At 38.6% G+C, this 72,089-nt stretch overlaps 5 protein-coding genes across 9 annotated transcripts; 2 read left to right on the forward strand and 3 right to left on the reverse strand.

The window, feature by feature from the left end:
- Positions 1–1,022: 1,022 nt before the first annotated feature.
- On the reverse strand, positions 1,023–4,948 carry LOC127795920 (pumilio homolog 12-like). Its single transcript, XM_052327899.1, has 6 exons — positions 4,651–4,948; positions 2,410–2,857; positions 2,120–2,282; positions 1,818–1,981; positions 1,423–1,678; positions 1,023–1,331 (listed from the first exon to the last, which is right to left on the reverse strand). Exons 1-6 carry the CDS (start codon positions 4,946–4,948, stop codon positions 1,200–1,202), a joined length of 1,461 nt encoding a protein of 486 aa, XP_052183859.1. The 3' UTR covers positions 1,023–1,199.
- Positions 4,949–5,274: 326 nt separating this feature from the next.
- Positions 5,275–10,528, forward strand: LOC127795919 (pentatricopeptide repeat-containing protein At5g64320, mitochondrial). The gene is made up of 2 exons (XM_052327898.1): positions 5,275–5,702; positions 7,135–10,528. The coding sequence occupies exon 2, from the start codon at positions 7,240–7,242 to the stop codon at positions 9,403–9,405; it is 2,166 nt and encodes a 721-aa protein (XP_052183858.1). The 5' UTR covers positions 5,275–5,702; positions 7,135–7,239; the 3' UTR covers positions 9,406–10,528.
- A 3,039-nt stretch (positions 10,529–13,567) lies between these two features.
- LOC127796023 (ras-related protein RABA5a-like) lies at positions 13,568–17,124 on the reverse strand. Of its 4 annotated transcripts, none has more exons than XM_052328058.1 (5): positions 16,861–17,124; positions 15,993–16,144; positions 15,801–15,859; positions 15,134–15,548; positions 13,568–14,353 (listed from the first exon to the last, which is right to left on the reverse strand). In XM_052328058.1, the coding sequence occupies exons 4-5, from the start codon at positions 15,471–15,473 to the stop codon at positions 14,010–14,012; spliced, it is 684 nt and encodes a 227-aa protein (XP_052184018.1). In that variant the 5' UTR covers positions 15,474–15,548; positions 15,801–15,859; positions 15,993–16,144; positions 16,861–17,124; the 3' UTR covers positions 13,568–14,009. The 4 variants fall into 4 exon arrangements, with proteins under 4 accessions (XP_052184018.1, XP_052184019.1, XP_052184017.1 ...); XM_052328059.1 differs by having other exon boundaries at positions 15,988–16,144; XM_052328057.1 differs by having other exon boundaries at positions 13,569–14,353; positions 15,134–15,564; positions 15,988–16,144; positions 16,861–17,123.
- Positions 17,125–18,169: 1,045 nt separating this feature from the next.
- LOC127795215 (cytochrome b561 and DOMON domain-containing protein At5g47530) lies at positions 18,170–19,814 on the forward strand. The gene is made up of 2 exons (XM_052326753.1): positions 18,170–19,015; positions 19,129–19,814. The coding sequence occupies exons 1-2, from the start codon at positions 18,395–18,397 to the stop codon at positions 19,726–19,728; spliced, it is 1,221 nt and encodes a 406-aa protein (XP_052182713.1). The 5' UTR covers positions 18,170–18,394; the 3' UTR covers positions 19,729–19,814.
- Positions 19,815–24,243: 4,429 nt separating this feature from the next.
- Positions 24,244–28,286, reverse strand: LOC127795478 (uncharacterized). Of its 2 annotated transcripts, XM_052327171.1 has the most exons (5): positions 27,730–28,286; positions 25,256–25,405; positions 25,086–25,121; positions 24,484–25,003; positions 24,244–24,371 (listed from the first exon to the last, which is right to left on the reverse strand). In XM_052327171.1, exons 1-5 carry the CDS (start codon positions 28,274–28,276, stop codon positions 24,365–24,367), a joined length of 1,260 nt encoding a protein of 419 aa, XP_052183131.1. In that variant the 5' UTR covers positions 28,277–28,286; the 3' UTR covers positions 24,244–24,364. The 2 variants fall into 2 exon arrangements, with proteins under 2 accessions (XP_052183131.1, XP_052183130.1); XM_052327170.1 differs by lacking the exon at positions 24,244–24,371 and having other exon boundaries at positions 24,394–25,003.
- Positions 28,287–72,089: the final 43,803 nt, after the last annotated feature.

The raw sequence follows: 72,089 nt of genomic DNA on the forward strand, positions 1-72,089 counted from the left end.
GTAGATATTTCTAAACACTTATTTACATTACTAGACATTCTTAATCTATTCTAGAGACAAAATTCTCTAGAAAGATGCAACAATTATTAATAAGATATTTTTAGTCCATCCTAAAGATGGAGTTCTCTATAAATATGCAACAATTCTCAATACAATCGAGTTATAAACTTACGATCAGTTTCTTTTTTTTTTTTTTTCTCTTGCTTAATGCACATTATAGTAATGGAGGATTTCTTGACTCTGCGATATATCAATTGAACCTTGCCATAAATTTCTCTCAACCAATCCTTAGCAGGTTTCTTGAGAGCTTGCCAAAAATTGCATCATAACGAAAAATCAGAACATGGTTGAAGCTTCAATTGGAGTTCTACAATTAATCCACAGTGGCTCTATATCTTGTAAGATGAGCCACCGGATCATCTGTTCCATCATACTATTCCAACTGCAGGAAATTAAAGCAAGAAATCAAAGTCGCGCTTTATAAATATATATGTTCTGTAAAAGGATTCGGGTAAGTTGTAACTTCGATTCCACAATTAATTTTTGCTTGTGGCCCAATTACACATACTCCAGAATAGCCCTTTTCAATCAAGAAAATACATTTACAAATCTACCCCTTCCCTCTATTGTCCACTTTTTAAATCAGAAAAAGATAGTAATTTACTATCAGTAGTACAGGCCCTTTGCTTTAATGCCCTTAAACCATTACAAAACGGGTGTCATCTCTAACCAATTTAAATACAGGCTTCATTTGATATATCTGCGGTATATATGTCTTTTATCTTTTGATTGTTGAACCAACAAGTGTGTTTTGAATTATATTGAGTTTCAAAGGCACTGTTTAGCCATTCACCCTCATTTTTAGACAAAGTTTTGATCACAATAATACCTGCAGTTCTACGAAAGCTTGCAGCCCAGCTCTGTAACATTATTAATTATAGTAATTAAGCTTACAAGTACAACGATACCAATGGGTACTAGCCCTCATTATAAATAAATTATTAACAGAAGGAAACTAACTATATATATATGAATGATACATACCATTACCACCTATATATATATATAATATATTCACCTCAAGCAGACGATTAACAATTAATTATAGCACTACAGTAAGCGTAAACAAATTAAGAACTAATGACGGCTCATGCGCGCGCGCCTACTCGTTCTTCTTCATCTGACAACACATGGATTTGCTACAGTAGCTTTGCAGCTCCATCTTGAGTGATTTTACAGAACACATGTTTTCCGTAGGTAGATTGCTGAAGGCTCGACAAACATGGTCCAAGGGCCGTCAAGAGATACTCATGGTGACTTGTAAAATGCTCCTGCATGCATGCAGTTGCAGCATATATATTAATAAAATTAATTTAATAATCATAAATAATAATAATTAAGGATAGAAGATACTTTACATACCTTGGAAAGCTCTAGGGCTCTCTGAACCACATAGTTGCCAAACTTATCCCGAGCGAGCTTTTGAAGGGCCCCCTTTTCGCTCTTCATCTCTTGGACGAAAGAGTCCATTCCCCAGCTGCACCTCAAGCATTTCTCTACAAGATGGCTCCCAGATTTAACTTGCGAAAGCCTTGCATAGTTGCCCCTCAGCCGCTTACAGATCTTTTCATTTATGGACGGCACCTCAAGTTTCAATACGTTTTGCACCACAAAGTTCCTGACCAATTAATTAATATTAACATATATATACTCTCATTGATTAATTTGTTGTTAAACATGTATTAATTAGTTAGCTAGCATGCATGCATGCATGGGATCGATGGGAATAATATTCATCGATTAATAAGCATATATACCCAGAAGGATGCCGTGAAAGGCGAACTGATTCATCTGAAATACGAGCTAGAAGGCGTTCTCGTTGTGAACCTATCATGCATTCGATGCAATCATTTAGGGATATACATCCCACTGGATCTGTGGCTAATTCTATAACATTCCATATAACTGCCTCGTATAGTACCTGAGAATGAGAGAGAGAGAGAAACACACACACACACGTATTAATTATATAATATAGGTTTTGACTTCAATAATTGTATATACATCATCGTTAATATTATTCATGCACGAAAAAGGTTAATTAGTTAATTAATATTACCTCATTTTGCCTACTGTCCAGGTATTCCGCGCACTCTTTAATCGCCATCCTACCTATTCTATCAGTCATCAATTGGAAAAAGTTGGCATAGAGAACTGATGTAACGCACTCCACCAAGTCCATCTTCTTGAGCCGTCTGATAAGCTTCTGAATTGAAATTGACCTGTCAAATTAAACCAAGCTATGCTCTAATTAGTAAGAATTAATGATAATAATCAGCAAATTAAATGGGTTCAAAACATATATATTGATCAATATCCATCAATATATTACCAATGATCAATGCTTACCCATATTTAGTAGTTGCTGCTCGGACGAGCAATGGGCTCTGAGAAGTTACTTTTCTCACAATCAGATCCAACTGAGCGATGTCACAGATACCAAGCAGAGTCTGAAATAGATATTGCCCATGTTGGTCACTCATCAAGTCCACCATATGCTCAAAAACCCTCTTAAGCACCATTCTTGTAATCTCAGGGTCATTCTCCAGCAGAAGAGCCTGCAAGTATTTGGAACCCTTTTCAGTCTTAGCCAACCAAACCAAATTGCTTTGTCCCTGCATGGTGCTCGGTATTCTCTCCTCCTGCCCTTCTTGATAATTGGTCGAATAATAATCCTGGCCCATATGGCTAGGAATCTGATGATGATTATTCACTAGTGCTGCACCAAGCAGCATGTTTGTTCGTCCATGAGCTAAATTATAATGATTCACGAGACTCGTTGAGGCCGTTGAGGTCTCTGTATGTTCCAGAAAATTAACAAGCAACCAATCAATAAACTCTTTTTGTGAATAGGTGAGAGATAATGATTACCATTATGAGGAAAGAAGACATTATATTAATTAATTGTTCACCAAGAAGCTCAACAGCTTATCATGTAAGCCACAATAACAAGTCAAAAGGACAAACATAATCAATCAACCATAATGGGGAGCGTCAAAGTTTTATGAGGACTTCTCTATCTGATTCCTTTTAAATTAATTCTTTCCATTATAATCGCCTCCTAAACGAAATATGAATAAATAAATTTATAATGTGTTTTCACATTCTTCTTGTTGTTTTTTTTTTTTTTTTATAACATTTCATTATTCAAATCTTATGTATTATGTGTATATTTATTTATTGGAATGGTCGGCCTTGCGCGGTGCTTGCCGCTCATGCTCTCGATTTTGGCAAAAAGGATAAATCACAAGTATGAGACTTTGTCTCACTAGAATGAGGTTCGAACTCATGATCCATCGATGTGAATCCAACATATCACTTATTCAACTGTTTGATCTATGTTTTGAAAATTATATATTTAATTATTCATCTTTCTAATGGATATACATTTAATTATGAAGTCAACAAACTTTCAAATAAACGTTAATGCTAGTTAGTTAAATATTTAATTATAATATTTTAGATGACATTTATTATTTAATGTGACACAAAATACAATATATCTATGCATGGGTGCCATACATTAATATATAGATGTCACTAAAACAATCACAATTAAATATACAAAATAACATTTTAATTATGAAAACAATACTAATGCAGTAATACTTCTTTAAAAAAAATAAGATTTAGAATGGGTTCTGATTTTTTCAACAATTTTATCTAAAATTATTATTTATTTCAATTGAAAAATGGCACCTGTCTCGGTCAAAATCAACAATTATCAAACAACATGGTAACCCACATCTCTGTCACATTATGTGCTGGTTATTTGTCACATCATTTAATTGAAAATTTAAAAATAAAGAATAAAGAATAAAAGTTTGTATATCTTTATAAAAGAAAAAAAAAGAAAAGAAAAGAATTAGAATTAAGATCCAAAAAAAAAAGAACAAATAAATATTCATCTTGAGATTATCGCTTTTGCACGATTTTTAATATTCGTGTTTTCGATTATCTTAAAAAAAATAAATCATAAATTAAATTTTTAATCCTTACGTAAAACGAAAATCAAACTTGTAACTCATCAAATTAATATTACTATATTACTCACTTATACCCCCAAGGACAAAAAAGAATCATGTTGACATAACATAACACTACTAAATGTAGAAGACAACCATAAGGATTGTAATCAATGATCCAACTCTTAAGGATTATATAAACTGCATGATTAGTATATTTGGTATGATTGTTGTGGATGGTGGATAGGGATGGGGTATAAATGGCTCCTTAGAATCTGTCTGGAAATTCGATTAGTTTATGGGTCGAACTCTCTAAACAGTGTTCGATTTTATTTGTTTATATCATCGTATTTAAACTGGACTCGTTTATGTTTATAGTTTATTAACAATTTCAGATCACTTACATTTGAGTTTGACTGAATAAAATTTTGTTCAATTAGGTCCTCCAGGAATAAAGAATGAGTTAGCTGTTGATAGCAAAAAAGTAAACAACAATAAAAATAAGACAGAAGAGAATGCAGGAACAGAGGATTGTGATGGAATGGAACTAATATATATGAACTACACATGAATAATAAATTGCAAGCTGCAGGCGGGCGGGACTGGGAATAGCAATAGTTCTAACCTGTAGCATTGATTGGAGATGGTTGAACTGGAGGAATTGGGTGAATTGAGGAGGAGGACCTCGCTTCCTTCGCCGCCAAAGCAATCGAAAGAGATGTATTATTATTATTATTATTATCATTAATATATCTCCACCACTGGAATGGGGATGGGGAAGTTGAGCCGTGGTTGCTGCGCCCTAACTCACTCTCGCCGAAGCCAAGATTTCTCAAAGACTCCAAAAGACGAGTGCAATCGCCAGAAGATTCGACATGGGTAGCTTCCAAGCTTGCACTTGCAGACGTTGAAGAATTTTCCATTGCCAATACTAATTTGTAAGAAGCCGAGTAGCCGTGCCAGTAGTTGCATCGACAGAAGGGCCGACTATAATGGACAATGATGGAGTTAAGTACCCTTCTTCTTCCACCCACCCCTTGAGATATTTATTTATGTACGCACTTGCAATTCCAAATTCTGGGAAGATTTAGGGAAACGTTAATATTTTGGTTTCAATGTGGAATCCTACTCCCAGTTGCAGTTGGAATCTAAATTGTAAATTCAAATTTGGATATGTGTGTGTGTGTGTAATTCCAGATCCTACTTCTAGTAAGATTTGAAGACGAAGACCCCTCACGCACGAGGAATACCAGTTGGAATAGAAATTGTAAATTTTTATCAATGAAAAGACTACTCTACCTCTCAACAATAGCAGAAATTCCACTCATGTCCCCAAATCCCTAACCCAAAATCTCAGTGCAAGAATTCCCTTATCTCCCCTTCTCCGTCCTCTCCGGCATTGGCCTCCCTCGTCCGTTGCGAAACTCCTGCTCAGGCGGCTGTTCCTTGGTCCGTTTCTCATCTCCCTCGCAGCATCCACCAGTTCCGGCGTCGGCGTCCCTCGTCAGTCGCTGGTCTCCGGCGTCGTTCCTGACCCAGATCGAGAAGCTGCTCAGGCAGCTGTTCGTCGGTCAGTTCGCGTTGTCATCTCCGGCTTCGAGGCGTCCCTGCTCCGGTGAGCTTCTGCGGCCATCGATCTACAATCCTCTGCTGCTCCAGAATACTCAGATCTGAGAGGTTTGCAATTCTTGCTGTGAACATATTTTTGTTGTGATTTTTTCTGTCTAGGTTTCTGTTTAGTTCTTGTGACTTTTGCTCTTTAGGGTTGCTGTGAACATAAATTTTAGTTGCTGTGATTTGTTGATTTCTGTTGTGATTTGTTGCTGTGAATAGATCTTTGTTGTGTAGGATTGCTGTGTTCATGATTCAAATTGGGAGTTCAATTTGATTGCTGTTTAGCATTGCTGTGTTCATGATTTTTGTTGTTGAATTTGTTGTTGTGAACAGAATTTAAGGAAAATTCCAGTTGGGTCAGTTTTTGATCAAAATATGCTTAGTTATGTTTAACTTCATAGGAGGGATTGAAGTACTTTATTAAAAAACTTAAGGAGTCCAGTGAAATGCTTATATTGAAATCCCCAAGTCCAGGCCTTATTATTTCTTGAATTAAAATTCAGTTTTTATAATTATTAATTAATTATAGAATTTATTTTTTAAATTTAAAATTATTATATTTATTAATTAAAATTATTATTTAATATAATTCCTCACATTTATTAAGTAGTTATCAAATTTTTTATTTAAATATAAAATTCTCATATTTGCTAATTAAATGTATTATTTTACTATGCTTTCTCTAATTTATTCGGTAATAATGAAATATCTCAAATTTATTCAGTAATAATCAAATTTATTACATAGATATAAATTTATCATAATTTAATAATTATATATTTTATTTTTTAAATATAAACTATTAAATTTATTAATTAATTATCAAATTTATTATTCAATTATAAAGTTCAGGAATTTAGTAGGTAATCAAATTTATGAATTAAATATATATTTCAAAATTATTATTTAAAAGTCAATTTAATTATTTAAATATAAATTTATAAAATTTATTAATTAAATTCCTTAGTGAAAATAGTTTTTTTTATGGATTTATTTATTTAAAGTTGGAGTATGTCCTTATTGGTCATTTTCATCACTTCTGATAGGTTTAAGCTTTTGTTTTACCAATACATATCTATATAACCGACAACTTAAAACACATTTTATTCAAACATGTCTATTAGCTTAAAGCACTACATAACTTAAAGTTCTAGAAAACTTAGAGCTGAAGATAACTTAAAAGCTCTTTTTTAAAAAAGCCTAGCCAAATGGCCTCTAAACCAAGCCACCAGTACACGCTGGACTCTTTCCGACGGTAAGTCTCCTTCCTTGCTTGGCTTGTTTAAGCTACATTCTCCATACGTCTTTCTGCTCGAGTCCAATCCAGCTTCAGAATTTAGGAAGTTTTCAATACATGCATGGATTTGCATACACTAACACCTATGATTTCTGTTGATTCTTTTTTTTCTTCCGTCAACTCTTTTGTTACTTCTTCCATATCAGATAGGTTTTTTATATTTCGTGTGTAAATCAATTTCGGTTCACATTTTTGCAGCTTGGGTCGGCCAAAAAAGATTGAATGGTCAAGTAGAAATTCCAACTTGGACAGCATCAACATATTCGGTTAGTTTCTGAAACTTCTCAGCTGCCCATTAGAGGTATGCTAAAAAGATTGAAACTTGGAGACCATGTCCATGTGTGCCAAAATTTACAGTTTTTGCTCAAAAACCCCTGTTATGACTTCTGCTCTTCTGTTGGTGACACAAGTCATAGTGATGCAGTCCTTAATAGCCACGAGTCTGAGTCTGAAACAGACTGGGAGAGCTTGCTTAGACCTTTTGATCTTGAACAGCTTCGCAAATCACTCAACCGGATTACCCCTTATCAGCTCTGTAAACTGCTCGAGCTCCCTCTTGATGTGCCGACATCAATGGAGATATTCCATTTCGCTGGTGCCCAGAAGGGCTATTGCCATTCCTTCGATGTGTATTATAGTTTAATAGATAAACTTGGCTCAGCTAGGGAATTTAAGGTTATTGATGGATTGCTATTGCAGATGAGAGAAGAAGAAGTAGTTTTTAAAGAATCCCTTTTCATTATGATCATGAAATATTATGGTAAAGCCGGTTTACCTGGGCAAACAACTAGGTTGCTTTTAGATATGAGGAATCTTTTTTCCTGTGAACCCACTTTTAGGTCATATAATGTTGTCCTAGATATATTGGTAGCTGGAAACTGTCCCCAAGTTGCTCCAAATGTTTTCTACGAAATGTTGAACAAGGGTATTTCTCCTACTGTGTACACTTTTGGTGTTGTAATGAAAGCACTCTGTTTGATAAATGAGGTGGACACTGCATGCTTGCTACTTCGGGACATGACCAGACATGGATGTGTACCCAATTCTGTGGTTTACCAGACTCTCATACACGCTCTTTCCAGAGTTAACAGAGTGAATGAAGCATTAAAACTCTTGGAGGAAATGTTTTTGATGGGCTGCATGCCAGATGTGAATACCTTCAATGATGTCATCTCTTGCCTTTGCAAGGTTGACAGGATACATGAGGCTGCAAAGTTGGTTGACCGGATGCTTCTTCGGGGCTTCGCCCCAAATTTTGTAACGTATGGAGACCTGATGCATGGGTTATGCAGAACCAGACGACTTGATGAAGCGAAGGCATTGTTGAGCAAAGTGCCTGAGCCGAATGTTGTCTTATTTAACATCTTGGTTGATGGTTATGTTAAAAATGGACAACTTGATGTAGCAAGGGTTGTTTTGAATGAGATGTTGAATACTGGTTGTAACCCGGATGCATATACATATAACATACTTATTAATGGTCTGTGCAGGAAAGGATTTTTGGTTTCAGCAGTTGAGATGGTGAAAGAAATGGAATCCAAAGGTTGTAACCCTAATGTAATCACTTACACAATTTTGATTAATGGATTTTGCAAGGGCGGGCAGCTTGAGGAAGCTTATTGTGTTGCAGATGAGATGACAGATAGGGGGCTCAGTTTAAATACAGTGGGGTACAACTGCGTAATTAGTGCCTTATGCAAGAGTGGAAATGTCAATGAGGCTCTACAATTACTACGTGAAATGCCAAGCAAAGAATGTAAGCCTGACATATACACATATAATTCATTGATATACGGGCTTTGCAAAGTTGATCAGATGGAACAGGCTCTGGTCATGTATCGGGATATGGTACTTGAGGGTGTTATTGCAAACACGGCAACCTACAACACATTGATCCATGCTTTCTTAAGAAGAGGTGCAGACAAAGATGCACTTAAGCTTGTAAATGATATGTTATTCAGAGGCTGCCCCTTTGACGAGATCACTTGTAGAGGCATAATTAAGGCACTTTGCAACGATGGGGCTGTTGACAAAGCATTAGGATTCTTTGAGGAAATGATAAGGAAGGGACTCAATCCCCATGTTATATCTTGCAATATTTTGATACATAGCCTTTCTAGGATTGGGAAAGTACAAAATGCACTTGAGTTTCTGAGGGACATGATTCATCGGGGATTAACACCCGATATAGTCACCTATAACAGCCTGATTAATGGTTTATGCAGAATTGGTCACATTCGAGAAGCTCTGAACCTTTTTGACAAGTTACAAACTGAAGGTATTTCTCCTGATGCTATAACCTACAACACTTTGATTAATTCACACTGTAAGGTGGGCATGCTAGATGATGCTTACATGCTTCTAAGCAGAGGTGTGGCAAATGGGTTCATACCTAATGAAGTAACATGGTATATATTAGTGCGAAGATTTGTCAAAGAGACAGTGGATGCTCACTACTTTGTGACCTGACCAGATATGGATGTGTAAACAATTCTGTGGTTTACCACACTCTCATGCATGCTCTTTGCAGAGTTAACACAGTGAATGAAGCATCAAAACTCTTGGAGGAAATGTTTTTGATGGTGTGCAAGCCAGATGTGAATACCTTCAATGATGTAATGGTAAGTGTTTCTTGGTCAAGGTTAATTGGTTCTTTACGGTCCATTTGAAAAGCTTAGGTGTTTAGGGCTTTTGCCAGAAAATTATTCTACAGAAAATGAGAAACTAGAAAACTTGGTTGTACAAAAATTTTCTGAATGGAAAATGCAGCTCTAGAAAACACGATTTTCAAATTGAACTAGGAAAACTCATTAAAAATTTAAAACTCTTAAATGAGTTTTCCAAGTTTTCTTTATTAATTTGGAGATTTGGAAAATGTGGCTTTCCAAAAGTTTTTCACAAATCATCTTCATCTCATTATCTAATACAAGTTGCACAAAAGAAATTAAAACATCTCTCATTTTTTTGAACATATGTTCTAATTTTCTAGATTGAAAATTAGTTTATGTATTTCTAACATTTGAAAGCATTTTCCAAATTTTCTATGAAAAATGAAAATTAGAGATTTTACAGAAAATTGGAGATAAAAAAACTAGAAATCATTTTTCACAACTAAATAAACCCTTAAAAACTTTGGAATTGGAATTACAGCTCTGAAGTTTTAAAGAATTCTTGTGTTTTGAATAAAAGGGTTAAGGAATTGGGACTCCATTTACCTCAAACTCTATAATTAGATTTCTGATCAAAGTTGGTCGGAATTGTTAAATAAGGAATTGGAATCCTTAGGTCCAACTTATTTATTTATTTTATTTCCCCAAATACCCTTTCCCATTTGTTTATATTCCTAGGGTTTTCTCATTCAAGGTTTTTGTTTTAATCTTCTCCTTCCCTTTCTCCATCTTTGTTATGCTAATTTTCTCATGGTAAGATAACGAATAGATCCACATCTAATAAGGTCTATAGGAAACCATATTCTTTATTTGTAATCCAATTTAAATCTACCTAGTGCTTGTTGGATTATGAATAACTTTAGCCTTGTTTTGTATTTCACCTTTGTTAGTTTTTTTGGGTTTCTTATAATGGTGGCATTAAGTATAATAACCAATGATAATTGTTGTTTTCTTAATTTGGAATGATAATTAGTGGGTATATTGCACCCAAACCTTGGGGATTGAGCTATTTTCACAAAAGACTCCCTGTGGTTTAAAAATGGTTGTGGAGGTCTCTTTGGTTTAGTTATTTTGCTCAAACACCCCCTTTGTTACAAACGTTGTTGCTTAAACTCTAATTAACTTAAATTAAGTTAATTAAATGCTAATTAAGTAACTAAATAAAAAAAAAAGGTGATATATTTCCATCTGGAACACACCAAAAATGATGCTTCTAATCGGAAAAGCACATCGTTTAACATAAAACAAAAATTATGGGTAAAACATATTCTAGGTCCTCATGAACAATATAAATGGGCTTGCTTGTCCTTCCACAAGATTTTTGATAATTAGTATTGTCTTTGTCAACTATCTCTCTTATTATATCTTTAATAAAATTAAAAAAAATGTCATTTATAAGCACATAAATAATTACATAATCAATTTTATATTTACCAAACAATTCATTTTCGTCGAGTTTAATTGTACTCAAAATATCATCAAATGATTTGAAGATAAAATTTTATATTGAAAAACTTTCATTCATAGCATTTACATCAATAATATTTGGCATAAAATTTAGCTTCTACTTGTACCTTATAGTCTTGTATTTTTTATTGTTGTATTCAACTACAAAATTGCGTATAAAATACAATTATCCTCAATGTTTTCAAAGACCGAACTAACGAATGCTTGATTTTTGTATGAATAATTCTACTTGATAAATTTGATGGAAAATTTTATATAAATAATTAACAATAAATTTATAAAAAAGAATATATTCATCCATAAAAACTAATCTCAATACTATAAGTTTATGACTTATCTTCAAAATATGAAATCTCCCAAAACCTCATACTTGAACCTTAACATCCATTGTGTTTTGTTAGTGTTGATTTGATTGACAAAATCAACTCTTTCTTCCATATTTTGAAAAGTTACTTTAATTTTTTTTTATTAAATTGCAACGCGTTATATAAAATAGAAAATCTTGAAATAAACTTCTTATTTATACACAAAAACAATTATATTGGAACAACAAATCATTAAATATTTACATTAAATTAACGATAGTGATTAATTAATTATTAAAATAAAAATATTTATTATATTATATATTTATTTATAAATTATAAATATAAATATAAATATAAATTAAAACTCCTAACACATGAGAAAATATGGGATTTCCAATGCTAATTAAAAATTCTCTTGAAATTTTTAATTTTTGATCATGAAATCTAATTTCTGCAACGATAACAAAACTTTAAAAATATAAATTGACTTATTTTTCTTTCACTATGCATTAATTTTTATCTATAGTTTTGAAAATATGATATTTTAAATCTTAATTAGCATCGAAAAACTCATACATTAGTCCTGAAAATGTAATATCTTAAATCTTAATTAGCACTTGAAAAACCCATGCATTGGTTTTGAATTAAATTAAAGGTAGTGATTAATTAATTATCAAAGTAAAACTATTTATTATATTATATATTTAATTATAAATTATAAATATAAATATAAATATAAATTAAAACTCCATGGGCTTTCAAATGGTAATTAAAAATTCTCTTTAAATTTTTAATTTTTGATATTAACAACAAAACTTTGAAAATAAAAATTTTGACTTATAAATAAAAATATAAATTAAAAATCCTAAATGTGAAGAAGCATGTGTTTTCCAATGCGAACTAAAAATTCTCTTCAAAATTTTAATTTTTGATATTAAAATTTAATTTTTGTAATAATAATAACAAAATTTTAAAAATATGAATTTTAACTTATTTTTCTTTCACAATGCATTAATTTTTTTCTATAATCTTGAAAATGTAATATCTTAAATTTTAATTAGTATCGAAAAATTCATACATTAGTCTTAAAAATAGAGATAAAACAGTTCACATTTTCAAGACTATAGAAGAAAATAAATACATAGTTATTAGTTCATTTAACTATGTAAGTTTTCCTACGAGATTATTACTATATAATGTATAGATTTCTGGTAGATTCATCAATGTTAATTAAGATTTAAAATATCATATTTTTAAGACTAATACATGAATTTTTTAATATTAATATATTTATAAATAAATATAATATAATAAATAATTTTATTTTAATAATTAAATATATCATTACATTTAATTTAATATAAGTTTTGGACTGATTAGCACTTGACAAAATATTTTGACATATTATTTTATTTTAATATATTAATAAGATAATAAGATGGGATGAACCCGCCGGCTAAACTAGTGGTTCGTATTCCCCAAGCCGGGCTATTGGGTTGGATTGGATTGTTTGATGCGGCGAAGTGGAGCCGAACATCCTCGGGGGCCCACCAGGTGGGGGACAATTATTGGTTTATAAAATGCCAATTTCAGTGAGCCACTAGCATCTGCAGATCCAGATCCTAAGGGCCAACGATTCATAACAAGAAGAATTTCTTCTAATTTTTTTATTGTCTCCGGAACAGCTTTCAGATCATTTTGAATGATATATTCCTCCATTCACGAGAGATCCATCACTTCAATGACATTCATCTATCATGAGGTTGAGCATCGGCCTTTCCCATCCTTTGACCCCACCACTAACCAACACATTAAGCTCCCTCCAAACTTTCATGATAAGACTGATTGAAATCAAAATCTAAACCATCTGACCCCGCAAACGCAACCTGGTTTGATTGATACCAATCTCAAATGGAGGTCTTGATATCTTAATTTGGGCGTCCCAGTAATTGGTTTGGATAATTGCCTTGTTATATGGAAAAATAGATTTAAAAGCAGAAGGAAGAGCTAATGAATCAACTCTGCTGACCCGAACGGGAGTTTTGGGTATTAATCCTGTTGGGTTAAAAGGCAGTTAGTTACATTGTGTCACGTCATTTGAGTTTGTTTGTACCTTACCAAGGAAAAGAAGAAAAATCTAAACATCAAAGAGCAAAAGGGGCACCTGATCCATCGAAAAAGACTGGGCAACATTCTTCCTACTGGAGACAATCAGAGTAACGTGGGTGCTCATTGCCATTACTCAACACCAAGGCAGCAAGGGCAGATGAGATGGAGGGAGAGGCAGAGGCGGAGAAAAAGGAAACAAGAGCGGACCAGCCACTTATAACAAACAATTATAAATAACATCCCATTTTATTCGCACCAAGTCATTTACATTTTCTACTCCCATTTCCTTTCCTCCTCCTCATAACCCAAAAAAGAAACAGAAGACAGAATAAACAGAACGAACGTGCGTTCTTTGATCCGTATTTTAACAAGAACAAGAATTAAATTACATCGGGCAAGCAAGAAATTCCATACTTTTATCAAGTCACAGATTGGGAGTTGGGCGAACCTGCAGTGGAGTAAAAGGATGATGACGGGTCCACACTGGCCCATAAAATCAGAGTAGCCTTTAGCTTTAGCTTTAGGATGAACAGCACCCACCTTGTTTACGTGGTGGTTGTTGAATATCTACTTCTTCGGTCTCTTCTCCCTGTAAAACAACAGTCTTACCACTTCCCAACGCAGGATCTTGTTTACTGGGCTCTTGAGATTGCATTACCTTCCTGCTCAAAATATTGTAGATCTCTCTAACAACTGTCTGGAAAGCGGAAGTAACATTGGAGGAATCGAGAGCTGAAGTTTCCATGAAAAACAGACCCTGTGCCTCTGCCAAGGCCTTGCCTTCTGCTGTGGTGACCTCCCTTGCATCTTTAAGGTCCGACTTGTTCCCAACAAGTATTGTTACCACATTCATGTCAGAGTGAGCTGCGCAATGATCAAGACAACGCACATTCAAAGACTTGGCTCCACGAATGGATATTAACTATAAAATGTAATATAAATCATTTTTGACCAGTGACCACTATAAGCAGATTTTAAGAACCCTACATTCATACACTTGCTCGTTTACATCTAAGTTGATATGAAGGACACATGTAGATCCTAAGAACACCACATTCACATTCACGGGCTCATTCACATAAATATTAAGAACATTACATCAATTTTACCAATATTTCCACACTAGTGTCAATATGATCAGAGATTATGCCCCTAAATTACACAGATTGGATAAAAAAACACCACTGAGCACGCCTATAATTGTGCAGCTATGGAAACAACTAAACTCAAAGTTTGTCTAAGAGCTATTTTATGTCTTTTATTCTAATTAGGTTATGACCAGGGTCCCCCCACCACCATCGGGAATGATCCCATAGGCTGTTGATATTTAACTGACCTCTATTTTCATAGTCATCATGTGCTCGTAAAGACAACAAATGACAGTAAGAGACAAGGGATGCCCCTTCTGCCAAGAAAAGAAAATAACACTAGCCTCTTAAAGCAATTAATATTGGATGCGTGCATTATCATCTTACCATTCAGTTAGAACAATTTATCATTGATTCCAAGTATGAGAGGTGTAAACATCATTATCCAATGCCCAAATTACATTGCCAAAACTGATCTACGTCCAAATAGAGGCACTCTGGGGAAAGAGAAGCATAAACAAAAGAAGTACAGAGATTATGTGCCCGTGGCGCTTACTGTGAAGTTCATTAAGCCATCTGCCAATGCTATCAAATGTTTGACGTCTACTGATGTCATAAACAAGAAGAGCTCCCACTGCACCCCTGTAATATGCAGATGTAACAGCCCTGAACCGCTCTTGACCAGCTGTGTCCCAGATCTGTGCTTTAACTTCCTTCCCATTGATATCCATCTTCTGAGTTTGGAACTCGACTCCTATGGTTGATTTTGAATTAGGGTAGAATTCATCTCTTGCAAATCTAGCAAGCAAATTGGATTTCCCAACAGCTGAATCACCAACCAAAACAACCTTGAAAAGGTAATCTTCAGTTTGGTCCTCCTCGGAATAAAATGCCATTTCCAACACAGGCAAAATGTCGCACACAACTAGAGAACCATATTAGCTGATGTAAATCTTCATATCATGTACACTCTACAGGAGATAACACCTAACAAAGATCAACATTCCACAGTTCAAGAAAAGGATCTGAAACTAGAAGATATAAGGAAATGACAGCATCATGACAAAATCTAGAAACCAAACCAGGCATGTGCAACATAAAAGCAATAATTTCACATAATAAATATCTATGCTCATATGCTGAAGTTAATGCAGTGTAATCAGGAACAAGCTCACTCCTATAGGTCTAGTTACTTTCTTAGTCCACACTATCTCACAATATACCTGGAATAATCTCTACTTTTGATTCCAACGTGATCCTGCTAAGGCAAGTTTTAAGGTACCTGCAATTTCAAGAAAAGCATCAGAATCTATAAGGACTTAGCTTCTTAGTTGTTGTTCCTTTTACAAAGTTTCCACAAAATAGGTTGCACCTCCCAGTAAAACAAATTGTCGTGGAAGAAAAGCATACTTGACCTTTGGAATTGACAGTCTGGAAGTGTGCTTGTTGGGTGCAACTGCTCCACCCCCCTTCGAATGGTCAGGGCCAAGCAATTGGTTATTCCAGATTCCCACTCTGGCCCACTATGCTTGTGCTCACATTTCCCTCCGGTGTTATGACCTTAAACCTATATATAACAAAAGCTCATATCAATCTCACAAAAAATGATGCTATGAGGTGCACTCCTTTAACAGAAGGGTGATGTAATGCTCCTGACAAAATAAATCGTACAAAACATATAACCAAAAATCCATTTAAAACAATTGTAAATGATAAAAAAAAAAAAAGTAAACGATTTCTTCCATCTTCTGAGAGAGCCCATCAAAGGACATTGAATATAAACTAAGCAACTGCAATAACCACTGACTACTCTTGGCCAACATGCTCCTTGGCTCGTTTTTCCCAGGATCAATTGAATAACAAATATGCTCACTCACAGATTCAGACTAAAGGAAATAAAAAATATTTACAGGGAAAAAAAAAAACTGCTCAGTGTTTCCTACTCAGAAACGCAAAAATTTACATATAAACAATAAGGAGATGCATTGATTTACATCTCTACACCAATAAATGGTTTAAGTTGAAGTCAAAACCTTTCACAAATCTAGTGGTTTTGATCTCAAAGCATTACTAGACCTTTCAGCTTTTGAATCATCTAGCAACCACGGATAAATGTACACAATTTATTAGCCTATGCAAACAAAAGCTGATAATCTCAAGGGCGCTCAGATTTTCAGAAGCACAAAAAATACATAAACTGTTAGACGAAGAAAAGAAAACCGAATTTTCTTTAAAAGTGTAAATGAAAAACGATGAATAGAAGAACAACTGAAAAATGCAAACCTTGCCGATGATCGAATACCACTTTCCCCGTCTATCTCTCTCGATGTCGGTTGCGACCAGATCACATGCGAAATCAGAAGCGTCAAAATGCGGATGCATGAATAGGATCGAATAAAATTGCTCGAGCTATAATAGAAATCCAAATAAGATGCCAAAATTGAGAGAATTAACCGTTATGTGATGGTGAGAGAGTTGGGGTTGGGGTTAGGGTTAGCGATTCGAGGAGAGGAGAGCGGGTGCACTGTAGAGAGAGAGGACAAACATTTACAGACTAACAAACAAAAGCCTGAACATGGGCCAGAGCTGGGCCTCTTCTGTGCTCATGGGCCAACGTCAGTTATTAAACGGGCCCTACCTCATAACTAAGCCATGGGATCTGTCATTGCATACAAACACATTCTAGTCATTAGGTTAGATTAGGTTTGACCAGGCCATGGGCTTGTCATGATCCAAATGATAGTACTAATGTAGCCACCAGTTATAATGAGGTGACCAAATCTAGAACCTAAGCGCTTCTAAGTGCATTGATAAGTCTTGGTCTTTAATTTGTGACCTCCTTGTTCGAATAATTTATGGGTCTTGAATTTTGATATTAGGAGTGTGTAGCCATGAGCACACTCTAAAAGGAAAATTTTAAAGTTAATGGGACTAAAATAATATATATAATTAAGATTTGATTAATACACTATCAATTAACCTTTATGCCAAAACCCAATGCCAAAGGATAAGTCTAGAAAGCCAGAAGGGGTGACCAACGAGGTTATCGAAAGTGGCAAAAAAACGAAATTGCCCCCACCCAATCTTTGCCTCTCTGCTCTTCTCCTTCTCCCATGGACGCGCGCCCAACCCTCCCCTCTCTCCTCTCTCACTTCTCCCAGGTCGCCGACCACCAAGCCTCCCTCACATCTCTGCACCGCCTTGCCGTGAGCATCGTCGCCTCATCGCCTCGCAGCACCTCGCCTCGCCGCCCGTCACTGCATCCAGTGATGGGCGACAAGGCGAGATGAGACGACGATGCTCGCGGGAATGTGAGGCGAGGCACGGCGGTCAACGGTCAGCAGCCATGGGAGAAGCGAGAGAAGAGAGAGGCGAGGGCTAGCAATGGCATCCATTGAAAACTTGTATTTTGGGTGATGGTGTTTTGGTCTTTTCGATTATATTCCGTGAGCTTGAAGGCTTTTTGGCGCTGTAGTATAGCCCCTATGCCAAATGATGATGATGACAATGAGTAATGAGTAATGAATAGTGAATGGGGAAAGTGAAGTAGTTGCAACCTACAGCTAGCTGAAAGGAACATGATTCATTGACTCTTTTGAGTAGTTTATCTTTTTTCCGTTTTTGTGTTTCTGGTCACCAAACATAACCACACATCTCCAACAGAATTAATTTTAAGTGTGTCCCCCATTTCTCCCTTTCCATACTAAACTGTTCAACTACCCTTCCTTCCCCCCACAGGCCTCAGCCTTTCATCATCTATGTATGTATAATTCAATTCAAGCTCCTCTCTGTATCATTTACTTCTTTTGAAACTGAAATGGCCACAATGTGCAGGTTCGTCTTGCTTTGTTCTACTTTTCTTTCTGTGTTCTTCCTGACCTCTGCACAATCATGCGTCAACTATGCCTTCAAAAATAACAAGCAGTTTAGCGCTTGCAATGATCTCCCATATTTGAACTCCTTTCTTCATTGGACTTACAACCCTTCCTCGGAAACCCTCCAGATTGCCTTTCGTCACGCCGGAATCACGTCTTCCAGATGGGTTGCCTGGGCTATCAATCCGCAGTCTAAAGGCATGCTTGGATCCCAGGCCATTGTGGCTTTCCAAAAATCCGACGGAACTATGAGCGTTTACACCTCGCCGGTGACCGCTTACCAGACCAACTTGCAGCAAGGAGATTTAAGCTTTCCGGTCTCCGATTTGTCGGCCACATTTTCCGACAACGAAATCGTCATTTTCGCTACTTTGCAGTTGCCGAACAATAGCTCGACTGTGAACCAGGTCTGGCAAGACGGACCAGTTTCGAATGGTTCCCCTCAGACGCACGACACTTCGGGCGCTAATGTCCAGTCAATGGCATCTCTGAATCTTCTTTCCGGGCAATCTGCCCCAGCCGGAGGTGGCGGCGCAGGGAGTTCCAAAATCAAGAAAAAGAATGTAAGTAACTTGTGGGTCCGTGGGACGCGCGACATTCACTTCTTCATCCCCGGTTCGATATACATATATTTATTCGTAGCTAAAATTTTTTGATTCTGCTATTCTACTTTCAGATTCATGGGGTGCTGAACGCAGTGAGCTGGGGAATCATGATGCCTCTTGGCGGTATGATGGCCAGGTACCTGAAGGTGTTTAAATCTTGCGACCCGGCGTGGTTTTACCTTCACGCTACTTGCCAAACCTCGGGCTACATCATCGGCGTAGCCGGATGGGCGACTGGTCTCCGACTGGGCGCCGACTCTCCCGGCGTTCAACACACAGCCCACCGGGCCATCGGCATTCTCCTTTTCTGTCTCGCAACCCTTCAGGTGACTGCTTTGCTTGTAAGGCCGAAAAGGGAGCACAATTACAGGCTGTTCTGGAACGTGTACCACCGATCGATTGGATATGCAGTGATCATCCTGAGCGTGATTAACATATTCAAAGGATTCCACATCTTGAATCCCGTGGAGAAATGGGAGAGAGCTTACGTTGGGATAGTCGTGGCTTTGGGCCTGATTGCGGCGTTCTTGGAAGTCTATACGTGGATCGTAGTTATGAAGAGGAAAAACTTAGCCGGCGGCGAGAAGATTCCGCCGGCGCCGGGCATGATTAATGGAAGAAATTATAATGGGTTGAATGGGGTTGGCGCGAGGACACAAAATGGACTGTAGTTGATGGACGCTAGCTGTCCTTGATTTTTATTTATCTTAATTTGACGTTTTACCATGCATTATACATAGATGATGAATTGGCTTCATTCTCTTTAGCGCCATGCCTCTGCTGCGTCTATACATATATAGATCAAACCCAAATCTATTGCATTATATAAAAGTCTTTCAAACTTTTTATATATAACCTTATACTAATATAACAATTTTTTTTCAAATTTCTTTTCTTTTTTATTTAAGAGATGGGGATTTCTTTTTGATAGAATAAATTCCTAATTAATTTTCATGTAATTATTAAAGTTTTAAACATATTAGTTAAGTTAACAGGAAGTGAATTAAACTCACCTAAAAATTTAAACTTAAAGACTTGTTGAAAACGGAGAAATAAAAGAATTGAAAGATTGCAACATACAGTATTTTAGACTAGTTTGGCACCACTGCCTCTATTTAGAATCTTTAGATTGCGTTCTCTTTACTTTTCAATTTTCAGTTTTGATTTTTAAATTTATTTTCAGTTTTTTATTTTGGTAGTCTGTTTTTAAAAAATTGAAAACGCGTTTTTTTTATCATTTTGAAAAATTATTTCTCAAAACAGAAAATTAGAAAACGCATTTTCTTTGAAATTTTGAAAATAATTTTTTAATAATATTTTATTCAATAAATTTGATTATTCAGTCAATTAAAAATATTTAATGTTTATAAATTATTAAAAAAATATCTATATTTTAAAGTTAATGAATTTTGTAATATTTTTTTATTATAATAATAAAATATGAATAAATAAATAAATAAATATGTTTTGAGTTTTGAGTTTGTTTTGAATGAAAACACTCAAAACAATTTTTTGTTGTTTTGAGTTTTCTTTATAAATTTTTTTTTTGTTTTCAAAAATACATTTTTAAAAACAGTAAAGAACGCGTTTTCATTATTTTAGAAAATTGAAAACTAAAAATGACTTGAAAACAATAAAGAGAACGCAATCTTAATTTCTCACCAATGATTTTTCTACCAAGTTTCTAAGTATCTTTTAACGCATGGGATCAGCTATAATCACTTTATCCAGCTTTTCAATGATCCTTTGAAACCTTTACATTGCATTTTTGCGGATTAGGCACAAATCACAAATAGCTTACAAAAGGCTAAGGTTAAAAAAAATAAAGTGAATCTTATTGGGGCGGACTCAAAAATTTATGTAGGGGGAGATTGATTTTTTTTTTTTTTTAAGATGCAAAATTGTACATCATAAATTTTAAGGTGGACTATAATTTTTTTTAAATTAATTTAATTGTGAGTTGCCTTGGGAAAGTGTAGATCCATCTAGGGTAGCTTAAGTGTAGATCCGCCCCTACTTATAGTAAGGCTCACAAGATAAGGGCTCTTCTCTAATACAGAGATCAAAGATTGAAAACTTAGGATCATTCTCTTTTTACTTTCACAAAAATACAAGTGATATGTATGATAATAGATCTTTTGATCTTTGAGAATAATAGCTCATGAATGTTCACGTTTGCACATGTAAGTGTCCAATTGATTTTTGTCCATCTCTTACTCTTTTATAGCTTGTCATTTTTTTTTTTTTATAATCTAGGTATTCGAGTTTCGCTGGCCTAGTCTTAGAAGAGACCAGCCTTCCTCCCTGATTCGGCTTCTAAGTAAATTGAATACGATCACAAGTTTATACACTTCCAAGAAGTGGGGTCAGTCCTCACCAAATGAGACATTTTTGTCTCCACCATGAGTTGATCATTTGTCATTCTAGGAGATTTACCACTTATGCCATGCTCTAGGCAGCTTGTCATTTTTAATGCCATTTAGCCTTTGTCTAATGGTTAAATGAATAAAACTAAAAACCCATGGCTACAGAGATATTCTCATTCCAGTGGTTAGTAAATGTTTCACTTAATTCAAAAATTATTCTGTTTGCATCAAACCGCATTTCAACAACATTTTATGCACTAATCATAATCTGAAAAGTGAAAAATGTGAGCATTACTAGCAACAGATATTATTGTTGCAAAAAATACAACAGTTGAAATTTGTGATGTAGGAATGTTGGAGTTGCAGTAGAGTGACACAAACAGCTGGCGGATGTCTTCTTGTCGAAATGTACATTGGGTAACGTCGGTCTTTAATTATCTAGCTAGAGTCTCCAATAAGCTATCATGGATATTTTCGATACTAGATTAATCCATTCGGGAGTAGCCTCATGTGTGTTCGGAGTATAACTGTGCTCACAAGAACAAGTTAGAAGACACGTGGCATACCTCACCCGCCTATGCCTTCCAATGCTTAAGCCAATACGTGAAGGAAAATAGTGTAATAAATTAAGGATGCATTAATTTAATGAATACAAATAAGATACCTTTGTTGACAAGAGATGACCTCATCATAGTATTTTACTAGATATCGAGGACGAGCATGCAAGTTATGAGCATTTGGATAGGCTTAAGAGAAATCCCTTCCTGATGACTGAATAGTCTAGGAAATTTTCTAAGAGAAAATCAGTCTTACGGTGAGTCGTCGAATTAGGTTCTTGGCTTATCCAGACACAACTCATGTCAAAAGGATGCCTTCAAGCGTTATTTATTATTCAAGATTTATCTTATTATTTTCGAGAGGGACCATTTCCTATTAAAGATTAAGAGATAATGTAAAGCTTGGAGTTTCCGCACATAGTCTTATCGAGAAGGTAGGGGTTTAGGGGCAGCCATGTGGCCTAACCAAGGACCACGTGGATTTGCATGTTTATAGAAGTCATTAAATGCATTTGGGAGGCTTCGTGGTGATTGTGAGCTTTTGAAAATTTTTGGGGTCTAAATGTAATTTGGAAAACTTGGGCCGAAATTAGTATAAGTCTAATATGTGCAGCGCAAGTAAAGATGGTGTTTGTTGGTCATCTGGTGTCGCGCGCGCAAGGGGAAGAGCAGGCTGTGGGTTCAAGGCACGGAGAGGCAACAAGCTTGGAATAATTTTTCGGCGCGACACGTGGCAGCACGCGGTGAGGACACGTGGCGCCACGCAGAGAGAAGCTGCCTTCGGAGAGAAATGGGGCGACAAGTGGTAGCTGCGGAAAGAAATGAAACCGTTTGGGAAATCACACCATTTCGGAAGGAAATGACACCGTTTCCAAAAAGAAAATTCATACTCTTTTGAAAAAAAATAAAAATACCCTTTCACAAAGAAATGAAAACACTATTTTCGAAAGAAAATTACATAGTCTTTTTAAAAGAAAATTTCCAACTCCTTGGGAGCTGTGCCAAAAGTCATTTACTACTCATTTATTGTGTTATTTATAGAGAATAGTGTCATATTTTTTCTTTAACAATTTTATCATCAAAATCATGAGTATTTACATTATAAGTCTTATTAATTATTTTCTTACTATTTATTCATGATTTATCTTTGGAAAGAATGCTCCACTTGAAATTACTGATTAAAAATACATTTACTTGAATTTATTTATTAGAAATACATCCACTTGAATTTATTAATTAAAAAACCTCTAGGTGTACGCTAAGAAAATCTATGGCACAATGACAGGAAGTTAGCTACTTTCAAATCATAGTCGTGTAATGTATGTCCAAAGCTGATTCTTCTGACTTTTCATTCAATTGGTCGAAGAATATATTACTACTTAAATACTCATTTGAGTGTTCTTGATTTGATTATTTACATTGAGTTGTTTTGAATAAGTATCAAAATAGCCTTTAAATACAACATCATCCATATTGTGCATGCATACAAAATGAAGATTTGTTCTTCTAATTTGCCTTAGGATTTAGTAACGCTGAAAGAAAATTTGGTAATCATAGCAAGCACTAACAAATCTCACTTCTTGAAAATTGAAGAGCTAATATTACAAAATATATATAGGTACTAAAGTGAGTAAATTTATTCTTTCAAACAGTAAACGAAGAGGTTTGAGTTGCAGAAGCTCGGGAGGAAGTACTGGCTTGAGACTCCACAAGATCTGAGGGAATTGAGGATTTACCATACCTAAATGAATTAGCAATCTCAGATCGAATGTAACCACAATTAAACCGAGGAAACACTTGTCCTATTTTCTTGATTGTGTGGAGGAAACTCTTCATGAGTTGAAAATATAGAGGTATGTATGAAAGTGCAAAGATAGAGACTGGAAGGGATGCTACAGCGTATACGGCAATTCTTGTCCACTGTTGCTTATTCTGTATCAGCAAGATCACTGTTGCTGCAAATGATAGCATCATCATTGACACGGAAAGTATCAACAGCGTCACTCCTAACATGAGTTTTCCAGGAAGAGACCGCTTGAAATCATTTAGTTGAAAGGATGATGTGAGAATAGAAAGAAATGTGATAACTGATGTCAAAGCAAAAGTCAGGGAAAGAACGTCTGTTATGGTAAATATGACAAAGAATGATTGGTTAAGGAGAAGCGGGTAGCCAGTGTTCTGGTTTGGACCTCCTGGGACTGTGTAGGCTGCAGCAAAGGCAACAGTAGCAATTAGCACTCCTACAATGGAACAATTTTCAGCAGTGCGCTTGAGCCAATCTTTGGCATCTTTAGAAAGTACAGCATTTGTTTCAGCAAATAGTTTTCCAGCACTGTCTCCATTATTGTTCAAGTGGTTGGTTAAATGGGTTGCGCAAGTCCTCTTCACACGCTGCACCATCAAAAGAACACCATTTTAATTCACTTGTAACAAATGCTGGAATCCCAAAAGTTAACAAATAAATTGCTTCATTGCTTATATGAAAAGAAGAATAGGAGTACACCTCAAACAAGAGCAAGTCTTCCTGCAATATGATGGCTGGATTTCGCATATCGTGATTCTTCTGAGCATGCTCTCCCTTGATCCCAGGATAGAATTCCCTTGGTTGTCAAGTTTCCTTACAAGCCTCTTCATTGGAAGTTCCTTTGTTTCAACGAAATCAAAGACACGAATTTGGCGATACTTGATGGCTACATGCAATATATTTCTACCTGCATCATCAATATGCTCTATTGCTAGTGGAAACTCTTCTAGTATTTGTTTAACGATCTCCAAAATCCCCGATTTGGCTGCCAGAAATAGCGGGGTTTCAGCTACATGTTTTTTGCGAATTTGAGTTGTTGGGACTGTTTGGGCGGATCTAAATTTATGGGTCCTTGGCTTGCTCTGGTTTAGTGCAAATTCAGTATTCTTCCAAGAAGTATCTTTTTTAATCAATAAATTGGCAAGTTCCACCGCTGATTTATATCTCTGCCTCTGTCCCTTAATTGATTCCCACATAGGAACTCTGACATACGATTTACCTTTTCATGAAAGAAAATTAATCAAAATCAATTGGGTAGAAGATCAAGGTGGGCATCTTTCAAGTAGCTTTGGTATACATACCTTCACTTGTTGCAGCAGTAACTTCTTCTGAGAAGCCTGAAAAGCACCAAGTAGTTATTTGTTCTGCACTTAATTACTAGCTATATATAAATTAATCTGGCCAGCTAGATGAGTATTGTAACATATCTAAGGCACATATATTACATAAAATTGTGAAATGTATATCTTACAAAAACTAATGAGCCACTTCAAGAATCTTGGTTTCCTTCCATATTCAAATGCTGATGGGTTGTATGCAAGAAGTTGTAGAGCTGTCATGCCATCTTCGTCTTTGTCGTAGGCTAAATATTCATGCTCTCTTGCAATATACGAAGCTAATTCTGCATGCACCATGCATATATATTTATATATACATATATACTCTAATATCCAAGAAAAATCCAATAAATGAATAAGGGTGGTATTAGAGCTACTAAATAAATGGTAATACAATTGATAAACAATTGCTCTCTCTTTCTCTGTCTTTTCTTTTTTCTTTTTTTGAGTGTTTTTTGCTAATGAATATTGTGTATACTTCAATTTAGCCAAACTTGTCACTCCACCCATGTGACGCCTCAGTCTCAGTCTTGCTACCAGGTATTACCATAACCCATGGTTACGGTCTTGGCCTGTCTCGGAGGACAAATATGTCTTGTCAACACAAAGTATTAAAATAATTTGGCTGCCTTGAGTGGAGTCCAAGCTTCGCCACCTTCCAATGTGAAGAACTTGGATTTAAAATACATAGGTAGTGAAAATTCACCTGATTCTAGTGCTTGATTAGGCTTTTAACATATAAATCCAATTTTCATAAACAAACAAATACCAACACACTTAATAAAATCCTCCAATAGTTAAGCATATTTAAACATATTTTATATCCTGACCGCAACAGAGCAGTTCAAATTCCCAATAAACACACACACTAAGTTATTCATAGCAAGAACCTTAATTTGTTCTTAATCAAATTTTATTTAAGTTGTAGTCGTCTCTTGTAATCAAATACAGAGCACATATATATATATATATATATATTACAAAAACGATACAGAAACATAATCTACATCCTCATTGTTTGCAATCACTGTTAATCGGCAACTCTTCCACCAACACCACTTCCCTTTTCTTAGACCTTAAGCCATTTGTTTGATTAGTAGGGGTAAAGAGATGAGTCCGGGGACTCAGTAAAAGCAATATGCAATGTAGTAAATTAACGAGTATGACATTATAGATAAATTAAAATGAAGTGCAACGTGCATGCAAGATCGTCCACTGCACCTATCTCAGTCTTTAGGTGGCCCCTAGTAGTTCATTCTATGACTCCGTCTTAAGACTCTCATGGTTAGAAATCCACCACTCCATGCTTAGGCACTTCCTCAATATCTTATGCAAGGCATAGCAAAAGTAATTTACACACAAATTAAACCATATTAAACTCTTACCTTAAATTGCTAGTCACTCTTATCACAATTATATATACATAAGACTAAGTAATTAATTAAATAGTCACGACCTAAATTTACTAATTTAACTAATTCAACTAACTAATTAAAATAACCTTCAACTCAATTATGGTAATTATTAAATAAACCAAAGCTCCAATGCTCTTACCTCACTATTGAATTTCCTTCCTACCAATTCACGTTGAGAGCTTCTGCTTTTGCTTCTCAATCGCCGCTTAGCAATATTTCTATCCCTCTCCTATTTATTGTCTCGGCTACCCTTTGTTTTCATCTTAATCTTAAATTATGATTTAATCTCCAAGTTTCAAGGTTAACGATGGTCTCAGCCCTAGGCCGCGCAAGGCCAACACCTGGCCTCCCCCGAAATGACGTCAGTTTGGGTGCTTAAGGCTGATAAAAATCAATTAAAACTCCCTCAGCGCGCGCCTACTCTCTGATCGACGCATACACCCATGTTAATCATTGGCATGCGCGACCGCCGGCAGTGCCACTCACTTTCAACCTATATGAACACCCAATAACTTTAAGGTGCCTACGACCAATTTTCGAAAATTGTATCGGCGTCCAAAACTTTCAAAATTCGACGCATACACCCATGTTAATAATTACATTTATACTCGAATTTATCAAATATTTTCTTATTTCCTCAAGATAATATAAATATTTTCTCAAAGACACAAATTTCTAGATAATTTATGATAGACCCACGTTTTTCATAAATTCCCAATTTTTTTTTTTTATTTCCAAGCATAATTAATATACTTGATTAAATTCCTCAAAACCGCCAACCCCTTTAAATTATGAATAATTTTCTTTAGACCCATAGGTAAATTTTTTGTTAACTTTTTCCAAAATACGAGACGGTACAACCCATAAGATTAGATATGATCTGATCGACAACTTAGTGAGACTTGCAAGATTAGTCAGTGTGTAAGCGTTATTATATTGTTAAGCTTTTGTGATAACATCATTAACCCTTTTTGTTAGACCCTTCATCAAACTTTACATAGCGGGGGCGGCACGAAACTTAAGAGGAAAGCATCTAATCCTCATAGGACTCAAATTCAAGAACTGAGCTCACCGGCGGTTACTATCTACTACTACGGTACAACACAATAATACCTAATAAGTGATATCCAAGCAATTTTAACATAATATATGCATACGATTGGATTTTGATCTTAATTATGGATGATGCGTACCGAAGTGCTCTCTGAGAATGCATATGTGAAGAATGGTGGTTTTATCATCCCTTGCATAAAAGGCTCTACGCTTCTCCTCTCCTTCACTGATCTCACGCTCAAAGAGTTTATTCACTTGGCCCTCAAGAAACTGGAATATGTTCATCTTCCCATATCGGGCTGCGCGGAAGATAGCGGTCTCTCCACGCTTGTTGCGCGTCTCCAGCAACTCCGGGGCAAGGCGGAGCATTTCCTCAGCAGCGTCGATTGTTTTGTTGGTGGTGGCTGCCTCGTGGAGCATGGTGTTTCCGATGTCGTTTTGTGTCGCCATTTGACGACGGTCCCGGAGAGTTTCCTGGAACTCCTTGAGTAAACTGACGACTAAGCCTTGTTGCTTGGAATAGGTGGCCATGTGTATGACGGTGTCTTTGTGTATAGTCACTGGATAGAGTGGGCCTTCTGGAACTTTTCTGCAGAGTTCAATCACCTCCACTTCGTCTCCTTTCTCTATAGCTTCATATAATTCTCTATCAAAACGAAGCGTCTCAGCTTCACTAGAAAAGGCCATGGTAAGTAGAGTTAGGTCTGGCTTGCTTGCATATGCTTTTGGAGGGACAGTTTATGTGGCTATTTATAGGCGGCGACGTGCACTCAACTGAAGGGTCTTTAGACCAAAGCAGTGAGATGAGAACCCAGTTCTGGTTCTTGCTCTTTGGTATTGTACTCAAAATTCGACTTTTTCAGTTTGGAAAGTGACACTGTACGGAGAATTTTTACCGGGAAAAAGGAAATGCCATATTCCATTAAAAATATTCATTATAAAACACTATATCCGATAGAAGTGACATCCTTATACATATTATATATATATGTATGTTGTTTATTGAATATAATAATAGAATTTATTTATTTTTTTAATTTATAGTCAAACTGTTAGAATATAATTATAGAATTATTATTATATTCTAATATAATAACATAGACAAATAATATATTGGACCGTCTAGGGCCCAATCTAGTCTTCATTCTGGACCATTCTTAGCCCAACATCAGCCTGCCACGACATTATTGCGACTCTCATTGGATATCTGCATGGTCATCTCAGATCCTATCATCATTAATAGCAGATCTCATTCACATTAATGAGGGTTCTGTCGCCACCATACTTCCACCTAAGAATCTTCACCGACGCCAAATAGCCACTCCCATCACCTACAAATGCATGATTCATGCATGCAGGAGAACATCTCATCCTTTTATATTAACCAGCTCTCTTCAGAGCCAAGGTGTGTTATGATCTCTGACCTACTGATACACTATCTCCCCTTACTCTCTTACTCACTCGACCGTTAGAGTGTTTGTAGGTGCTAACTGCTCCCTGGACGGACCCGTCGCCTAAGCCTGTGCCCCGCCTCCGATTGTCCCCTTTTGGTCAGGAAGGAACATTTGGCGCCCATCGTGGGGCTTGGTAAACTTACCTACCCCATAAGCTCACAAAAAGCCTTTCAAACCAATCTTCCAGCAGCCACACCATGGTGCGAACCCGAAGTGCCCTTGCCCAAGAGCCAAAGAACCCCAGTCACCCTCCGCAAAATTTGGTTGTCATAGAAGTTCTTCTCCAGACAGTTAAGTGGCTCCAGAATCGAGTTGCCGAATTAACACAAAACTAGCACCGTGACCAACCCAACGAGCGAGCTGACTACGATGCAAAGGGCAGTCGCCACCAACACCATCAGGCTATTCACACCCCAACTCTCTCACCTTTCGCGTCCCTGTACTCTCATAGTATCCCTTCTCCGAGTTCATCATGACAATTCCCTTACTCGATGGCTTTCGCCCTCCCTATGCCTTAGAACCTTATGATGGCACCACTAACCCCCAAGATCACCTAACCACCTTCAGCGTCGCCATGTTAATAAGCGGAAGCTCGGACCCGATCATGTGCCGAACCTTTCCTAGCACCTTGAGAAAGTCTGCCATGTTATGGTTCTCATCCCTAGAGCCGAACTCTATCCACGACTTCTCCGAGCTAGCCACTCACTTCTCCACTAGTCAAGCCCATCGCAGGAGCTCGACTAGTCTTATCAACCTGAAATAGGGCAAACATGAGCCGCTATGGGCGTTCATGAACAGGTTCTTTCAAGAGGCCCTCCAGATCAAAGATCTCAACCCTACGGTATCCCTACACGCCATTACAGTTGGATTGAGAGCAGATCCCTTCGCCGATTCGCTAGCCTGAAAACCCCCCGCCACCCTGGACGACCTTAGGGCACGCTCGGTAGGGTACATTAACATGGAGGAAGCCTCGGCCGTCCGACGTGCAGAGGCTGAGCTGCAAATACAACCGTAAAAGGCCCCCCAATCAGGGCCTTCTCCCCGGCATCAACACAGTCATAGGAGGGACCCCCACCGAAATCAAGAAGGTCAGGATCACAACAAAGGGCGGAGAGAACCACCTCGGGCCATCGAGCCATCTCGGTTACACTACAATGCGTACACCCCCTTACGATAAGGAGGGACCAAATTTTTTGAGAAGTTTACAACACCAGGGTCATCCCTTTCCCGGATATCAACGAGCAACGACCCCCTCGTGGCAACACTAACACTAGCAAGCAGTGCGATTACCACCGCATGTTCAGGCACACGACCGAAGAGTGCACGCTGAAAGACCAGATAGAGCGACTGGTTAAGGAGGGTTACCTCCGTCAGTACATCTATCGACCTGATTCGGAGGCAATCCGCCCAGGGCAACTCGGGAAGGCTAAGGAGCCTCAGCCCTCAGAGGTGGCACCAAGCAGTCGACAGACAACGCTGGACCACCTCCTGAAATCCATGTAGCCGGGGTTATCGACACCATCTGTAACACCCCACTTATCCGGGGTATTAGGTAACGCAAGATTCCGGGGATATTTTTTCCAATCAACGAAAACTCAACACAAAATCATTCCCCGATGATCTCGTTACATCTTCTCAGTATGTCAACTATAAAGCATCAATAAACTAAGACAGGTACATCATCTCAAATGCAGAAGCTAGATCGAAATCTCAATAGACACAATTAAAGCCACTTTATTCATAATATAAAGTCGAACTAACGTTTACATGATGTCATCAAAATTAACAACATAATTGAAAATGACATAAAGTAAACTATCCACTAATCGCCGTCACTCCTCGGCAATCCCTTTTCCCTTCGCACAGCTACCTTTACCTGGAATGTTTGAATATTCGAAGGACAAAGTCCATATTAGATGATGAATCATCTAAGTGAGTTAAAAAACACATTTTTCATGAATGAATGCAAGACATGAAATAAACCAATACACACGGTAAGCCCTAGTCTAAGAGAATCCCAAGCGCTTAACCCTACCATGGGAAAAGAGCAATCTCTCTAGAAGTTATACCACCATACCGACACATCGACACGACGTGATTCTAGCCTAAGAGGGGCAAGTCAACACATCTCTCCAACATCTCGGGAATAATCGTTACCAATTCCCGATCTAGGAGGATCACATCAAGGCAGGAACTTGGCTCACCACATTTACGTCGGAGATTACGTTCCCACTCTAAGCATCCAGGAACCACCACACAATCCCAACTCTAAAATTTCACATGGACCACCTAGTCATCCTAGTGCAACTTCCCTGACCAAACGGCTTGGCACTGAAACCAAGGCTATTATCCCGACATACTCACCAGCACAAGATACCCCTATTATTCCGTCACGCCCTTGGAGAATTATGGTTATACTATCCAGACAACATCCTAGGTTGACATCACACGTGAACAACACAATATGGACCACCTAGTCATCCTAGTGCAACTTCCCTGACCAGACAGCCTAGCACGAAAACCAAGTTGGCTATCCCACCATGAACAACAACACAAGATACCCCTATTATTCTGTCACGCCCTTGGAGAATTATGGCTACACTATCCAGATAACATCTTAGGATGACATTCCATACGAACACACAAAACGCAAGGCAATGCCACATTTCACAATTCAATGTATCATATAAACAATAGTTTTATAAAATGCAATGCACAAGTTTGAAACATTTAGGGATAGACCTCCCCCATAAAACCAACCGTCATCGATTACCGTTTGGATGCAATATAACCGTTTTGCATAAAACCACAACACATTTAGGAAATACAAATACCAAGTTTTAGGGTAGAAACACCCACAGTAAATAAGTTTGGGGGAGAACCATTCACAAGTCAAAACCAAGTTTTTCGGTAGAACACTTACCTCGAACGAAACTCAGAACAACTTGAATCTTATGCCTTCATGCGCTTTAAGTGCTTTGGCACGTGTGATGCCTCACGTATGCTTTAAAAGCCCTCTATCCACTAAACCCGAAGCACTCTTGTCTAGTACGAGTTTATCACAATTTCGAATGAGAAACCCTTGGCCATAAACCCCTTATTTATAGGGTTTGGAAACTTAGCCACCAAGAAATACATATTCTGCAATCATTTCAAATCTTCCAAAATCTTTTCCAATCATTCCAAAATCTTCTAAGATTTTTTGCAATCATTCCAAATCTTCTAAGATATTCTGTAATAATTCTAAATCTTCTAAGATTTTATATAATCATTCCCAAATCTTCTAAGATCTTCTGCAATTATTCTAAATCTTCTAAGATTTTTTGTAATCATTCCAAATCTTCTAAGATTTCATGCAATCATTGTTATCCGAATTAAATCTTATTCAAATCAAATCTTTATCCAAATCAAATCATATCTAACGAAATCTTCTCCAAATCTTATCTTATTCAATCAAATCTTATCCTTAAAGTTATCATGAGCATTCATCTTATCTTTAACATCATCATGAGGCTTCATCTTATCTCTAACGTCATCATGAGACTTCATCCTTATCTCAAAAGTCATTATGTGGCTTTTCCTGAATCTCCCAAATGCCCATAGTAAAAAGGTTTCAAGAATTACACTTTGGACCGAATTTTTGGATAATTGTACTTAGACCCTTTTCAACATGGTCATCGGGCTAATTTTAATTGCATTTTAATCCCTGAAGAATGAATTAATTATGCTAATGCCCGTAATTTTAGGTAAATTACACTTTTACCTGAAACCTCAAAAATTACGATTTTGCCCCTGGCTCAAAAATTGAACTTTTGTCTCCAAACATCCACAATCACTTAAAATATCCTATTTCCTCAAGTATCTGAATCTAAAAATCTCGAGTATTACATCCCTTACAATCATTCGATTTTTCAAGCTAAAATTAGTCGTACTGAGAAATTATCTATGTTTCGATTTCTTTGAATGTCATAAATCATGTCTCAAGACACCTGTCAATGACATACCTTTTTCCTTAGATATTTACGTTCTAGGGTACTCCCTTCCAAACATTCGGCAATTACTTAACTAAATTCTCAATCTGATTTTCAGTTCCTTGAACTTACTCGACACTTTGCAATATGGGGTATTACACCATTTCTAGAGGCTTCGGAGGAGGAGGAGGAGGAGAGTCCAACTCGGCAAGAAAATGACATCTCCTAGTGATAATGTCAGTAGATAACACCAAAAAAATACCAAAGAAAATTCCCTACCACCCTACAATCTCCTTTACTGAGGAAGACTTTGAAGGCATCGATAAAAACCTTGACAATCCCATTGTGTCCTCGGTCGTTGCCGCCAACTTCTTAGTGAAGAAAGTCCTCAAGGATCAGCGCAGCTCGGCTTACCTAATGTATCGATCAACCCTAAAGAAGATGGGAATCCCCAAGCAAGAACTAAGACCATTTGATGGAAATTTGATTGGATTTTCAAGGGAACATGTAGGAGTCAAGGGCTACATCGACTTGCTAACTTCATTCGGGACCCCTCATCGTCAAGACAATTTGCATTTGATCCTTGATCATCAATTGCCAAACACCATACAACGCGCTGCTTGGTTGCCCTTCACTTAACAAGCTAGGCGTAGTGGTGTCCACTCCCCATCTAGCCATGAAATTTCCGATAATAGACACCGAGGTCGGAACCATTCACGCCGCCCCAAAAAAGGCTCGACAATGCTACCACGATAGTCTTAGGATTAGGAGCCTGAGGCCCAAAAAGGATGGCAAGGGAAGCGGCACACTTGGGAAGAATGATCAAGTAGCAAGGACAAATGGGCAAGATCCACACTTTAGTGTGCACATGATGGAATTGAAAAAATGAAATCAATTAGTGAACGATCAATGTTGACCTGAAACAGGGCCACACCTCGAAGAGCCAAACTCCAGCCTAGAACAAGCTATCTGTGACACAAACGTCACACTAGGACCAATATCAGCAACATAAACTACTGCCTAGATAAAGTTTGCGGCATAAGAAAGCAAAGACACACCTCAACCAAGCAACCAAACTCCTGGGGACCCATTGTCACAACATTCTTGGCTAAATAAAAAACGGTTGCTTCCACTTACTATCTGTCATAACTTCACAAAAAAATGAAACATGGACCCCCATTTGGCACTCCCCAACGAGCCCCAACACAGTCCCACTTTTTCTTCGTCACCCCAGAAAACCCCTTGACTAGCCTTACCTGATCGATTAAAACACAAGAGCAAATCACCTGCAACTTCAACCCGCATATCACATATCCAAAGACATACTTGGACGATTCACTACCAAAACGGGTTGAGATAACAAGGTATGCCAAAAACTCCACATCTTTTAAACAAATTCAAAAAAGGTACAAGGGTTCACCTCGGCCCTATCAAGCCATGCCTTATATCAGACACGCGCATAGGACCTCGAGCCAGACTCGGTCCTCCATTAAATCGTGCTCGGGACCCAGATCGACATGGTCAGTCCGCCCTGTGCCAACCTCGGGCATAGCCCCGTTATTGCTCTAGGTGCCTCGTGCCCGCCACGGCCTTATAGAGCCATGCCTTGTATCAGACAGGTGCACAGGACACCTAGCCATACTCGATCCTCCTTTAAACTGTGCTCGGGACCCAGACTAGCATGGTCAGTCTGCCTCGCACGGACCTCGGTCACATCCCCGTCATTGCTCTAGACTCCTCGAGCCCGCCTAGACCCTATTGAGCCACAAATTGAATCAGATAGGCACATAGGACCTCGAGCCAGACTTGGTCCTCCTTTAAATAGTGCTCGGGACCCAAACCGACATGGTCAGTCTGCCCCGCGTGGACCTCGGGCACAACCCCGTCTTGCTCTAGGCATCTCGAGCTCGCCTCGGCCCTATCGAGCCACGCCTTGTATCAAACAAGCGCACAAGACCTCGAGCCAAAATTGGTCCTCCTTTAAATCGTGCTCGAGACCTAGATCGACATGATCAGTCCGACCTGCACGGACTTCAAGCACAGCCTCGTTAATGCTCTAGGGGCCTCGAGCCTGCCTCTGCCCTATTGAGTCACGCCTTGTATCAGACAGACACACAAGACCTCGAACCATACTTTATCCTCATTTAAACCGTGCTTGAGACCCAGATTGACGTGGTCAGTCTGCCCTATGCGGACCTCGGGCATAGCCCCGTCATTGCTTTAGGCGCCTCGAGCCCGCCACGGCCTTATCAAGCCACGCCTTGTATCAGACAGGCGCACAGGATCCTGAGTCATACTCGATCCTCTTTTAAACTATGCTCAGGACTGAGACTAGCATGGTTAGTCTGCCTCGCACGAACCTCGGGCACATCCCCGTCATTGCTCTAGGCGTCTCGAGCCCGCCTAGGCCCTATCGATCCACGCCTTGAATCAGACAGGCGCACAAGACCTCGAGCCAGACTCGATCCTCCTTTAAACCTTGATCGGGACCCAGATCGACATGGTCAGTCTGTCCTACGCAGCCTCAGGCACAACCCTGTCATCGTTCTAGGCACCTCAAGCTCGCTTCGGCCCTATCGAGCCATGTCTTATTTTAGACAGGCACACAGGACCTCAAGCCAGACTCGGTCCTCCTTTAAACCATGCTCGGGACCCAGATTGACATGATTAGTTCACCTCGCGCAGACCTCGGGCACAACCCCGTCATTTCTTTAGGCGTCTCGAGCCCGCCTCGGCCCTATCGAGCCACGCCTTGTATTAGACAGGTGCACAAGACCTCGAGCCAGACTCGGTCCTCTTTTAATTCATACTCAGGACCTAGATAGACATGGTAAGTTCGCCCCGTATGAACCTCGTGCATAACCCCATCATTGCTCTATGCGCCTCGAGCTCACCTCGGCCCGATCTAGCCATGCCTTGTATCAAACAGGTGCACAGGACCTCGAGTCAGACTCGGTCCTTCTTTTAACCGTGCTTGGGACCCAGACCAACACTGTCAGTCCGCCCCGTGCGGACCTCGGGCACAACCCTGTCATTGCTCTACTTTCCTCGAGCCCGCCACGACCCTATCGAGACACGCCCCTTATCAGATGAGCGCATAGGACCTCGAGCCAGACTCGATTCTTTAAACCGAGCTCGAGCAAGACTCGGTCCTCCTTTAAACTGTGCTCGGGACCTAGACCGACATGGTCAGTCTGCCTTGAGTGGACCTCAAGCATAACCCCGTCATTGCTCTACGTGCCTTGAGCCCGTCCCAGCCCTATCGAGCCATGCCTTATATCAGACAGGTGCACAGGACCTCGAGCCAGACTCAGTCCTTCTTTAAATCGTGTTCGGGACCTAGAACGACATGGCCAGTTCGCCACGTACGGACGTCGGGCACAACCCTGTCATTGCTTTAGGCGTGTTGAGCTCGCCTTGACCCTATCGAGCCACACCTTGTATCAGATAGACGCACAGGACCTCAAACCATACTCAGTCCTCATTTAAACCGTGCTCGGGACCCAGACCGACATGGCCAATCCTCCCCGCACGGACCTCGGACACAACCCCATCATTGCTCTAGGCACCTCGAGCCCTCCTCAGCCCTATCGAGCCACGTCATGTATTAGACAGGTACATAGGACCTCGAGCCAGACTCAATCCTCCTTTAAATCATGGTCGGAACCCAGACTGACATGATCAGTCTGCCCCGTGCGAACCTCAGGCACAGCCCCGTCATTGCTCTAGGCACCTCGAGCCCGCCTCGGCCTTATTAAGCCATGTCTTGTATCAGACAAGCACACAGGACCTCGAGCCAGACTCAATCCTCCTTTAAACCATGCTCGAGACCCAGACCGATATGGTCAGTTTGCCCCACGCGGAGCTTGGGCACAGCCCTGTCATTGCTCTAGGCACCTCGAGCCCGCCTCGGCCCTATCGAGCCACGTCTTGTAGCAGACAGGCACACAGGACCTCAATCCAGACTCAGTCCTCCTTTAAATCACGCTCGGGACCCAGACCGACATGGTCAGTCTGCCCCGCACGGACCTCAAGAACAGCCCCGTCATTGCTCTAGGTGCCTCGAGCCCACCTCGGCCCTATTAAATAATGCCTTGTACCAGACAGATGCAGAGGACCTCGAGCCAGACTCGGTCCTCCTTTAAATCATGCTTGGGACCCAAACCGACATGGTCAGTCTGCCCCACGCGGACCTCAAGCACAGCCCCGTCATCACTCTAGGCGCCTCGAGCTCGCCATGACCTTATCGAGCCATACCTTGTATCAGATAGGCGCACAGGACCCCGAGCCATACTCGATCCTCCTTGAAATCATTCTCGGGACCCAGAATGACATGGTCAGTCTGCCCCACATGGACCTCGAGCACATCCCCGTCATTGCTCTAGGCGTCTCAAGCCCGCCTCGGCCCTATCGAGCCATGCCTTGTATCAGACAAGCGTACAGGACTGCGAGCCAGACTCTGTCCTCCTTTAAATAGTGCTCGGGACCCAAATTGATATGGTTAGTCCGACCCGCGTGGACCTCAGGCACAACCCCGTCATTGCTCTAGGCACCTCGAGCTTGCCTCGGCCCTATCGAGCCACGCCTTGTATCAAATAGGTGCACAGTGTTAGATATAAGCTCTTAAGACCAGTTCTAGTGACTCAATAGGGCTTGATCTTGTAATTCTTTAAACACTATTTAATGGCAAGTTTTATGTTTAATTTAAATTGCAATATGGTTTGAATTGAACATACAAATATTCTTTTGTATAATAAGGAGTGGATACCATTCTTAATTGTTAAGAATAATCGAGACGGATAATCCACAAGACGTTATACTATTAATATGTTCTTGGCTATAGAGTTCCTAACCTGGATAATTAGTAACTCGCAAAGGTCAGCACATCGTCTTCCTCTTTGTTCGGTATAAGATACCGAAAGACAAGATTGGTGGCTCTCGTACCACTTTGTATATATTGAATCACATGGGTTTTATCTCACGGGTCAATGATTCAATATTAACTATGAATTTGCATTAATCCTTGGACCTGAGATGACATGGATATCTGTGTGTTAGTGGATTAGGATATGAGCAATATTATATGGATGTCCTAATCAAGGATAGCCGTACGTATCTATATGCCTAGTTCAGTGATATACGAGGTATGTGACATGGAATCTATCACCTCGAGATATATGAGGAGGATATCCTATGCGTTCCAGTGGTCACTTGATGATAAATCCTTGGCCGAGATAATATGACTACGGAATTTGGATTTCGTAGAAGTTGTGTCATATTAGTCAAATGTGATTGTTGAATTTGGTCATATGACGAGATCGAGAGATTTGACCTGTTGAACATGATCTCATATTTCGCCGGGATATAGAATGATAGAGAGACTGTATTGTAGGGCACCGTAGTGTAAGGTTCACATTCCCACTTCACATTAAATTGGGTAATCATGACATATTGCTAGATGTCACTCATGATTTACGAGAATTAATAATTGATTAATTCTCGTTGCCAATTTAATTGTGAACCCAGAAAGTCCCACCCAATAGAAATAATTTTAAAAGAAAAATGGGCAAATTTAGTAATTATGAAATTACTAAATTAGAAGTGCAATTATTTATTAAAGAAATAAGAATAATTAAATAAGTAATATGATTATTTATTTAATTATTAAGTTGGATTGGGCTTTTTGCTAGCACCTAAAGCCCGACCCAATAGCACTTAGGGTTTTAGGGTTTTTTGTCTATAAATATAACATTAAACCCAGAATCCACATGATCAATTAGTTGAATCAAAACGGAAATTTTAGAGAAAATTTTTGTGTCCCTTTTTCCCTTAAGTCTATTGAAGTCTTGACGGTTTCGGGTGGACCGACTCAACATCTCACGCGTGGGAGATATCAGGCGGGTTATCAGCTACGGAATTAGATTTCATTTCGAGGTAACTTTTCGTTTTGTGTCTTCAATTTAACCATAAGATTTGAAAAACATGATACCAATAAAATCATATTTTATTTTTTCGCTGCGTATGATCCGATCATGATTTCTAACAATGGTATCAAAGCCATCAATTTTCAAACTTATGGTTTTAATTTATGTGTTTGTCGGACATTATTTTGTGTTTTGAATCAAAAATAATTTATGTAAATGAGATATGCGTAAATACATGTTCTGGAAGAACAAAACAAGTTTGTTCTATTTAAATATATATTTACATATGTTTGCTGGAATTAAAAAATTGCATATGTATGTATATGTATATGTATATATATATATATTTTGCAGTAAAATAGAAAGCAAAACAGGGGAAGGGAAGCGGCGGATTCGATCCACTGCCACTGTAGGCAGCGCTGATGGCCATGGCACCGCTGGGCAGTGTCGGCAGGCTGGTCAGTGCCGCTGATCGGCGTCGCCAGAAAAAGAGGCATCATTAGGCGGCGCCAATTGCAACGATCGACGCCGCTAGTGGTGCCCGAGGCCAAGGCTGCCGTCGCTGTTACTGCTGGTGACAGTGGCCGTGGGGGAGGGGTGGCCACTAGGCGGCAACCAGAAGGGAAGCCACCGCCTGGGGCGATAGCGTGAGAGTGCACGGTGCGGGCATAACCCGTGGCCACCTAGGGCGACATGCGCCAGCACAACGGGGGCTGGTCCTGTGTCCCTTTTGCTGGGTCGCGGGCCTGGTCCGCTAGGGCGGCCTTGGCCGCGTTCATGGGCCCGACCACGTGCCTCGTGCACGCGGCCTGGATGGCTGCGTGCCTTAGGTAGGCGGCCACGCACGCGCGCGCATGGCGCGCATTGCTGAGCGCGTGTGGCCTCTAATTCCCCCCCTCTCAATTTTTATTTATTTATTTTAATTATTTGTTTTATATTTCCAGCAAAATAAATTAAAAAAAAAGTTGGTTTTCAAAACACTTTAGGTATAATTGTTATACCCATGTCCGACAATCATATAAATTTTATAATATGCTTTTAATTGTTAAATAACATGTTATGGATGCCTTGTCTCATATCGGTATATGTCATGGACTTAAGACACTACATAAATGATGTATGTGTTGTGTGGATGTATGGATTGTTTATTTGATGGCCTGCGTGCCAAGATTTTCCATTTTTGGATAACGGTTGTAAAATTAATTGTTTAATTTTATTTTCACTTTTATTCTATTGTAAAAGTAGTTTATAGTAAATGTAAAAACGATGATTCAATCGAAAGAGGCATAACGTGGAATAGAGTCATCAAAGGTGAAACAATCGAAGAAACGAAGACCCTATGTAAACGGGTTATGCTTGAAATAGTTATAAGCAGTTTTCTTTTTATGCACCCACGTATGCACCGCACGTTTCCAATGGCTGGAATCGTGCCTAGAATGCATGTTTGAGTCCATGACCATATCGACTACTTTATGCAATGTTTATTTTACATAGTTGATGTATGATGATTAAAACGTTGCATGTGTAAAGTGAGACCTAAAATTAGACCAAAAATCTCTTATTTTATAAAATTAAATTGTAACCGATTAGACCTCAAGAGTTAAAGGAATTTAATCGGGGCTCTCCATCACGATAGAGATTAGGGCATTTTGATTCGTGTGTTGACCGGCTATGGATACATAGGGTTGCACACTAGTTAAAATGTTTTTAATTTCTATTTATCATTTGATGAGACGAGGATGCACAAATATTGAGACCCAAGAACCTATTATGTGAGGGGATCGATATTCAACTGTGCAGACTTGTCAGCGTGATGGTATAATTTAACCATGTTCAATTGCCAAGAAACTATTATGTGAGGTACATTGGACTGGGAGCCAAAATAATATTTGGGCCGTGCATGAGATGCACTAGACAAGAGTTGTCCACTTATTGAATTTGTTATTCCAAGAATCTATTATGCGAGGAGTAATAAGTTTGATAAGAATCCAAATACCCACTGGAATTCATGCCAACGTGAATTCGCATTTTCCTTTATTGGGAGTAATGAATCTAAAAAACTTAGTGGGAGGCACTGTTTGATTTAAAGACCAAAATCAAATAGTTAAGGAAAATAAGATATCTAATAATATATTTATTTTCTGTAGATACATCAAATGGCTTCATTGCACCCACTTACTAGAAATCTCGATAAGCACTAGCTAATTGGACCAAATTTCAATGATTGGCTCTTAAACTTGAAACTGATTTTGAACTTGGAGAAAATTACTTATGTGTTGGATGCTCCTGTACTTGTTCTTGCTCATGATAATGGAGGGGAAAATGTTCCTCAAAACATTACTTAAGAGGAGCAAGATACTCTCACCAAGTTGTGAGATGATGATCTCACCAATAGGAGTTATATGCTTGTTTCAATGAGTAGTGAATTACAGCGTCAACATGCGAATATGCCTGATACGTACTCTATCATCACACACCTACAAGAGTTGTATGGTGAACAAAGTCAGAGTGCAAGATATGAGATATCTAAGGCACTATTTAGGGCAAAGATGTCTCCGGGAGGATCAGTGGGAGAACACGTTCTCAAAATTATCTCATTATTAGAGAAGTTGAAGGATTTGGGGGATGAGTTAAATCTTCACCTCCAAATTGATTTGATCCTTCAGTCTTTGCCAAATTTGTATGGAAATTTCATATCAAATTTCTATATGAATAAAATAGAGTGTACTCTGGCAGAGTTAATGAATATGCTCATTACGGCACAAAGCAACATGAAATCGGGTAATGTGATGGATGTTACCCCTTCTAGTAAGACTAGGAAGGGGCAAGGCAAGAAAAAGGCTACGCAAGTACCATAGGGGGCCAAGACAATAAGTAAGAAGAAGAGCAAAGCTGTTGCCAAAGGAAAATGTTTCCATTGTGGCAAGGACGGGCATTGGAAGAGGAATTGCAAAGATTACCTCAGTTCCTTGAAGAATGAAGCAAAAAGTATGATGGTAGTTCACGAGTATTTTTCCATTGCTCAATGTTTTACTTTATGGATTCTAGATTCTGGAGCGACAACTCATGTTTGTGCTTCTATACATGATCTAGAGCAAAGTAGAAGGCTCGAAATGATGAGATCGTGCTGAAGGTGGCAAACGAGGCAAGAGTTCCAGCCACAACTATTGGCAAAGTTACTTTATCTTTATCGCATGGACATAGTTTAGTTTTAAACAATTTTTTATGTGTACCTGGAACTTTTAAGAACATTATTTCTATTCCTACTTTAGTGAAAGAGAATTATGAATTTTCTTTTAAAAATAATATTTGTCAGATTTATTTTGGAAATAAATTGATTGCTTCTGGTAATTTTATCAATGGTCTTTACATTTTGAATGTAACTGTTGATGATGATAAACATCTGTGTGTATTGAATAATAACAAGAGACAAAGAGATAACCTAAATCCCAAAATTTTGTGGCATCATCGATTGGGTTATATTGAAGATGATAGAATCACTAAGTTAGAGAATGATAGGCTTCTTGACCCATTGGGTTCTGAACCTTATCCAACACGTGAATCTTGTATCCTAGGCAAAATGACCAAATCACCCTTTGTTAGACAAGGGGTTAGAGTTACAGAATTGTTAGGACTCATACATTTTGATGTATGTGGGCCAATTAATGTAATGGCCCGATGGGGTTATCAATACTTCATAACTTTTACAGATGTTATGTCTAGATATAGATATGTTTATCTTATGAGACATAAATCTGAATCTTTTGAAATGTTCAAAGATTTTAAAGCTGAAGTAGAAAATCAAACTGGTAAAAAGATAAAAGCCTTATGATCAAATCGTGGAGGCGAATATCTAAGTCACGAGTTTGAAGATTTTCTTAAAGTCTCGAGTATTATTTCACAACGCACTCCACTAGGAACACCTCAACTGAATAGGGTTTTAGAAAGGAGGAATCGGACTCTATTAGATATAGTTCAAAGCATATTAAGTTATTCTGACTTACCATTGTTCCTATGGGCTCATGCCCTTCTTACTGCAATATACCTTCTAAACAGAGTAGCTTCCAAGTCAGTTCCTACAACACCATATGAGATATGGTTTGGTAGGAAACCAAGTCTTAAACATGTTAAGATTTGGGGATGTACAGCTTTTGTAAAAAAGCTCAAATCAGAAAAACTTGAGACTCGATCTTTAAAGGGTAGCTTCATAAGTTATCCTAAGGATACATTAGGATATGAATTTTATATTCCTGAGTTGCAAAAAGTAGTTGTTAGTAGAAATGCCATTTTTCTTGAAAAATAGTTTATTCAAGAAGGTGGAACAAAAAGGAAAATAGAAATAGGCGAAGAGTTCGCCGAACCTGAATCTATCCCATAAGATATCCAATTACCAAGTGAGGAGCCAAGGCTGAGTCTTGCACCTCCCAATAGGAGGAGTAAGAGGATACCTCGGCAACCTGAGAGATATGGTTTCCTAAGTGAACAAGAGTTACTCGTAGTAGGAGACCATGATCACTTAGATGACCCTATGTTGCATCATTCACGCTACATTTGTCACTTTTTGTATTCTTTTTGGATTAACTCAACTTATTTAGTAGCTATTTATGTTCACAGAAAGGGTGAGGCGTTTAGACTCGCCAGTGCACGAGTGTGATTGTAGCAAAAAATTTTACATATTTTTTCGGGCAAGACCGGGTCGATTCACAGAGAGATTACTCATGGAAGGAGATAACCACACTAGTTCTCTTGATTAATAAGACAATAAGATGAGATCAAACTAAATGCAAAATAATTGTAATTTGGACATGGAGAGGTCTTGGGTCAAGACAAATCTGGTGCCAAACCCAATTGATTCGCCATATAGCTTTCTTTGATGTAACTAAAAGCTCAAATAGCTTGGATCTTAACCATTAAATATACTACTAAGATGATGATAGCCTTTGTTCAAGCAACCTCCATACATGGCATGGAGACTATGTTAAATAGCTATCATAAATCAGTGTATAAATAACATTTTGACATAATAATTACTCGGGGCTTGGGTATGAGAACGTTTTCAGGTCAAGCAATTCCCATACCTGGCATGGAAACTCTAAGTTAAGCATACAAACCAATCCAAGCCTGAGGTTTTCATTAAGAACATTACTCAAACTATTTTTGTTTTTGTTACTTGAACATCTGAGGTTCTACTATATTGATTCATCAGTGGCTTTGGGCACTGTCCTTACGTTAACCCAAGGATTGAATTACCACACATCTTCAAGGGAAGTGCACGACTAAAACTAACCTCAATGGATGATTACGAGATTTACAGAGAAAATAAATGGGAACAAACAATAAGAACTAGATAAACTACTGTTGTATTGATTATTGAAACGAACTACAACTTGCGAAGAAAATAAATGGACTTGAAATATATTTGGAGAAAAAGCTCAGAACTAGGAACGAAGAACAATAATTGAAGTGCTACTAGTTTAAAAATACAGACAAGAACTAAAACTAAAAACAGAAAGTATGAAAAGACTTGCAACTTTCCAATGATCCTCTTCTTTTTGTGTTTTTCTGAGTATCCTCTGCTCTCCACACCCTCGATTCCAAAGAATGTTGGTTCCTTTTTAATCCTATCACACATGGAAGAGGGGACCACTTGGTGAAAAGTTGTTCAAAAAGTTCGTTGAATTTACCTTAGAGCCACCGTGTTCATTTGCCCATGTCAGAGTATTTTCGGATCTTCATTCGAATATGCGAGCAGGGATATTCGAATGCACACTTAGTTTCCTTGGCTGCTTGGATCATTCGAATGAATGCTAATCTTGTTCGAATGAATTTCACACTTTACTGTTCATTGCACAGTGATTTCTTTTGTCATTCGAATGCAACAGTGCTCTCATTCGAATGAATTCCTATTTTTCCTCTTGACTTCCTCTTAACATTCAAATGACTTAAGAAGCATCCAAATGCTATTATTTTCATCTGAATGCTTTTGGGAGAATACAAATCACCTTGAGTTGCTTCTTATTCGAATTTGTCAGCCTTCATTCAAATAACTTTTCTTTCTTCCACAATTACGTTCAAATGACTTAGTCTTCATTCGAATATGTCTTTATTGATTCCATATGATATGCTCATCTGAATATCTTCTCATTCTCAGCTCATTCGAATGACTTAGGGGACATTCGAATATATACAATTTTACCTTGAGTCCCTGATTTGCTGCTTTTTATTCGAATTGGGCTAACCTCATTCGAATACATCCCTGATGGTCTGCATATTCGAATGTTTGAATGATTCATTTGAATGATTGACTGCCTTCCATCTGAATTGCTCCTTCTTTGAATATCTTCTGAAAACTCATTCGAATTACTTAGCCTTCATTCGAATGGATTTGACTCTATCAGAACACCTTCATTTCTTAGCTTCTTCGTTTTCTCTTTTAATCATTCCTTTGAAGAATTGATTCAACCCTTCATCTCTTTTCCTTCCTTTGGACTGCAACAAGCAATCTTTGATATTCTTTAGCCGATTAAATGGATTAGGAGGTAATAAAAATATAACAAATTTTTGGCATTTTTGAGCATCAATCACACCCGGCCCCCAACTTAAACATTGCTAGTCCCTTAGCAATCAAATTAAATGCAAGAATACTTCATCATTCACAAACTCATTGATAGATTAAATCTTGTATGTGATGCAAAAATGTATGATCAATAGCATAGGGACTTTGGACATTCAAAGAAATGTTTATTATTTGAACTTTTGTCTAGGGCATATTTTTTTTTTATGTTAAATCAATCAGCATATTACATTCAATTCTCTAAGCTTCGATTACAAACCTCACTGGACATGTCTCTCTTTAATAAGATGATAACTCAAAGTTGCTCTCAAAGGATGTACCTCAATTTGGAGTAGATGTAATTCAAGCTCAAAAAGGTATCATCAATTATCAATAATGCAATTAAGGAAGGAAGGGACTTGACATAGCTTCATGATCAGAATAGTGTCTCAATGAACAACATCTAAAATTAACCATGTTTCCTTGCTCTTGAAATTATATCCTGACATTGCATGATTCATAGAACCAAGAGGGATCTTACTAGGAAGTAATGGGGCCAAATGGTGATGTGGGATAGCAAAGGGAATGATGGAAATCAAAAGAGTGTTTAGGTCTCGGGAATTTTTCAACTCAGCTAAGAACAGATAAATAACTTTGAACTTTTTTTTTTTTAAACTTGAAATAAATATACACATGTGATGCATTCATGTATCAATAGCTGAAATCATATCAGGACATCTAAATTCAGTTGGTCGAATCCGAACTTGAATCTAACTTCTATTCCAACTGATAATGACCAAGCCTCCATTGCTTCACCCTCAATGGCTACGGGGGTGTTTTTAATGTCCCAGACCTAAAGACAACCATTCATCTTAAATGGCAAAGTGGTCTTTTAATGTCAGATTCCCAGACGATTTTTTTTTTTTGATAAACAGACTAAGCCTACAGAATAATTCCCGGGACCTAACTAATGGATGAGAAATTTTTCATGGCTATGGTTTGGACGGAGGCAATAATGCAAATGGTTATGTAGAGCTTCAATGGGCTATAAATGGAAATTGATCAAAAAGTAATAGGTCAATTGGCTCAAGTGATAAGAAAATGATCCCTCTATGATGTTCCATAAAATAGTACTATCCATTCAACTGGTTTCAAGCTTAGAGTCAGTTAAGTTTAGCTGTTATCATTAAAGACACTCAAAGAAAAATGTTGTTTTGAAGCTATTGAAAGATGAGAGAATCAACAAAGTATTTTATTTTATGAATAAGTGTCATTTCACTCAGAATAAAAAGTTATGAAGCTCTAACACTTACTTGGGTAACAAATCTCCACTTAATTTGAGAATTTGGGCAATTTGCTGACCATTTCACCATTTTTATATGCCATCCAAACAAATGAACAAAAATAAAGCATCCTAAGTAATCCTGGTCCTGGTTCTAAATCTCATAGATTTTTGTTTTCAAACAAAAGATTATCATATAAATAACCAGTTGTGAATTTAAAGCATCAAACATAATAATCTGAAGCATAGAGTAAGTAAAGTCACTTTTATTGAAAAAAGAAAATGTAATTAATCTTTGTAGTTCATAGGTACAGAAGTTAAGCATGAAGAATCAAATCCTATGACTACTCAGTGCCATCAGTGGCATCATCAGAAGTGGAGTTCTCCAGAAGGGGTCTTTGACAAAGGCTCGGCAGGAGGGGGAATAATGGAAGAGGATGGAATGTCAAAGTGTGGAGGGGCAGCATGCTCAGGCTGTGGATGAGTCCTTGATGTGGAAGATGCATCATGTGCTCCTCTATATGTTGCAATGGTCGCTTGAATGCAAGTCTCAACATCAACAAACTTAACCTTTGAGGACTTTTGTGGTGGCTCCTCTATAGATGTGCTCAGAAGCTGACCTACCTTTTGGTTCAATACAATGTAATGTTTATTCATGGTCATCACTCCTGAATAGATGACTCTCTGCCTCACCTGTAGCTCCTAAAAAATGGCCTCCAGTCTTTCCTAGATCTTCTTTAATGATTGCTCCATTAAGGTTTCATGTCTCTCTTGCCTTTCTTGCATTTCCTTGACTAACTCGTACAAATCTCTAAGTGAATGATCTCCCTCTTGTCTCTCTGTCTGGTCCTCTTGCAGTGGAGGTTCCTGAGATGGTTCTTCTTGTCCTTCAACCTGCTGACCTAATGTCTCTCCTTTCTTGGGTGTTGTTGCCTCAAGCCTCTTCAACTGCCCACTGCTTCTTCGTGTAGATGTTGGGCTAATCCTATCCATCGGCTTGATGACTTCAAAAGTTGTCTTCTCTTTTACCCCTTTTCTCAGTACAAAGTAGGTAATCAGTCCTCCAAAGGGTAGTCCTTCACCCCCATGTGCATGCTTGGACACTAGGTCTATGGTATCAAAAACTTGCTTAGACAATTCTATGTGCACTCCCAGGATCATCTTTCCCATGAATGTGGCTTGCTTAACCGAGACACTGCCAGTGAATGCGTGAGGTATGAAATAAGAGCAAAGAATTTTATGCAAGATGATGCATTTAGGGATAAATTCTTCTTTGGGAGGGTAGGACCAAACAACATCTTCCTTTTCTGTCAAAATCCTAGCCAGGTTTTCTTTCCCCAAGTCCACACTTGCCTCCTCAAGGTCCCTCGATGATGCCTCTCTTGGGATTTGGAAGGTTTCAGTAATATCAGAGGGCTTTAACTCTATTTTTACCTTTCTCACTTCAGTAACTAAGCACTTATTTCTCGAGTCATCTCTGTCATTGGTTACATTTGAGTAAAACTCTTTGACTAGGAGAATGATGGCCTTGTGTCGAAACTTAACCCAAGACTGCCATCATTTGGCAGTAATCAATGACAACAAATCACACGGGCGCTCTTTAAAATGTTCCAACATGATTCCCCTCTCACAAAGCACTAGTCTTTTAGCATATTCTTCACTATAATTCTTTTAAGCAGTGGGGCTAATGAACCTGACATTGAAATATGGAGGATTCAAATCAATGGTTGGGGTGGCAGCGGGTTCTTTTCCTTTCTGCCTGTTTGAGGCCCTAGAGCTTTTTCCTATAACCTTAGGGCGTTTTTGCTTTGGAGACATGGCTAATTGAGAGTTGTTTGGTCTAAAGAGTTGGCTTTGGAATTTTGTCGAACAGTTGGTAGGCACAATGTGGTTCCTCCCTTCTCTTATTCTTTCAATCGCCCAACCAATCATCTTTTTCTCACACTAATCTCCTTTACTCCCTCTCAACAATAACTCCTTTATCCAAAAGAATGATCTTTAAATTCAATCAATTCAAACAATCCTTACCTCTCAGTTGTTCTCTTTCTGGAGCATTCGAATGCAGCAACCCCTTATTCGAATGAAGGCGCACAGTTCTTCCTCATGTGTAATCGGCTTGATCTTCGGATGGATGAAATGGATGATGAATGAGGGTTATTAGAAATGGGTAACAAGATATATAGGGAGAGTTCGGGTGGATGGATGAATGATCGCACTAATTGAGGAGGGGTTTCAATCTTTAAAGGGGGTGTGTCGATTCAGATTTCACAAATGGTTACCGAACTAACAGGAGCATCATTCGAATGATTTTGGGGTCATACGAATCATTTGAATGATAGAGGCAGATTCGAATGGTAACTGGGTGATTCGAAAGATGGTTCGGGTATTAGAACAATGGGAAACAGGGGATTCGAATGAGAGAGAGGGCATGTAGATGATCGCTGAAAGCTTTTAAAGGACCAGACACCTCATTCGAATGTGGAAAAATTCATTCGAATGAATTTTAAACAGTAACTTGATTATCGAAGGATTTGAGCTACTCATTTGAATGCAACAATACTTTCATTCGAATGAATTTTTCGGTCATTTGAATGACTATGAGGGTCATTCGAATGAATTTGGCAATACGCTCACAAAGGGTTATTTGAATACAACAATTATTCGAATGCAAAAAGCTTCATTCGAATAACTTATCCGATCAACAAGATAACAATTTTTTTGATTTTTGATTTTTTTGATTTTATAAGATAAATTAACTAATTAAAGCCATATTCGAATGTTAGAAATGGATTCGGATGAAGGTAAGGTTATCCAAATGAACTTGAGGGTATTCGAATGCTGGTTATAGCTTTTAAAGAAATAACAGCCTCATTCGAATGAATTTTTACTTTATTCGAATGAATTTCAAACAGTAATCTCATTTGTGAAGGAATTTGGCCTGCTATTCGAATGCAACAGTGCCCTCATTCGAAGAATTTTGGGCACATTTGAATACAATAGAGACTATTCGAATGCTTTCTCGATTTATACTTTAACAGTTCACAGGTCATTCGAATGGTTTAGAACACATTCGAATGACTGAGTTCATCCGAATATGATATTCGAATAACAACAAAAGAAATTTTTTTCTCTTTTTTTTTATATATTATTCTTTTTTTGCGCACATACTTCCAAAGACCCAAATACCTATCACAAAATTTAAATTCTCACAGTAGATCATCAACAGATATATATACAAATAAACATGAATCATCACAACAGTTCAAGAAAGAGGATGTAAGGAATACCTGGATGTCTTTAAAAAAAAAAATTTTGAGCACAAAGATCCAGTTGCTTACTCGGATATTGCTGGTAGTCTTCATTACACGTGTGGATTCATGAGCTTGCTATAATACTTAAATCAAAATGAAGAGTGAAAACAATTCATGAAAGCAAAACACTAAATTTATATTTTATTTCTCTATTTTTTTATATGTTATTTTTTTTATTATTATTTATGATTAACCACTACTCGATGAGTGGATCTGTAAGATCCACGTTCTCTTCCTGTTCATGCAAAGATTCATAGTAGGGTTTCAGACATTGCCCATTCACTTTGAGAACCTAACCAGATTGAAGATTTTCTATATCAAATACACCATGAGCTGAGATGGAACGAATTTTGTAGGGCCCAGTCCATTTTGACTTGAGTTTTCCAGGAAACAAATGGAGCCTTGAATCGTAAAGAAGTACATGTTGACTTATACAAAAATTCTTCCTGTTAATGTGCTGGTCATGCAATTTCTTCATGTGCATCTTAGAGAACTTGGCATTTTCAAATGCCTCGTTTCTAAGTTCCTCAAGCTCGTTCAGTTGCAACTTCCTGTTGAGGCCCACTTCTCCTAAACTTTCATTCATTTTCCTGATGGCCTAATAAGCCTTGTGTTCAACCTCTATTGACAGATGACATGGTTTTCCATAAATTAGTCGATAGGGAGACATGCCTAATATGGTTTTATGTGCAGTCCTATAGCCCCAAAGAGCATTAATTAACCACTATAAAAAAAATTAATTTTTTGTAGCAGTTTTTTAGCGGCAGTTTTAAAAATCGTTGCCAAATATGAATTTTGCAGCAGTTTTTTAAAAATTTTGCGGCGATTTCATAAAACTGCCGCAAAATTTAGTAAAACATGTTTTTTTGCGGCGATTTCCAAAAAATCGTTGCTAAATTTAAAAAATAATTAAATAATAAAATAATTAAATTCAATTTCACGGCGATTTTTGAGAAACCGCCGCTAAATTTAAAAAATTAAATAATTTAAAATTAAAAATAAAATAATATTTGTGGCGGTTTTTGAAAACCGCCACAAAAATTCAAAAAAAAATTAAATTTAGTGGAGATTTTCGAAAACCGCCACTAAATTCAAAAAATAAATAATTTAAAATTAAAATTAAATTAATATTTGCGGCGATTTTCAAAAACTGCTGCAAAATTCAAAAAAATATTAAATTTAGCGGCAATTTTTGAAAAACCGCTGCTAAATTCAAAAAATTAAATAATTCAAAATTAAAAATAAAATAATATTTGTGGCAGTTTTCAAAAACCGCCGCAAAATTAATTAAAAATTAAATTTAGTTGCAATTTTTGAAAAATCACCTCTAAATTAAAAAAAAATTAAATAAAAATCTTAAATATTAAAATTCATTATTTCATTAAAAAAATTAAATTTTTCTTAAGAAAATAATTAAAAATTAAATTAATAAAAATAAATATAAAATCTTAAAAATAAATTTAAAATTTCATTTAAATTAATAGAAAAATTCATTAAAAATCTAATTTAAAAAAATAAAAATATATTTAACAAAATTTTAATATATAAATTTTTAGTAATTTTTAGAAAATAAATAAAATCTTCTTTTTTATTTTTAATCAATTAATTTATTTAATTTAACTCAATTAATTTATTCTATTATTCTTTTAAAAAATAATCAATGAATAAATGTTTTTAATATATATTAAAAAATATAAAATATAATTCTGAAAATTAGTTGTTAGATTAGTATATAATATATATATGTGCATATATATCAAGGGGTTCTTCACAGATCAGGCAATTCACGTGCGTGCGCACACACTAGGGGTCTTGGGTTTGAAACTTGGGGAGGGGATGGCGCGCTGAGATTTAATTTCCAGCATCGCCACATGGCGCGCGCATAAGCGGCCACGTGGCGCGCAAGGGCTGGGCGGGTGAGTCAGGTGTGGATCGGGCTGGCTTGTGCGAGAAATAAAAAAATTAAATTTTTAATTTTAGCGGCGGTTTCAAAACCGCTGCTAAATATTATAGAAACCGCCGCTAAATCATTATTTAGCGGCGGTTTTAAAAACTACCGCAAAAAATCTAATTAGTGGCAGTTATTCCAACGGTTACTAAAAACCGCCGCTAAACGCTCCGTGACGGCTGACTTAACGACGATTTTCAAAACCGCCGCTAAATTCCCATTTTTTTATAGTGAGCCTCAAGGACCAATCCTTTCGGTTGGAATTGACAGTTTTCTCTAAAATGCACTTGATCTCCCTATTTGCCAATTCTGCTTGGCCATTGGTCTGAGGGTGGTATGGCGTTGAAACTTTATGAACTACCCCATACTTTTTCATTAGATCTATCATAGGTTTGTTACAGAAATGAGACCCCCCATCACTTATGATGGCTCGAGGCATACCAAACCTACTGAAAATGTTTTCCTCAAGAATTTCACTACAATCCTGTGATCGTTTGTCCTTGTTGGGATTACCTCTACCCACTTGGAGACATAGTCTATAGCCAGTAAGATGTATTCGTGTCCAAGTGAGTTAACAAAAGAGCCCATAAAATCCATTCCCCAACAATAAAAAATTTCAAGAACCAGAATGGGTTTCAAAGGCATCATGCTCTTTTTGGTCAGACTTCCTAACCTTTGACACCTATCACATGACAAACAAAACTGGTGTACATCTCTAAACATAGTAGGCCAATAAAATCCACTTTGTAGGATTTTTGCTATAGTTTTCCAGGTGAAGAAATGACCTCCACAGGCAAGGGTGTGACAGAAGTTCATTACACTATGTTGCTTATGTTCTGGAATGCACCTTCGCAAGATCTGATCAGCACAATATTTAAACAGATATGGTTCATCCCAAAAAATGTTCTGACCTTCCTGAGAAACTTTTGTTTATCTAGCTTAGTCTAATGATTGGGAACTAAACCTACAGCTAAATAATTGGCTATGTTAGCATACCAAGGGGCAAAAGTCAATGTGCTCACATGAAGAAGATGTTCACCAGGAAAATTATCATGAATGGGACCCTCAGTAAGATCCTGGCCTAGGATTCTAGACAGATGGTCAGCTACAACATTTTTTACTCCATTTTTATCCTTAATTTTTATGTGAAACTCTTGGAGGAGCAAAATCCACCTAATGAGACGTGGTTTGGTGTTTTGCTTGGTGAGCAGGTATTTCAAAACAACGTGATCTGTGTACACAATCACCTTTGATCCTACCAGGTATGACCTAAACTTATCCAACGCAAATACCACAGCCAACAATTCTTTTTCTGTGGTGGTGTAATTTCTCTGAGTTTCATTTAAGGTTCTGTTAGCATAGTAAATGACATGGGGCTTCTTCTCTTTTCTTTGTCCTAGCATGGCCCCTATGGCATAATCACTTGCATCACACATTAGTTCAAAAGGTAAAGTCCAGTCAGGAGGTTGTATGATGGGTACAGAAGATAAGTGCATGTTTCAGCTTCTCAAAGGCACTTTGACAATTTGAAGTCCATTCGAATAGAACATCCTGAGATAACAGACAACACAAAGGTCTTGCTATTGTGCTAAATGAGGCAATAAATCTCCTATAAGAACCAGCATGACCAAGAAAAGATCTAATGTCCTTGACATTTCGAGGGGTTGGAAGCTTCTGAATGGCTTCAACTTTGGCTTTGTCTACTTCTAGACCCCTAGATGAGACTATGTGTCCTAAGACAATGCCTTGGTTAACCATGAAGTGGCATTTTTCCCAATTGAGCACAAGATAAGTCTCCTCATATCGAATCAAAACTTTCTCTAGATTCTTTAAACACAAGTCAAAACTACTTCCATATACTGAGAAGTCATCCATAAACACCTCCACAATATGTTCATCCATTTCACTAAAGATACTCATCATGCACATTTGAAAGGTGACAGGAGCATTGCACAACCCAAATGGCATATGTTTATATGCGAATGTCTCAAAAGGGCACGTGAAGGTGGTTTTCTCTTGATCTTCTAGTGCTGCATCAATCTGATTATATCTTGAGTATCCATCCAAAAAGTTGTAGAATGCTTGACCTGCTATCCTTTCAAGTGTTTGATCTAGAAATGGGAGAGCAAAATGGTCCTTCCTAGTCATGGAATTGAGTTTTTTATAGTCTATACACACACGCCAACCTTTTTGGAGGTGAATTGGTATTAACTCATTTTTCACCACAGTAACTCCAGATCGTTTAGGAACGACTTGAGTTGGACTAACCCATTTTGAATCAGATATTGGATAAATGATACATGCATCTAGTAATTTGAGCACTTCTTTCCTAACCACTTCTTTCATATTGGGATTTAGTCTTCTCTGCATTTGCCTCATTGGTTTTGCATTTTCTTCTAAGAAGATCCTATGGGTGCAAATTAGAGGACTAATTCCATACAAGTCTGATATGGTCCATCCTAAAGCCTTCTTGTGTGCTCTCAGTACTTCTATCAATTGCACTTCTTGTTGAGTGGTTAGGCTGGAAGAAATGACTACTGGGTATGTCTCTCCTTCTCCTAGAATGGCATACTTCAACTCATTCGGCAGTGGCTTCGTTTTAGGAATGGGTGGATGACTCATAGAGGTTGATGGTTCTTTATGCAAAGGCTCCACAGGCTCTAGCTTAGGAATCCATTGAGTCATGGGCATCTCACTTTCCTTTATGCTATTCTCCAAATTATTATCTTCCTCCATAGTTCCACTCACAAATTCTTTCTCAAATACTCTTCAGACAGAGTTTGAGTCAAATCTACCCCTTCTATCTCACTTTTAGTGTTCTATTGTTTGGAAATTTTGAAAATATTCATCTCCACAGTCATATTTCCAAAAGATAGTTTCAAAACTCCATTCCTACAATTAATGATTGCATTGGAAGTTGCTAGGAATGGTCTCCCCAAAATGACAAGAACAGGCGGTTGTGGACCATGGTGGGGTTGAGTGTCTAGAACTATGAAGTCTACTGGAAAGTAGAATTTGTCCACCTGAACTAAGACATCTTCCACAATGCCCCTTGGAACTTTTACTAATCTGTCTGCTAGTTGCAAAGTGACTCTGGTAGGTTTAAGTTCTCCTAAGCCCAATTGTTGATAAACACTATAAGGCAATAGATTTACGCTTGCTCCCAAGTCTGAGAGTGCTTGATCAACTTTCTAGCTTCCTATTATGCATGAGATGGTTGGACAACCTGGATCCTTGTATTTGGGAGGAGTCTTAAATTGCAAAATGGAACTCACTTGTTCAGTCAAAAATTCTTTTCCATGCACATGTATTTTTCTTTTTAAAGTGCAAAGATCTTTCAAGAATTTTGCATATGAGGGTGTCTGTTTGATTGCATCCAACAGTGGGATATTGATTCTCACTTGTTTAAACACGTCATATATATTAGCATTTTGTTGTTCCTTTTTTGTAACACTCAGTCTTTGAGGAAAATGAGGTTTAGGATGATATTGACTTTCTCTTTCAATGTTCTTACCTTTCCCATCTTCTTTTGTTTTTTCTTGATTTTTTCTTCTTTTTCACTGTTTTCATTTTTTTCTTCTTTATTCTTTTTCATCAGCAGTTTGGCTTATCCTAAGATCATCTGGTTTTTCAATTATCTTTCCACTTCTTAGGATAGTCACTGATTGTACTTGTTCATGTGTATTATTTTCACCACTAGAAGATTCCACCTGATTTGTTTGCCTAACTGGGTTAGGGTTAGTATGAGAAGGAAATCTTTCTGGTTCTCTCACACTTAGTGTGTGGGTCAACTTTGTTATCTGGCTTCTCATATCTTCCATGGCTCTATTTGTTTGTTCTTGATTTTTGGTAAGCTGTGCAACCTGATTGTTGATGCCTATTTGATTTTGAATGAACTGATGCAAGGTATCTTCCAAAGATCTCTTATGAGGAGGTTGGTAAGTATTGGATAAAGAACCTTGATTTTGTTGGAATGATTGTTGATGTGCAGGGAAGGGAGGTTGAGAATGATCTCCAGAATCATTTCTCAAAGAAAAATTGGGGTGATTCCTATTATTGGGATTGTATGAATTGTAGTTCTAATTGTTCCCGTAATAGGTTCCACTTTGATTTTGATTTTGTCACCCCTCAAAATTGTGTATGGTTGTTATTTGTCTGCCCATACAATACCTCCTTAAAAGCAAGTAGAGTAAGGCATTCTTCAGTTGCATGATCTATTGCTTCACACATAACACATTTTACTTCCATTTGTTTAATAGATTGTACCTTTTTGGGCTCCATGTTTTCAACTTTTTTTTGTTAAGGTAGTTAGTTTTGCATTTAAATCGTCATTCTCACTCAACTGGTATCTCCCTCTAAGTTGCGGATTTTCTCTTAGATCAAGAGAAGATGTTGGGCCAACTTCCCATTTTCTTGTATTCTCAGCCAATGTGTCAAAGAAGTGAAAAGCTTCTTCTGGAGTTTTCTCATAGAATTCTCCATTGCACATTATAGAAACTAACATTTTCAATTAGGGCGTGAGTGAGTCATAAAAGAAACTGACCACTCTCCATTGCTCAAAGGCATAGTGCGGACAAGTGTAAAGAAGGTCTTTGAACCTTTCCCATGATTGGGAAAAGTTTTCATTTGATTTACAGGCAAAGTTCATGATTTGTCTTTAAAGAGTGGTACTTCTATTGGCAGGGAAGTATTTTTTTAAGAAAGTTGCTTGCATCTCTCTCCAAGTTCCTATAGATCTAGGCGGAAGAGTACCTAACCACATTTTTGCCTTATCTTTCAGTGAGAATGGAAAGAGTTTTAACCTTATAACATCCTCATTTACTGTATGGTCCATGCAAGTGCTACATACTTCCTTGAATTCTTTCATATGAATGTATGGATTTTCAGAATCCATGCTATGGAATGTTGGCAACAATTGGATTGTGCCAGGTTTGAAATTGAACCTCTGGTGATTGATGGGAAGGATGATGCATGAGGGTGTTGTCTGTCTTGGAGGGTGAAGGTACTCTCTAAGAGGTGATCGAGGCTGTCGAACCGACTAGATTAGTGTATGTATTAGGACTGGTTTGCAGCTAGGATGCTCCCCAGGTCGTCTCCCAACGAACTGTCAACGAACTATCAAAACAAGATTAAATGAGGGGGGGGGGTTGTGATGAAAACCGAACTTAAAAACGCTCAAGAATGAAACAAGGATGAATTCTCGACCAACTAAAACATAACCCGCTACAAACCCTACCTCCTTACCGCGGTAATCCCCGTCTCACTTATGAAAATAATCTGTTTGGTTTGATTTTTGAAAAACTCTTCTACAACCGTAAAAGATTAAATGAAAACGAGCAATCGCTCATACAATTTATAATATACCGTTTCTTTCTAATCAAAGCCTCAACCGAGCATATCAATTAAACCCATCCAAAGATCATGCATGCATTCACACAACCGCGTAAAAGAAACATACATAAACTTAGAGAAGGAAAAGAAACGAAATCATCAATAAAAACATGAAAATCGAGTTCCAAACCAGATTCGACTATATGACCGAGACTCAAACCGGGCAAGGTACGGGAATGTAGCAGATTACAAGTGAATTAGCCTTCCATAGCTTCTAGGTTGAAACTGTGAGAATCCTCCAAAATCGGCCACCATAATGCCTCTTAGCTAGCTCTTATTTATAGGGTTTTGGAAAAGAAAAACCTAGGCTAAATGGGCTTAGGGTTTTTTTATTACATATGGCCCATAATTTAATTAATTAAAAAGGTCCCAATGGATTCTAAATTTGCCCATAAACCCATAATGAAGTATGGTTGCCTCTTTCAAACTCGATATCCGTCCACCTTGCGAAGCCCACTTGCGCCTCTATCGAAATAGCTCAAATCTGCGGCCCAAATCTGCCAAAAAAGAATAAAAATAGTGTGAAGCCCAATAAAATAAAATAAACACAAGACAAATGAAATAACCTAAATGGAGTGCAATGAAGATGGAATAAGAGGGATAAATAATATAAAATATGCGCGTCATCAAGAGGTCTAATCAATTCCTGATCAACAGGATCAGGATCACCATGGTCACTCCCATGCTCAGACATGTTGTTTGGTTAGGCCATAAATGAGTGCGATAACGAAAACTCAAAATCAGATGGAGTATTTTCTGAATGCAACACTTGTTCCACCACTTTACCAGATCTAAGTCTTATACACCAAGACAAACTAACAAAGAAGAGAAACTAAATAGCAGAAACAAAACACAAAAAAAGAAAAAGAACTAGGGATGATTATTTGGCTTACCTCAATCTCCCCAGCAATGGCACCAAAATTTATTGCATCACTCACCCTGCATTTGTCACTTTTTGTATTCTTTTTGGATTAACTCAACTTATTTAGCAGCTATTTATGTTCAGAGAAAGGGTGATGTGTTTAGACTCGCCAGTGCATGAGTGTGATTGTAGCATAAAATTTTACATATTTTTTCGAGCAAGACCAGGTCGATTCACATGGAGATTACTCATGGAAGGAGATAACCACACCAGTTCTCTTGATTAATAAGATAATAAAATGAGATCAAACTAAATGCAATATAACTGTAATCTAGATATGGAGAGGTCTTAGGTCAAGACAAATTTGGTGCCAAACCCAACTGATTCGCCATATAGCTTTCTTTGATGTAACTAAAAGCTTAAATAGCTTGGATCTTAACCATTAAATATACTACTAAGATGATGACAACTCTTTGTTTAAGAAACCTTCATACATGGCATGGAGACTCTATATTAAGCAGTTATCATAAATCAGTGTATAAATAACGTTTTGACATAATAATTACTTGGGGCTTGGGTATGAAAATGTTTTCAGGTCAAGCAATTCCCATACTTGGCATGGAAACTCTAAGTTAGGCATATGAACCAATCCAAGCCTAAGGTTTTCATTAAGAACATTACTCAAAACTATTTTTGCTTTTGTTACTTGAACATCTGTGGTTCTGCTATATTGATTCATTAGTTGCTTTGGGCACCGTCCTTTCCTTAACCCAAAGATTGAATTAGCCACACATCTTCATGGGAATTGCACGACTAAAACTAACCATAACGGATGATTACGAGATTTACAGAAAAAATAAATAGGAACAAATAATAAGAACTAGATAAACTACTGTTGTATTGATTACTAAAACGAACTACAACTTGCGAAGAAAATAAATGGACTTGAAATATATCTGGAGCAAAAGCTCAGAACTAGGAACGAAGAACAATAACTAAAGTGCTACCAGTTTAAAAATACAAATAAGAACTAAAACTAAAAATAGAAAGTATGAAAAAACTTGCAACTTTCCAATGATCATCTTCTTTTTGTGTTTTTCTGAGTATCCTCTCCTCTCCACACCCTTGATTCCAAAGAATGTTGGTTCCTTTTTAAGCTTGTCGCGCATGGAAGAGGGGACCACTTGGTGAAAAGTTGTTCAAAAAGTTCGTTGAATTTACCTTAGAACCACCGTGTTCATTTACGCATGTCAGAGCATTTTTGAATCTTCATTTGAATGTGCGAGCAGGGATATTCGAATGCACGCTTAGTTTTCCTTGGCCGCTTGGATCATTCGAATGAATGCTAATCTTATTCAAATGAATTTCACACTTTATTATTCATTGCACGGTGATTTCTTCTGTCATTCGAATGCAACAGTGCTCTCATTCGAATGAATTTCTAATTTTCCTCTTGACTTCCTCTTAACATTCGAATGACTTAAGAAGCATCCAAATGCTATTTTTTTCATCCGAATGCTTTTGGGAGAATACGAATCACCTTGAGTTGCTTCTTATTCAAATTAGTCAGCCTTCATTTGAATAACTTTTCTTTCTTCCTCAATTACATTCGAATGACTTAGTCTTCATTCGGATATGTCTTCATTGTTTCCATACGATATGCTCATCTGAATATTTCTCATTCTCAGCTCATTCGAATACTTAGGGGACATTCGAATATATACAATTTTACCTTGAGTCCCTGATTTGCTGCTTTTTATTCGAATTGGGCCAACCTTATCCGAATACATCCCTGATGGTTTGCATATTCAAATGTTTGAATGATTCATTCGGATGATTGACTGGCTTCCATCCGAATTGCTCTTTCTTTGAATATCTTCTGAAAACTCATTCGAATTGCTTAGCCTTCATTCGAATGGATTTGACTCTATCAGAACACCTTCATTTCTTGGCTTCCTCATTTTCTCTTTTAATCATGCCTTTGAAGAATTGATTCAACCCTTCATCTATTTTCCTTCCTTTGGGTTGCAACAAGCAATCTTTGATATTTTTTAGCCAATTAAATGGATTAGGAGGTAATAAAAATATAACAAATTTTTGGCATTTTTGAGCATCAATCACCCTACCACTTACTGAGAGGCGATGTTAGACATCAACTCACAAATATGGCTAGAGGCTATGAAATCCGAAATGGATTCCATGTATTCGAACCAGGTCTGGACTCTTGTAGATCTACCAAAAGGTATAGTACCTATTAGATGTAAATGGGTTTTCAAGAAGAAGATAGATTTGGATAGAAAGGTAGAGACCTACAAAGTAAGACTAGTGGCGAAAGGTTGTCATCAAAGGCAAGGTGTTGACTATGAGGAAACATTTTCTCCAGTTGTCATGGTTAAATCCATTAGGATTCTACTAGCCATTATCGCTCATTATGATTATGAGATTTGGCAAATGGATGTGAAGACAGCTTTTCTAAATGGTTATATAGATCAGGATATTTATATGGAACAATCTGAAGGCTTCACACCCAAGAATCAAACAGGAAAGGTATGCAAGCTTAAGATATCCATTTATGATCTTAAGCAAGCATCAAGGAGTTGGAACATTTGTTTTGATAATGAAGTCAAATTGTTTGGGTTCATTCAAAACGTTGATGAGCCCTGTGTATACAAAAAGGTTAGTGGGAGCGCGATTGCATTTTTGGTCCTATAGATTGATGACATCCTACTCATTGGGAATGATGTAGGATTGCTATCAAAAATAAAAGCATGGTTGTCAAGTACGTTCTTCATGAAAGATTTGGGAGAAGCTGTAATACCCGGTATTACATGGTGTTGAAAATAAATAATTTTTTATTATTTTATCAGGACCTCGGGTGGTCCGGGAAGCCCAAGGGTCAATCTCGAGAGATTAATTAATAAAATTTCTGAATTGGCAGCCGGGAGTGCCTTGGGACTTGGATGTCCAAGGAAGAGGGCAAGAGACTGGTGAGCGTCTCGAGATGAGGATAGTGACGCTGGAAGCGGTTCGACCGAAAATAATTTTCGGAATAAATTCTGTATAAACTCGAATGGGTGCCAGTATCGAATGGCCACAGGGGACATCCGGGAAGCTGAGGGGATCCTAGGGGTGGTCCGATTTTGAGAATAAGGCAACCCTTAAGTGTTTTTTGGTGGAATTAAGGTCCTGTGCGGGCGTAGGGACGAAATTGGTATTTTCGAGTAAAAGCCAATTTTTAATTTTGGAGAATTAAGGTTTTAGTGGCTTAAGGGTAATCAATTAAAACCTTGAGAAGGCCTAAGTGCTATTATAAAAATCCCCAAATGTAATTAATATGTTCCTTTAGTATAATTATCTGAAAATAAAGGGATTAAACTACAATTAGATATATATATGCACGTGAGCTTGGAGAGCAAGCCTTCTACAGTGACTTTAATTTGAATTAATCTTTCTCTGATGGAGGCATTTGGCCGAGAGCAAGAACAGAGGAGAACGAGATAGAGTTGGAGAGAGATGAGGGATCGAGAAAGAGTAGAGAAATCAAGAGGTCGAGGGGAAGATGGTCGATCGGTGGCTGGTTGGGGTAACCTGCAGCAGCAGCGACGCAGAGCAGCGGCAATGGATGCTCAACGATGGAGGTCGAGCAGCAGCAGGGGTTGGCGGTTGCAGCAGCTTGCGGTGGAGGCGTCGACCGGGGCTGAGGCGGATGCACGCGGTGGCTCGCGAGGCTGTGGAAGAAGGCCAGTCGGCCATGGCTACCGCGGGAGCTACATCGCGCATGGGAGGCTGTCACGGTGGCGGCTCGAGCTGGCGGGCACGATGTGGCCGGCGATGGCTAGAGGCAGGCGCGACAGCCGGCGAAGGGCCAGCGGTGGTGGCCGGTTGCTGGAGCGCGCAGGCGCTGTGCGCAAAGAAGAAGAAAAACAATGAAGGAGAAAAGAAAATAGAAGAAAAAAATAAAAGAAAAAGAAAATAAAAGAAAAAAAAATAAAAGAGAAAATATGGAAAAATTCTGAAAAATTCCAGAAAAATTAGGGAAAGTTCTGGAAATTAAATTGGGGCTTGAGGTGCATGTCAGGAGCTCGAAAATGTGATTTTGGGTGCAAATGGCAGCTTAGAAGGCAACGTCGGTGTCGGCGTTTTTCAAATCTCTCTCCAAATGAGTCAAGGTAAATCAATATTTTCTTTCCCAGTTATTTGCATTAAGCGAGTTAATGTAAAATAGTTAATTGTTGGATTAAACCCTATGTCGGGGTTGTTTGGAAAATTATTGATGGCTGGTCTATGCCGAGGTTGATATTATTTTGCTGAGTTGTTGATGGATGGTTTTGATGGTGTGTGTGGCGAAGTTGAGGGCATTGGTTTAATGCCGGATGTTGATAGAGTTGGGTTTGTGTGTATTGTACCTAGGTTCGACGGGGGAGGCAGTGATCCTAGAAGAGCTCGGAGTTCGGGCTGGAGTTCATGTCGAGGCAGAGATGAGGCTTCAAGCCAGGTAAGGGACGACCCTATGTGGAGGTGGCGTTGCAAGTTGGTAAATGTGTTTGATAATATTTTTATGTTGCATTTGCATGTAGTGGTTAACACTTGCGTGATGCGAGATCTAGTGGACCTATGGCCATAAGGAGGACTAGTGTTGTAAAGGCTGATAGGTTAATGCCTCAAACCTTGGAGGGTTGTGAGGATGAGTGAGCCTAGCCTCATTTGCATGCATTTGAGATACATAAACATGATTATATTCATATTTACATGCATTGCACCTTTACTGAGTCTTATGACTCATGAGGTTTTACCTCATGTGTAGATGATACAAGTTCAGATGCAAGCAGGGATGGTGCCGGGAGGCTGTTGTGGCAATTAGCTTGTTGCTTGAGATGTGTTGTTATGTAATCTCCTATATTCTTTTATATGTATTCATGTGTTTGAATGTAAGCGATATTGAGCATTAGAGGTATCTAGTTATTGTAATCATAACAGTGTGATAGATTGTGAGTCTGCATGATTTACATGTGGCTTGAGTCATTGAAGCCAAGTTCGGATCGAGTAAAGACTAACAAGGTGTGTTCTGATAAATCCCCAATACTCAGCGAAATATTCGTTATGTTAACTTTGTGCCTGAGTCATCTCTGGCTTGCTATGGGGCGAGCTAAAGAGAGGTGAAGCTCACTCAGGTTTCGAGTCTCGGTCCGCTAAGTTTTTCTTGCTTGAGATGAGACCGATTCCTGAGTGGAGCGAAGGGAAAGACGAAGCCTAGTTCCCACCTAGGGTGTTTCTTGTTGAAACATAGTCCAACCCTTCAGTTGTGGTTTGTCGGGTGAGTAATTCGGTCGATTATTTACCGGTGGCGCCCGTAAGTGGCAGCGGGTTGTTACAGAAGCTGCCTACATTCTCGGCATTCATAGGGATAGAACCAAGAGATTGATAGGGCTCTCCCAAACTAAGTACATAGAAAGAGTGTTGAAGAGGTTCAACATGGAGGATTCCAAGAGAGGCCTGCTACCTTTTAGACATGGAATCCACCTCTCTCAGGATATGTGTCCCAAAACACAAGAAGAGAGAGATCACATGTCTAGGATTCCTTATGCTTCGACAATTGGAAGCCTAATGTATGCGATGTTATGTACTAGGCCTGATATTGCTCGTGCTGTAAGTGTTACAAGCGAATATCAATCTAATCCAGGTGAGCAACACTGGATTGCTGTTAAGAATATCCTTAAGTACTTGAGAAGGACTAAGGATTTAATTCTTACATTTGAAATGAGAGAACTTAAAGTGGAAGGTTACACAGATTTGATTTCCAATCAGATGTTGATGATAGAAAGTCTATCTCAGGTTATGTATTTGCCTGCAATGGTAGAGTATTCTGTTGAAAAAGTTCCAAACAAGATACTACCGCCGATTCTACTATAGAAGCCGAGTAAATTGCAGCATCCGGTGCTATGAAGGAAGCCATTTGGATCAAGAAGTTTGTGACAAAACTTGGAATGGTTCCCTCAATAGAGTCTGTCGTGCCCTTGTTTTGCGACAACAATGGGGCCATAGCGCAAGCCAAGGAACCAAGGTCTCACCAAAAGTCCGAACATATTGAGAGACGCTTCCACCTCATTCGAGAGATTGTTGGTAGAAGAGATGTCAATGTGTAGAGAGTAGATACATCAGAGAATGTAGCAGATCCACTAACTAAGGCCATGAACCAGAAGTAACTAGATTCTCATCTAAATAGATGAACTAGAAGCAACTAGATTCTTATCTAGATAGATGGGGTATGAGATACCATTAAGAATGGTCTTAGGGCTAGTAGGAGATTGTTAGATATAAGCCCTTAAAACTAGTTCTAGTGACACAATAGGGTTTGATCTTGTAATTCTTTAAACACTATTTAATGGCAAGTTTTATGTTTAATTTAAATTGCAATATGTTTTGAATTGAACATACAAATATCCTTTAGTATAATAAAGAGTGGATACAATTATTAATTGTTAAGAATAATTGAGACGGATAATCCACAATACGTTATACTATAAATATGTTCCTGGTTATAGAGTTCCTAACCTGGATAATTAGTAATTCGCAAAGGCCGACACATCGTCTTCCTCCTTGTTTAGTATAAGATACCGAAAGACAAGATTGGTGGGTCTCGTACCACTTTGTATAAGATACAGAAGGAAGATGAGTGGGTGCTCGTTATAAGAACGAGTTCACTGAACGGGACTGTTAATATTGAATCACATGGGTTTTATGGGTCAATGATTCAATATTAACTACGGATTTGCATTAAGTGGATTAGGATATCAACGATATTATATGGTTTTCCTAATCAGGGATAGTCGTATGTATCTATGTGCCTAGTTTAGTGACACACGAGGTATGTGTGTATCAAACATTGAATCTATCACTTCGAGATATACAAGGAGGATATCCTATGCGATCTAGTGGTCACTTGACGATAAATCCTTGGCCGAGATAATATGACGACGAAATTTGGATTCCGTAGAGGTTGTGTCATATTAGTCAAATGTGATTGTTAGATTTGGTCATATGACGAGATCGAGAGATTTAACCTGTTGACCGTGATCTCATATCTCATCGGGACATAGAATGATAGAGGGACTGTATTGTAGGGCACCTTAGTGTAAGGTTCACATTCCTGCTTCACATTAAATTGGGTAATCATGACATATTGCTAGATGTCACTCATGATTTACGAGAATTAATAATTGATTAATTCTCGTTGCTAATTTAATTGTGAACCCAAAAAGTCTCACCCAATAGAAATCGTTTTAAAAGAAAAATGGGCAAATTTAGTAATTATGGAATTACTAAATTATAAGTGCAATTATTTATTAAAGAAATAAGAATAATTAAATAAGCAATATGATTATTTATTTAATTATTAAGTTGGATTGGGCTTTTTGCTAACACCTAAAGCCCGGCCCAATAGCACTTAGGGTTTTAGGGTTTTTTGTCTATAAATATAACATTAAACCCAGAATCCACATGATCAATTAGTTGAATCAAAACGGAAATTTTAGAGAAAATTTTTGTGTCCCTTTTTCCCTCAAGTCTATTGAAGTCTTGATGGTTTCGGGTGAACCGACTCGGCATCTCACACATGGGAGATATCAGACGGGTTATCGGCTACGAAATCAGATTTCGTTTCGAGGTAACTTTTCGTTTTGTGTCTTCAATTTAATCGTAAGATTTGAAAAATGTGATACCAATAAAATCAGATTTTATTTTTCTGCTGGGTATGATCCGATCATGATTTCTAACACACAGGACCTCGAGCCAGACTGGTCCTCCTTTAAACTGTGGTCGGGACCCAGACTGACATGGTTAGTTCGCCTCGCGCAGCCTCGGGCACAACCCCATCATTGCTCTAGGCGCCTTGAGCTCGCCTCGGCCCTATTGAGCCACGTCTTGTATTAGACAAGCACACAAGACCTCAAGCCAGACTTGGTCCTCCTTTAAACCGTGCTTGGGACCCAAATCGACATGGTTAGTTCGCCTCGTGTAGACCTCGGGCACAACCCTGTCATTGCTCTAGGAGTCTCAAGCCCGCCTCGGCCCTATCGAGTCATGCCTTGTATCAGACAAGCGCACAGGACCTCGAGCCAGACTCTGTCCTCCTTTAATTCGTGCTCGGGACACAGACAGACATGGTAAGTCCGCCCCACGCGGGCCTTATGCATAACCCCATCATTGCTCTACACGCCTCGAGCCCACCTTGGCCCTATCGAGCCACGCCTTGTATCAGACAGGTGCACAGGACCTTGAGCCAAACTCGGTCCTTCTTTAAACCATCCTCGAAACCCAAACCAACATGGTTAGTTTGCCCCATGCGGACCTCAAGCACAACCCGTCATTGCTCTACTTGCCTCGAGCCCGCCTCGGCCCTATCGAGCTACACCCCTTATCAAATAAGCGCACAGGACTTCGAGCCAGACTCGGTCCTCCTATAAACCTTGCTCGGGACCCAGACCGACATGGCCAGTCCGCCCCGTGCGGACCTCAAGCACAGCCTCGTCATTGCTCTAGGCGCCTTGGCCCTATCGAGCCATGCCTTGTATTAGACAAGCACATAGTGTAACACCCCGCCTTACACGGGCACGTCACTATAAGGGAATCCTCAAGAATCTTTTTTTTTTCAAGTCTATCACATGCAACGCCTTGAGAACTATCTTCACATGCAGATGAAACACTCGTCGCATACAATGGTCGACGCCCGCGGTGATTTCAAGAGCAATCTTCACATACAGGTAGAAATCCCGAGAACCCTAATCTTACTCGTTTAACTAACAAGATCAATAGACTTAAAACTAAATGAGACATAATATAACACAGTGGAATAATTAACATCAAATTGTCGTGGCCTACCACGAGTTTCATACAAAGTGTTCCCACACCGAAATACGTATTACAACGTTACAAAATGATAATAGCAGTATCATACAACCGTTCGTACATATACCAAGATAAATATTGACATCTTCAAAAAGGTACAACAACTACCAACTAAACACCATCGGCCCCACCAGCCATGTCCTCGACCTCGCAGCAGTCCTTGGCTGGAACGTTGAATGTTCCAGGGGCATAACCTAGATTAGATGATAAAACATCTAAGTGATGGTATGAAACAGTTTACACAATGCATGAAAGACATATAAGCATGGCATATACAGACAATGACAACACGCAACGTGTCTAACTTGAGAAATCTCCTTAACATACTTAACCTCCCATGGAAAATCCATTCCACACACCGTTAGAGTTGACCTTGCCGCAACATACTTAATCCCTCGAGTGCCCTACCGTGTCACTCGTTCACTAGAATTAACCTTGTCCCATTCTCAAGAAGATCCCATCCCCTCCTATACGGACCCAACAACGACACGAACAATTGACACCCTGAAGATATGAAAATCACACACCATGTACCAACTCCTTTGTAAGAAAAATAGTTGATACAATAAACCCCATGTTCAATATGCAAAAGATGTCACAAACACATAAGAGAAATGCCTTTGCAAAATAACCCAAGTTCTGGAGGGTATAATTGCTCACTAGAACTGGTCCAATCACGAATATCCTAAGTTTGGGAGGGTAAAATCGCTCATCAGAACCCACTACACGCACTCTAACACCCATTCAAGACAAGGTAAAACTAGAATCAAACCACTCACCTCAATTTGAAAACGTCCAATTTTTGCCTCAAAAAACGTGTCGCATCTCGAAAAACATGCAATCCTTCTTTCCAACACACCAATCGTCTCCTATTCACCATTAGGACCTTAGAAATCAATATTTCTATTTTCCCTCAATTTTCTCTATTTTTCTTCATTTTTAAACCTTTCTTACCTTCGGAAATTCATAAAAAATAACTAACATCAAGTTTCACCAAATATTTTTCCATGATAATTCCTAAAATAATTTTACCAAAAATACAAAATTAATTCCAGAGAAAAAGCCTACCTCACGCGCCCTCACGCGCCACCCAAAGGCTTGACGAGTGAAACCCACGCGCGACCAGTGCAGTTGTCTTCTCCGGCCTTCTTCTTTAGCTCCAGCGATCTCCGATGCTTCAAACGACTATAGGGGCTTGAAGATCTCTTCAAGGCGACCTCGATGGCACCCTTCAATGGCCGAAATAGCAGCTGAAAAAGGCTTTAAAAGCCAGTTACAGGCCGCGGCTCCAGCGAGCCCCATTTTCCGGCCAACCCCTTAAAACCTTGTAATTTCTACACCAAACAACTTCAAATGCTCCAAAAACAATCCTCACAACCCAAGGAACAAAACCCCCTTATCCGTGAGCCTCGATTCAAGCCAAAACGCCCTTAATTTCTCTCGATTTCTTTGAAAAAACCTGAGCCTCGGTTATCTATTTATACCCGATCTTAACCCAAATTTCCACCACAAATTGATTATTCTTATCCCCTTAACCCTAGATCTAGCCTCCTGACCAATCGAATAGCCCCAAATCACGAGCTACAATCCTCGAAAGATTCGGCCAAATCAAAAATCCCATCCGCCATTAAAACTGATTACATCTTGCCATTTTTCGACCAATGGCAGCCTCCATCGACCTCATCATCACCTGGAGACTACCCTAGAGTCTCCGGGCGACCTTCCCAATGCCTCCAGGCAGCTAGCCGATGGCCACAGGGCGACCGGTCAAATTCCCACTATGCAACTTTCCAAAATTTTCACTTTAGTCCCCCAAGCAACTTCTAATTTTATTTTCTCCCAATCCTAGATACCCCTAGACTATCTAACACTTCCACTACTGCCCATAAGTTCCATATTTTTCATTTCCCTCAAAAACTTCTGAAAAACTTGCCATTTCGACCTCCCTCGGGTATTTTTCAAAATCTTCACTTTTACCCGGATACCCCTAATCACGTGTTTTCGACATCCAACCTTCGAAAATCTCTTGATTTTGTCGAATATCGCTTATTTGGACGATTTTACCTTTATTAGCTTGTTTGACATAGTCCTTCATCCTTCGGTTACGTTTTGAATAATACATGTAGGCCCGAAATTATAATAAATGCCAATTTTGACCCTGTAAATTCTGAAAACACTTTTAATATTAAACATTGAGTATTACACACAGGAACACAAGAAAGACTTGGTCCTCTTTTAAACCGTGGTCAGGACCCAGATCGACATGGTCAGTTCGTCCCGTGTGAACCTCGGGCACAACCCCGTCATTAAGCTAGGCACCTCGAGCCCGCCTTAGCCTTATTGAGCCACATCTTATATCAAACAGGGGCACAGGACCTCGAGCCAGACTCGATCCTCCTTTAAACCGTGCTCAGGACCCTGACCGACATGGACAATCCTCCCCGCGTGGACCTCAGACACAGGCCCGTCATTGCTCTTAGCACCTCGAGCCCACCTAGGCCCTATCGAGCAATGCCTTGTATCAGATAGGCACACACAACTTCGAGCCAAATTCGATCCTCCTTTAAACCGTGGTCGGGACCCAGATCAACATGGTCAGCCCGCCCCTCGCGAACCTCGGGCACAGCCCCGTCATTGCTCTAGGCACCTCGAGCCCGCCTCGGCCATATCAAGCCACGTCTTGTATTAGACAGGCACACAAGACCTCGAGCCAGACTCGATCGTCCATTAAACCATGCTCGGGACCCATACTGACATGGTCAATCTACCCCACGCGGAGCTCAGGCACAAATTTGTCATTGCTCTAGGTGCCTCGAGCCCGCCTCGGCCCTATTGAGCCACGTCTTGTATCAGACAGGCACACAGGACCTTGAGCCAGACTCGGTCCTCCTTTAAACCATGCTCGAGATCCAGACCGACATGGTCAATCAGCCACGCGCGGACCTCAAGCACAGCCCCGTCATTGCTCTAGGCGCCTCAAGCCCACCTCGGCCCTATCGAGCAATGCCTTGTACTAGACAGATGCACATGACCTTGAGCCAAACTCGATCTTCCTTTAAATCGTGCTCGGACCCAGACTGACATGGTCAGTCCGCCCCGCTCGGTCCTCAAGCACAATCCCGTCATTGCTCCTGGTGCCTCGAGCCGGCCTCGACCCTGTAACACCCCACCTCACCAGGCGTGTCATTATAAGGGTATTTTCGGGAATATTTTTTTTTCCATGTTCATCACGCGCGGTGATTTCAAGCACAATCTTCACATGCAGATAACGAATCCCGAGAACCCTAGTCTTGCCCGTTTAACCAACAAGATCAATAATCTTAACAACTAAACGAGTCATATCATAACACAACATATACATTAACAATAACACCATGGCCTACCACGAGTTCCATACAAGGCGTTTCTACACCGACCTACGTACTACAAACAACCAAATGATAACATCATTATCTTACAATTGTTCATACATAAACCGAATTACATACTAAAGCCTTCATAGAAATACAATGACTATCAAACTATACACCATTGGCCTTCAACTAGCCACGTCCTCGTCCTCGCAACAGTCCCTAGCTATAACGTTTGAATATTCCAGGGGCATAACCCATATTAGATGATAAAACATCTAAGTGATGGCATGAAACAGTTTATATAATGCATAACAGATATACGAGCATGGCATATACAGACAAAAACGACAAGATGTAACGCGTCTAACTTGAGAAATCTCCCTGACATACTCAACCTCCCATGGAAAATCCATTCTACACACCGTTGGGGTTGACCTTGCCTCGACATACTTAATCTTTCGAGTGCCCTACCGTGTCACTCGTTCACCTGGATTAACGTTATCCCATTCTCAAGAAAACCCCATCCCGTCCCATATGGGCACAACACCGACATGAATACCAATACCTAGATGATATGAAAATCACACGCCATGCACTGACTCTTTTGTAATAAAAATAGTTGATGCAATATACCACATAATCAATATGCAAATAATGCCATAAATACATAAATAAAACGCATAAGCATAGCATCCCGAGTTTTGGTAAGACCGCTCACCTAAACTCACTACACTCACACCAAGATATTTCCAAAACAAGGGTAAAACTAGAATCAGACCACTTTCCTCGAATGTATTCGGTTCGTTTCGATTCTCGTTCAACGCCCCAATTTGCGTGCCAAATCGAAATCACTTGAACTTACACTCAACCTCAAGCCACAACACTCCCTAAACACCATATTTAATTAAAGAAGCATTAAAATCCATTTTCCTCAATTTTTCCATAATTTCCTCTATTTTTTTCCTACTTTTCACCTCGATAATTTAAAAATAATTATCTCCTCAGACATTTTCCAAAGTATTTCAACACAGTAATTCCTAAAATAATTAAAGAAAAATACTAGAAGAAAATTACTGAATTGCCCCTATCACATGCGCCTTGCGCGTGGTTGCACATGAAGGATGGCGCGTGCAACCACGCGACGATCATCTTCCCTAAATTTAAGACGCCAGCGACTGCTCCGATCCCAGATCTGAGCATACCCCCTCGAAGCCCTCTCAATGTCGATCATGATGGTGTAATTTTCAAGCTGAAACAACACCAAAAAGGCCACTGAAATGGCAGTTGCAGGTCTGGCGAGGCGAACCGCCTCCAATTCTCGACCAAGCTTCCAATGACCATCAAGCTCACTCCAAAATGCCTCAAAATGCTCCCAAAATGATCCTTGATGCCTCGCGACCAAAAGCCCCTTAATCACTCTCTCAAAAACATCCAAAATCGTGGTCAATTTGTGCTTCAAAACAAACCCTCAGCCTCTATTTATACCCAAAAATCGACCAAAATTCGACCAATCACCGGCCAAACCTTGCTCCCCAAGCCTCCTACTA

Source organism: Diospyros lotus, chromosome 2, assembly GCF_014633365.1.
Source record: "Diospyros lotus cultivar Yz01 chromosome 2, ASM1463336v1, whole genome shotgun sequence".
Taxonomy (NCBI): Eukaryota; Viridiplantae; Streptophyta; class Magnoliopsida; order Ericales; family Ebenaceae; genus Diospyros; species Diospyros lotus.

Bases quoted from the DNA above. Each gene is read 5' to 3' on its own strand.
- LOC127795920 (XM_052327899.1), bottom strand. From the start codon at position 4,948: ATGGAAAATTCTTCAACGTCTGCAAGTGCAAGCTTGGAAGCTACCCAT. The intron at 2,283-2,409 runs GTAAGCATTGAT...TTAATTTGACAG, and splicing joins GCAGCAACTACTAAATATGG to GTCAATTTCAATTCAGAAGC. The intron at 1,679-1,817 runs GTATATATGCTT...TTAATTGGTCAG, and splicing joins CTTTCACGGCATCCTTCTGG to GAACTTTGTGGTGCAAAACG.
- LOC127795919 (XM_052327898.1), top strand. From the start codon at position 7,240: ATGCTAAAAAGATTGAAACTTGGAGACCATGTCCATGTGTGCCAAAAT.
- LOC127796023 (XM_052328058.1), bottom strand. From the start codon at position 15,473: ATGGCATTTTATTCCGAGGAGGACCAAACTGAAGATTACCTTTTCAAG. The intron at 14,354-15,133 runs GTAAGCGCCACG...ATCATTGCGCAG, and splicing joins ATGGCTTAATGAACTTCACA to CTCACTCTGACATGAATGTG.
- LOC127795215 (XM_052326753.1), top strand. From the start codon at position 18,395: ATGGCCACAATGTGCAGGTTCGTCTTGCTTTGTTCTACTTTTCTTTCT. The intron at 19,016-19,128 runs GTAAGTAACTTG...TTCTACTTTCAG, and splicing joins CCAAAATCAAGAAAAAGAAT to ATTCATGGGGTGCTGAACGC.
- LOC127795478 (XM_052327170.1), bottom strand. From the start codon at position 28,276: ATGGCCTTTTCTAGTGAAGCTGAGACGCTTCGTTTTGATAGAGAATTA. The intron at 25,406-27,729 runs GTACGCATCATC...TGGTGCATGCAG, and splicing joins CATTCTCAGAGAGCACTTCG to AATTAGCTTCGTATATTGCA. The intron at 25,122-25,255 runs GTAAGATATACA...GGTGCTTTTCAG, and splicing joins GAAGTGGCTCATTAGTTTTT to GCTTCTCAGAAGAAGTTACT.